Raw genomic sequence first — 72,089 nt, 5'->3', positions numbered from 1 at the left:
CCGTGGTTTGTAGTCGGTACGACTGGGGGCCTGTTACTTGGGTTATTTGTGCCGGCACCCAGAGTGGGTCTCCGGTGAAGTTTTTTGCATAGACAGTGTCTCCGGTGTTAAATGTCCGGTGTCTACTGGATGAGCCTGGGGGTTTCTCCGGGTTGTATGTAGGGTGCAACAGGTCTAGTGGGGACCTTAGCTTTCTGCCCATGAGTAGCTCTGCTGGGCTTTTGTTTGTAGTTGTGTTGGAGGTGATGTGTTGTATGAGTAGCATTCTATTTATTTTTTCCTGTATGTCGCTGGTTTCTATTTTTTGGATGTTTTTTTTTTGTGTATTGAACCATCCGTTCCGCCCGTCCGTTCGCCGCCGGGTGAGCTGGTGAGGTTAACGCATGCCTGATTCCCCGTTCGGCCAGGTATTTTTCAAAAGCTAGTGCCGTGAACTGTGGGCCATCGTCCAACACTATTACATCTGGCAGCCCGTGCGTTGCGAAAAGTCTGTTCAGTTATGACGGCTTCTGTCGTCGTTGTCCTCATGGTGCTTACTTCTAGACAGTTGGAGTAAGCATCCACGGTGATGAGAAATGTATGTCCCTTGGTTGGCCCGGCGAAGTTTATATGTATTCGCGACCATGGGCCTCTGGGGGTTTCCCATTCCAGGACTGGAGCAGCGGGGGGGGGTGGGCCTCGTCTCTTGGCACCTTTTGCACCCGGCTACCCATGTCTCAATTTGTTTGTCCATCCCTGGCCACCAAGCGTAACCTCTGGCCAGGGCTTTTATCTTGACCATGCCCGGGTGCCTTTCGTGCAGCATTGCTAGTACTTTTTTTTGTAATGTCTCTGGTATAACAACCCGGTCCCCCCAAAGTATGCACCCCTTCTGTGTGAACAGTTCGGTTTGCCGGTTCCAGAAGGCTTTGAACTGTTCGCTGCCATCGCTTTCCGGCCACCCCCTCTCTACCCAGCTCAATACCTGCGCCAGCCGTTTGTCTTTATTTGTTTCTCAGGCAATGTTAGGAGCGGGCTGGGTAGGGTCTCTATTTGCAGGGTTGTTGTTGTGGGCGCTGGGTCATTGTCCAGGTCTGGTAGAGGGGATCGGCTTAGTGCGTCTGCGTGCGAAATGTCCTTGCCAGGCCGGTGTGTCAGTTCGTAGGTGTAGGTGGCAAGGAACTCAGACCACCTCGTCATTCTGGGTGACAGGATGTTCGGGGTGGCCTTGTTCCCTGCCAGTATCCCAAGTAGAGGTTTGTGGTCCGTGATGATTGAAAAGGTCCTACTGTAAAGGTACTCGTGGAACCTTTTCACTCCAGAGATGATTGCCAGGGCTTCTTTGTCCAGCTGGCTGTAATTCCTCTCCGGCTTGGACAGCGTTCTCGAGAAGAAGGCGATGGGTGCTTCCTTCCTGTCTGGTAGGGTGTGACTGAGGACTGCCCTGACGCTGAAGGGTGACGCGTCGCATGTAACCGTCAGCGGCAGGGTCTTGCTGTACTGGATCAGGCGGCGTCTGGCGTTAGCAGGTTTTTGGTCTGTTGGAATGCGTTTTCCTCCCGCTTCCCCCAAGTCCAGGTGGCTGTTTTATCCAGCAGCCTATGCAAGGGTTCCTTGCGGTCGCCTTTTGGGGTAGGAAAACATTGTAAAAGTTAATAAGTCCCAAAGACGCCTGCAGTTCCGCCTTGTTGGTGGGTGTGGGGGCTTCCTTGATGGCCCTAAGTTTCTTTCCGGTGGGGTGGATTCCGTGTCAGTCTAGGAGGTACCCCAAGAATTCGACCCTTTCGGTGCAGAGTTGGCATTTCCCTTTTTTAACTTTAAGGCCGGCGTCTTTGAACTTTTGCAGCACTGCTCTTAAACGGGTTTCCAATTGCTTTTTGTTGGTGGCTGCCACCAGCACGTCATCAAAATAGGGCACCACTCCTTTTATCCCTTGGAGAAGTCTTTCCATGAGGCTTTGGAAGACTTCTGGCGCGATAACCGACTCCGAATTGGAGTTGGTTGCACCAGAATGCCCCCCGGTGTGTAACAATCGTCTGATTGTGTGCCAGGAGACCATTGAGCGGTACGACCCGGAGTCCACCTCCATTTCGCAGGGTTGGTCTTTGATGCCTACCTCCACGTGTACCTTCTGGGCGTCGATGGTTGAGGAATGGCTGATGACGACCATCTGGTGGGTTTCCTCTCGGTGCTGCGCCTCGCTGAGTCATCTGTTCCAGCCATCTCGGCTCCATTGGCTCTCGGCTTGGCGGTCTCGGTTCCTGGGGGGTGCCGTCTCGTCGTCGGGGGCTGCTGCCTCGTCACTGGGGGCTGCTGCCTCGCCGCTGGGGGCTGTAGTTCTGCTTGTTCCGGCACACCTTGGTGATGTGCCCCACTTCTCGCAATGCCGGCAGATGCCATCGAGAAAACGGCATTCGGAGCGGGGGTGATCGCCGCCACAGCCGGCACAATGGAACCCCGACTTACGTCCCCTCTGGACCTGCCGATCTCGCTCTGCCTGAAGGTGGTGGATCTCCTCCTCCTCGGTATCGGTGTTGGAGTGGGAGTTGATGTCACCATGGTGGGTGGTCATTTCTCGGTGGCTGGTCTCTGCGGGCCTTGCCGGTGCTGAGGTCGTCTCGATGGCCGTCGGGCGTTACGTCGCGTTCGCTTGCCTCATTCCGGGCCGCCCGATTTGCGAGTGGCTTCGGTTGCGGTCGCCTCGGCGAGGGTATCGGCGAGGGAGATGTCGCCCTTGGCCATCAGGCGGCTCTGCAGTATGGGATCTCGGAGCCCAAGAACGACTCGGTCGCGTAAGGCTTCATCCAAGTCGGTAAACCCACACAGGCCTCCGAGGTCCCTCAGTTGGGCCACAAAGTCGCTGATGGCTTCGCCCTCGCGCTGGTCTCGCTGGTAGAAGTCGTGCCTTCAGATAAGAGTAGGCACGGCAGGGGCGTAATGGCGGCGGACGATGGGCTCGAGGTCAGCCCAGTCCATCTCTTTTACATCGGCGGGCTTTGCCAACGCTTTGCCATCTTGAACACTGCGGGCCCGCGGTGTGTCAAGAATACAGCTCGTTTTCGCTGTCCATTGGCATCCTTAAGGTTGCTGCATTCCAGAAACATCTGGAATCGGTCGGTGTAGGACTCCCAGTCCTCAGTGGCTGGGTTGAAAGGAGCGGGTGGTGGGGTGCTGCTGGCCATCTTGCTGGTCATTTCGCGCCGGTTGCCACATGCTTGATGGTCTCTCATCTCAATATCCCACCCTCGTCGCCAGTGTTAAGTCTGGGAGATCGGTCCCGGGTAGATTGGTCCCAGGTAGATCGGGTCGCATTGAGACACGAGACTCAAAGTGCACATTCAGCTCTTTATTGAATATACAGTTAGGTGCAGGACCTGCGCTCAGCGCGGCTTTTCTTATAGAGCCGGCCGGCGGCTCGGTCCATTACAGGGCTTTGAATCTCCCGCGATCGGCTCAGCCAATCGCGGGAGGTTCTTAGCGCACCAATCACGGCCGCTCAGTTGACCAATCAAATTGCGGCCCGTGTGGACCAATCGGATTTCGAGGTTTGGAGAATGCTAATATAGAACAAAGTGCTCCAAAATCTCCTGGTAGACGGGTGCGTTGACCCTAGACGTAATGAAGCACAGTGGACCAACACCAGCAGATGACATGGCTTCCCAAATCAACACAGACTGTGGAAACTTCACACTGGACTTCAAGCATCTTGCAGTGTGTGCCTCTCCATTCTTCCTCCAGACTCTGGGTCCTTGGTTTCCAAATGAGATGCAAAAGTTGCTCTCATCAGAAAAGAGGACTTTGGACCACTGAGCAACAGACCAGTTCTGTTTTTCTTTAGCCCAGGCAAGACATTTCTGACGTTGTTTGTTGTTCAGGTGTGGCTTGATAAGAGGAATACGACATTTGAAGCCCATGTCCAGGATCCGTCTGTGTGTGGTAGCTCTTGATGCACTGACTCCAGCCTCAGTCCACTGCTTGTGAAAGTCCCCAACACTTTTGAATAGCCTTTTCCTGACAATCCTCTCCAGGCTGCTGTCATCCCTGCTGCTTGTGCACCTTTTTCTTCCACACTTTTCCCTTCAACACAACTTTCTATTAATGTGCTTTGATACAGCACTTTGGGAACATCCAACTTCTTTAGCAATTACCTTTTGAGGCTTTCCCTCCTTATGGAGGGTGTCAATGATGGTTTTCTGCACAACTGCCAGGTCAGCAGTCTTTCCCATGATTGTGATTCCTACTGAACCACACTGAGAGACCATTTAAAGGCTCAGGAACCCTTTGGAGGTGTTATGGCTTAATTAGCTGATTAGAGTGGGGCACTTTGAGCCTAGAATATTGAACCTTTTCACAATATTCTAATTTTCTGAGATTGTGGATTTGGGGTTTTCATGAGCTATAAGCCATAATCATCTCAATTATGACAAATCATGGCTTGAGCTATCTTGCTTTGCATGTAATGAGTCTATCTCATATATTAGTTTCACCTTTTAAGTTGCATTACTGAAATAAATGAACTTTTACACAATATTCTAATTTTTTTAGTTTTACTTGTATATGAAAATAAGGAGACGTGGACCACAGATTCTCATCTGAGGAAGTCTCCCTTGTGTATTGTAGGTTTTCTAGGAAAATCTTTAGTTTAAAAGTTGGCATATAAGTCAACAAGAGCAAACATCTAAACCATTGATTGCACTAACATTGTTGATAGTATTCCTGATTTGAGGTTCTAGATGTTGTTGAATAACAATTGTGACATGACTGGTTATTGATATTATGACTATGGAGGCTGAGGTCAGAGTTCAACAATATCTGTAAACCAAAATGGAGAAGACTGTAACAGACTCTGTAATGTAAAAGTATACTATCTTAGTAAAGCTCTTGAGAACTAAAGTACTTAAAGAAAATCCACATTTAGCATTCAAAGGCTACAACATTTGCAACTGTTTGCAAAGGATGCATTTTTAAATTCACATGTTTACTACAATGTCAAAAACAAATAAAAGGTATTGAAAACTTGGTATTTTCCATTAATACATAATTTTAAAGAATTTGTTTCGAGATTACAGTTGCAACTCACGAAGGCTCCAACCTGATTGGAAATAACTCCAAATATCATAAATCAAAGCCAAGATTTCCCTGTTAAGGTTCCTATTCATTCCCTTATCCTTGCAAGCAGGAGCACCAACATATATTGTGACATTAATGTAAGAATAACCACAACACTTCAAAAGATCAGAAGCTCCAGTCTTTAGCATTGGATGCAAGCCCAGAGGATGCAAGCAGACCTAAACCCGCCCCCCCTTTTTTTTGTCCGGAGCATTGAACACTCAGGCTACCAAAATCCTCAGCAAAGTGCTGATAAATGGAGGTATAATTTCCTACCCAGTTCAGCAATAAATGGTTGTGATAAAACTGTAAGATGTATACAGCTTTATTGAAAAAGAGAAACTTTATCTGATTTTGTAATCATTCCATCATCAGGTGTCTATTTTAAAGATAGGCAATCTCTAAAACTTCTTTATTTATTTTTTAAGCAGTATGTCTCCTAGCAGCCAAAATAATAGTCACCTCTGTAAGGTAAGTGTTCTTGCAATTTTTTTAAACTGTAGTCTTATATTCTCAAATGTTTTGCCAAGAACACAGCTGCCTCCTGTAAAAATTGACGTTTGCTCTTTGTTTTTCCCCAGGTTTTTTTCCCAAATAAGCTCTTTGACCCAGAGCAGGCAACTACTGCCCAGTCATTTATCTGCCAGGCAGTTGGTGGGCAGAATCCAGCATGTGCTCCTGTTTGCTCACTGGATTGCAAGCCCCAAATGGCAGGGAAACACCCCCCCCCACCCATTCCAGGCTCCATCCAATGCCAAATCCTGGGGTCAATGTGTGGCCCTTATAGTCTCCAATCTATTCTTCCCTTCCTGAAGATAAGTCTGTCAATGTCCCTGCAGTCCATGCCTCCCTGGCCCATAGATCATCCTCAAGAATGCCATATATGAAATCTCAAAGCCCAGGAAGAAAATGGAAAAATATCTATGAATACATTTGGACCCAAATTCAAATAAAAGGGAAAAGCAAAGCAAAGGAAATAGTCTCCTATTCTGCGCTTAGAAAATGTCTGCAAGAAAACTACTAAAGTTAAGTGTTTGGCCTCCAACTCTTTCTCCAAAGTGTTACTCATGATGCAATCAGCCATCCTTGCCTTGATTCATTCAAGAATTAAAGGATAATCAGAAGACTCTGGCTGATTTTTAATAAAACTTAGCAAAACCTATTTGTTTCCAAACACTAGATTCTTTATAATCTGAATGGGCCATCTTTTGCAGACTGTATGTCATACTTGTGCACAAAGGGAGGCTCAGCCAATCTCATTGTACACATATTGTACTCTGACAATAAAGGTAATAATAATAATAATAATAATAATAATAATAATAATAATAATAATAATAATAATAATAATAATAATAATAATAATAATACTTGCTCTAAGGACTTGCAATTCCCAGAATGGATGGGGCTGACAAAACATTTGATTTGTTGTATTTAAAAATACCAACAGTATTATCCAACAGTAGGATGAGTTTTTCCCCAAATAATGACCATGACATAACATATTTGTCTTTAAGAATAAAACCACATCTTCCTTTTATAATACCTCTTTCACTAACTAGTTTTCTTGTCCCAATTTCTCTTTCTTTCCACTCCAGTATGGTTACCTTTTAGTCCAATTCTTTTCTGCTTCCCTCATAATTATTCTGCTGAAAAAAGGAATAAAATATATCTATTTACATACTTCTATGTTTCTGTCTGCCTATAAATGATGAAATAGTTGGTAAGTGTAGACTGGGATCGATTAATTTATTAAATAACCTAAATCTATAGGCAATTAATTTTAATTAAACATTATTTACTCAGTTAACATGAGGGGGTATGTGCCCTTTTTGTAGTGTAAAATAAACCCACAATGTATACATGTGAAAATGTATCACAAACATCCATTTAATAGAGGAATGAGTGAGCCTCCAAATTCCAGATTCTTACAATGATAAGATGAGGAAGCTGGATATTGTGTTGCTATGCCCTCTTCTGTCCATTCTTTCTTTTGGGAAACCACCCTAAATTGAGAGTCACCTTTACTTGGGTTAAATGCAGCAGATTGGTAGATGTGTTATTTGTTTGTTTGTTTGTTTGTTTGTTTGTTTGTTCATTGCTTTCCTCCTTTCTTTAAACATAATTCAGAAGAAGCTTTAAGAAGGACTTGGAGAGATGTAATAATGCTCAATATGCCTACCGGAAAGGAATGTAGTATAGACAAGTCACCCTTTTTAAAATTCCTTCAACTTGTAAAGACATTCTTTAGAAAAAAGAGAAAGCATATAAATATGGCATATAAATCTATATAAAGTTTTTTCTACCACGTATTTATACAGGTCTGGCTACACCAGTTCATAAGAAAATGAGAATAGGCTGGGTATTTGCAAATAGCAGGAGGGTTTGACTTTTCTAAACCATAGTATTCTCTTCATCTTCCTTTGGTTGTTGAAATATCAAGTGCTTGTTAAAATCACTTCCATAAAATTCCCCAAACTCCCAGTAGTCACCTACTTTTAAAATTTGAGAATAGCTTGCTCAACTATTCCTTAATCTCTCTGGGCAGCGCTATCCCCTAGAGCAGAGTTTTTCAAACTTGGCAATTTTAAAATGTATTGACTTCAACTTGAATAATAAGACTCGAGTGCAGTGGTGGGATTCAATTTTTTTACTACTGGTTCTGTGGGCATGGCTTGGTGGGCGTGGCAGGGGAAAGATACTGTAAAATATCCAGTCAGAGGTGGTATTTGCCGGTTCTCCGAAACTACTCAAAATTTCTGCTATCGGCTCTCCAGAACTGGTCAGAACCTGCTGAATACCACCTCTGCTCTAGTGTCTCTATACTTGTGAACTTGCCATCTGTTCAACAGATAATTGGAGTGATCAATGGTAGGGATAGGATGATGCAATTTAAAATATATATCTTCTTATTGGTTATTTTGCAACTCGAAATTGTCATGTTACTTACGGAGATCTTAACTGGTAGCAGGGATGGTTAGAGCAATTTGCTCTACCCTGGATACATTAAGATCTTACTGTTCACATTATACTGTTGGAAACCACTGTTCACTAACAATATGGATGTAATCCACACATTTTAAAATCTCTCAGGATGAAGCAGTCTCCCCTTAGGTGTTAGCGCCATCTGCTGTTGCAGAAAAGGTTTGGAGAAGCAATGCTTTCCCTGAAAATAATAGGCACATGGTTTACTTAACCCGCTAGTACAGTCTTCCTGGCTTTATTTTCCTCTAGATTTATTGGGGATTCTGAGAAACCCCTAGATAGATATCACTGGTTCAGAGTTCTGAGAATGTTAGTCTCAATATATCTCAGTATAATCACAAGTTTCCAGTTAGAGAAAACTTATAATCACATTGACAATGTAAGTCATTTTTGCTGTTATACTTTTGTTTTGGAGACAGATTGGGTGGTTGCCAAAGACATATTCTCCTTCTCACTGTGCACATTCTGCAGAAATCTTTGAATGAGGTGGCCAGTGGAACACAGAAACTTCTCATTATATTTTTTTCATACCATCGCTGGGATTTCATTGTCACAGTTCCTACGGCTCATTTTCTTTCACCCAATTCTGTATCCCTCTCAGTGGTGTATTAACCATTAAGCAGACTAAGCACATGCTTATGGCACCAGGCCCAAAGGGGGCACCACAAAAACTTTTATGTAGCCTACACTTGGCTTCGTTTGTACAGTATGTACAAAGGAAGGGACACTGAAATTCTACCAGTTTTGGAACTCTGAGAAGCCATTGTAACTAATTGTTCTCCTGATTGTTCTCCAACACAGCCAAAAGCTGTCTAAGCCCTAAATATATCATAGGAAGCACATGACTATGACTGGGGAGGCAGAACATTCATAGAAAAATCACCACTTTTGAAGCCCCTTATAGCTTGAATGGGCCAGGGCAACATGTGAAAAGAAATAACTTTATTAAGAATTAACCTCTTTTTACTTATAGGAATGAAAATATTCAGTGTACCTGCTTTATATCTACCTCCCCTACTCCTTTTTCAGGGAACGTTGGCAAGGAAGACCTCTGGGCTGGTCAGCTATGGTGAAAAATGTTCAACATGGGGAAAATTTTCATGGCTGAATTTCCTGTTCTTCTCACTAACCTCATATATTCCCCATGCAAGAAATAACAAGAACAACTATTTTTATTATTATTATTATTATTATTATTATTATTATTATTATTATTATTATTATTATTATTATTATTATTATTATTATTATTATTATTATTATTATTATTATTATTATTATTTCACGTGTGAAGGAGATAAAGCCCAGGAGCAATGTGTCACAGTAACAGTCACAATTCCATGGAGTATGGAATTTCCTACAGAAGCCAGCTTAACACCAACTCTTACTTTGGAAACTGGTTAAAATGGAATTGTCTCAGAGAAGTTTTGAGGAACGGGAACTTTTTGATTGTGAATGTTTCATTTTTTGTTGCAGATGAATTTTTATGCTTCTTGCTATGTTTATCACAATTTTAGATCTTAATGACATTAATCACTGAGAGTCTACTATGTGATCATGGCAGCATACGAAGTGGACATATTAGTAAATAACATCTCTTTTTGCCTGTGAAGAGTGCTCAGTTCCTTCCAAAGGTGATAAGTTGGCACTTGGAATGGCAAAAGATGACCATTCTCAAATCCGCTCCTGCCCACTTCTATCACTAAAAAAAAATATATGATGAATTTTTGAAACCCATGTTATAACAAGTAACTTCCAGAAAAATAAAGTACAGCATGTTGGAATTATAAATTGGATAAAAGATATCTGATTGGAAAAACAAAGCCGATGTTCAGAAATTATATATAACCACAAGAGGGGGATCAAGTACTGCTCAGCTTGTGGAAATTCAGTTTACAGCTACTCGTGTTTAAATACTGTAGATCAAAATGTCCAACAAGCCCACAGACCACATGTGGCCCTGGACAGCTAGTAATGAGCCTGCACAAGATCGTAAACTGTTAACATTATTATGTGGTTTTCAGATCTTTTAAGTATATTATATATTTTATATGCATCCCCAGAATAATTCCTCTTCACTCAGTGTGATCCAGGCAAGCCAAAATATTAGACACGTCTATGGTAGACTGTTTGGGAGTGGATAGAAAAAGTTCCAGTGGCTATAGCTAAAGGGAAAAATTAATTTTAAATGTTTTTGATCAAAATCTATAATTTGGCTGTCAAGACATTTGGAACAACTTTAATTTTAAATTTCTATGAATGCTTTTCCTGCACAACCAAAAACTTATTCCCTTTAATATTTAATAATAATTAAGCCACAGACTATCTAAAAAGATGACTGTGCTATAGCCACACCAGACCTTATATTTGGAGACATGTGCAGTTTCTGCATGGCTACTTTGCTATGACACCCCAGCTATCTCCCTTACAATGCAAATACTTGACTGTAAACAATTCCCAATGTCAACTCTGAAACGAACCTAACTGAAGCCATCTTGTGCTGCCTCGTGTTGCCCCAAAGCCTGAGAGGAGGAAGGGAGGGGGAAAGTGAGAACAATCAACCAATGGAACAGCTTGCCCTCGGAAGTTGTGGGAGCGCCATCACCTGAGACTTTCAAGAAGAGATTGGACTGTCATTTGTCAGAAATGGTGTAGGGTCTCCTGCTTGGGTGGGGGGTTGGACCAGATGACCTACAAGATCCCTTCCAACTCTGATTATCTGGTGTGTTTTTTTAGATAGCCCAGCTAACAGTCCAAATAAAAAAATTTCCTGTGGGAACCAAGGTCATCGTGATAGATGGTTTGTGAAGGATGAGAGGAAACCGCCAGCTACATTCACTGGACAATGTGACTGGTGACACATGGGAGGGGAGGGGTTTTAATTAAACCGTGGGGGAACTTTTAGAGTTGATTTTCACCGGCTGTGCTGATATGATGTATACAATAAGCATGTTCTTAGAGGAATCTACCTTCCTCAGAGTTCTGCTTTCAATGGGTGCATTACTTGGAACACTGACACCCAAATATTCTCTTTTTCCAAGATAACTTCACATAAAAGCATTCACAGAGTAAATGTATTCATTGCACTAAGTCATAATTTGTTTAATTAGAGTTTATCAATAAACCACTATTGTCTGAACCCACATAATATGCTAAATCAGAAAAAAATGGTTTACAAATTACACCATGGATCACCACTATGAGTGAACCCAGTAATAACAGGAGTCCTTGGATTAGATCCATATATAGATCTACATGTAATCATAGTTATAAAAATAACAGTTTTAAAATTTTGGCATTTTGGTTGATTCTATTCAAAAGGGACTATAGCTATGAGTAACTCTAGATTCATATTTTGGTTCAGCACTCTTCATGTATTGTCAAACTCACATTACTGGCACTGCCCAGGATGGCATGCTTAGAAGACAACATAAGCTACTCAACAATTACAGGTGTCATAGATGAATACCAACATGTCTCAGTTTAGCAGAAGATGTCTCTTGAGCACATCCCATCACTTGAAAAACTAATTATTTCCATTTACTCTGAATAAGTTTTGAGATTATGTAGTTAAATTAAGAAAAAAATAAAGAAACAGCATTATTCTGAGCCAAAACCACCTAAGAGAAACTATGTACTATTAGAACATCTTAATGGGAATGTGAAGTAATGTTGAACATGATCCAGTTCATTAATAAATAATTGAAATATCCCTGGGAGGTACAGCATATGCAAATAAAAGCTTGTTGCCTTAATCGTTCCAAGATGTGAGAATTACTTCTAGTTGTGTTGATGACCAAGATATCTAGACATCTGATTTCATCTATATAGCAGCCAATATGGTTGTCATTGTAATACATAGACTTCATCTCCCAGAGTTTTTCAACTGGCATAAATACTGCTAAGAATTGTGGAAACTGAAGTTCATATATTTACAAGATGCCAAAGTTGGGAACACACTGCTCTAAAGCATTTTAGGTGATTGAGAAACTAGAATATACCAGCAGGAATAACTGCATATGAACAGTGTTTGGAATGTGGAATTGAACAAGTCACAGTAGGAAGTAGAGTCAGCACATACTAGGGAAACAGAATCAAAGTCAAAGCCAGCAATTTATGTATTCCCCATACATAATCTAGATTAATATGTGATACTGGCAGCAGCAATATCCAGACCCGATTATCATTGGTGTACCAAGTGGAGGCTGATTATAGAAGTATCCTTTCTTTCTTCTTAGTATGAAAAATTATTTTCTGAGCTGCTAATTATCCAGATATATACACAACTACAAGTGTTGTTTTCTACTTTTAAAAAGATAACATGAACTTTTTTTTACAGCTAATTCATTTTTGTTTCCAAATTAGCTATTGAAATAATGCCTCACTGAAATAATTTTAGCTTATGGGAGATGGATTAATCTAAAACCACCTTCCATCGGCTAAAATTATTTAATTGTATAGCTGAACCCAGGAATATTGCACAAAAGTAGAAGCCATATCTTTTTGAACTTATAGCACTTAACTATAGAAAGGGAATGCACCAATTATCACATTAAACAAGAGGAAAACCTTCTAAGCACCAATTCCACCCGTGCTTTTTACAATTTTGTAAACAACAAACTAAAAGACTCAAAGTCCATCCCTCCCTTGATAGGACCTGATGGTAAAGACTGCAACGACGACACCATTAAAGCCAACATCTTTAACACATTCTTCGGCTCAGTATTTGTAAACAGCAATGGATCATGCCCAGTATTTCCTAGCCGTACCACAGATAACAACAATGATCTAATACATATCGATTTCACAGAAGACAATGTCGAAAAATCACTACGCAATCTAAAACCATCTCTATCTATTGGACCGGATGGAATATGTGCCTACTTCTTAAGAAAGCTATCCACTGCCATAGCCAAACCTCTAAGTATAATCTTTGAAAAATCTTTCAGGACCAGCTCCTTGCCTAACCTATGGTCACAAGCCACAGTCATCCCCATCTTCAAAAAGGGAGACCCAAGCCTAGTTGAAAATTACAGGCCAATCTCCTTATGCTGCGTCACCTGTAAAGTCATGGAATCAATTATTAACCAATCCATCATCCTCCACTTAGAGACAAACAACCTACTCTCCAATAAACAATTTGGTTTCAGAAAAAAACTATCCTGTAATCTGCAACTCTTACACTGCAAAAACATATGGACGACACAACTCGACCAGGGCAAAGCAATAGACGCAATCTACATAGACTTCTGTAAAGCCTTTGATTCAGTGGTACACGACAAACTACTCCTAAAAATAAAATCCTATGGTATCTCTGGACAACTGAATAACTGGATAGAAGCATTCCTGTCAAACAGACAACAAATGGTCAAAATCGGGAGCGTCCTATCAAATCCAGTACCTGTCAATAGTGGTGTCCCCCAGGGCAGTGTTCTAGGACCAACTCTCTTCATACTCTACATAAACGACCTCTGTGATCATATTAAGAGCAATTGCGTTCTCTTCGCTGATGATGTAAAGCTGTTCAATACCACAGACAATACTGCTACCCTACAAAAAGATCTTGACTATGTATCTGAATGGTCAAACAAATGGCAACTTCAAATCTCAACAAATAAATGCTCTGTCTTACATATTGGCAAAAAAAATCAGAAAATAAAATACAAGCTGAATAGTCAAGATCTTGTTGATGACCCAAGCTCTGTAAAGGACCTTAGAATACTCACCTCTAATGATCTAAGTGCTAGAGCCCACTGCAACTACATAGCCAAAAAGGCATTAAGAGTTGTTAACCTAATCCTACGTAGTTTTTTCTCTGGTAATATCACACTACTAACCAGAGCATACAAAACATTTGCTAGACCAATACTCAAATACAGTTCATCAGTCTGGAACCCACACTACGTATCTGATATTAGCACAATTGAGAAAGTCCAGAAATATTTCACAAGAAGAGTTCTCCACTCTTCTACTCGTTGTAGAATACCTTATGCCACCAGACTTGAAATTCTAAAACTAGAAAACCTTGAATTACGCCGTCTTCGGTCTGACTTAAGCATGGTATATAAAATCATACATTGCAATGTCCTACCTGTCAATGAATACTTCAGCTTCAACCATAACAACACAAGAGCACACAATAGATACAAACTCAAAGTAAACCGCACCAAACTTGATTGCAGGAAATACGACTTCAGCAATAGAGTGGTCAATGTCTGGAATACTCTACCCGACTCTGTAGTCTCTTCCCCAAACCCCAAAAAACTTTAACCTTAGACTGTCTACTATTGACCTCACCCCTTTCCTAAGAGGTCTGTAGGGGGCGTGCATAAGTGCACCATCGTGCCTACCGTCCCTGTCCTATTGTTTCTCTTATTCTTTTATTTTTCTTATATGTACCCATTTCATGTATTCACAACTATGTATACACTTATACTTATTATCTTGTAAACAATTGGCAAATCAAATAAATAAATAAATAAATAAATAAACTTTTTGGGGAGGCAAAGGCTATATTTGGATTTTGCATGGTGTGTGAGCCACAAATTTACATTTAATTAAAATAATATGATGACACTAACAATGCTTCCTATCCATGCATCAATTGTTTAGCCTTACCTAAGCATTTTGAGGCAACATGCAACCTGAGAGCCTCCTCTTGTACAATTCTGCTTTAGAACAACTTCTGTAAGCAGGAGAATTTTACTAAAGACTACTAACATCAGATGAATGCATATGTGATATGTGATAGGAATGCAAGTCTAATTTTTAACTCAGAATCCCAGCCAGAAGGGATTTTAAAAAGAGGTTAAATGTCTTGGATCGAACATTTTATTTCAGAGGCTGGGAGAACCTCTTGGCAATTTCCCTTTCTATGCCCCAAACTTACTTTCTTTTTTTGTATGTCCACGTGCTATCCCATCATTCTTTCATTTGTTCTCATTACTGGCAGCCTTCTTCTCTTAAATGTTTCTCTCCACTTCCTTGATCAATTCTTTTTTTTTTTTTTAAACAAGTTTTATTAATTTTCAAAACACACAAGTCATCATTATCCATTACATATTTAAACCTTTTTCCATTATAAATTTAACAAGTCAGATGAACTATAATTCTGTTTTAAACCATTTCCATATAAACATACAAAAACCTCTTATCCATTTTCTCTTTATTTCTCTTTACTCTTATTCCATTTTATTATTATTATTTCATCTATTTCTTTCTGACTTAGTTACCATTATTCTCATTCTATATTTCTGCAAGGTTTCATTAATTCTCCCCCCAAAAAAAAAAACATATATACACAACACACAAAACATAAAAAAATCTTTTGGAAAGTAACTTGGACCCAGGTATCTCTTTCTTCATGGACTTCAACTGTATTCATGCTCATATTACATATCATTACTTATTTTATTTACCATTCTAAGTCTTCTATATTAATTTCTCCCCATATTTCACTCTTTTTAATTCTATCTTAATTAATCATCTTAATTTGAGTCATTATATTTGTATCTTTTGTCCATTCTTTATTGTACCTTTGTCTCATTCCTTATAAAAAAAAAAGAAATTTCTCCTGAAATCACTAATCCGAGTATGATGCCTTTCTATCTCCCCACTAAATTAATCAAGTTAATCTTTAAAATAACACCCAATACCCAATCCGATTTTGCTTGGTACATTCTAACTGAATAATACATCCAGAATAATTAAATACATAGTTAAACAATAAATCTAAATATTAAAGACAAATACTATAATAAAAATTTTATAATAACATCAATACCATAATCTTATTAAACTCTTTAATTAAAGCTCAATATTCTAAATCTCCCCTCATATTATTAAATTTTAAAACCAATCATTATTAACATTTCAACATTTTAATCTCTTATCAACTCTTAAGCCATTTAAGACTTCCGGTTTGTCGGCTTCGACGGCAGGGATTTGTGAAGCTGCGCGATCCTCCCGCCGCTAGCCGTTTTTGGGGCTCCGATCTGGACGGTAGGAGCTGAGGCTGCCTGCAGGGGCAGCTGAAGGTAGGGGGATCCGGAGAGGGGTTTGGGGTGTTGCAGACCCCTCCCGGCCGGCAGAACCCCCTTTTCCCAGGACGGTGCAGCGGCGGTCCGTAATGGCCGCCACAAAGAAGCTGGCAGCCGGGTAAGAATGCGCAGGAGGAAGTGGAGAAAGTGCTTGAAAGGAGAAAGTTTTTCTTGGTTCCTAGGACTCTAAGACATATTTAACAAAATTCCTGAAAAGTATGACTTTCTGAATGATACCTTCGAGAAGAGGAAAAAAGCGGCAGTTTGATGGTGCTGAAAGGATAGCTTACCCTCTTTTTCTACGGAATAAAAGTGAATATTAAGAAACCTATTTTTTTTTAGGTGAAAACTGGCTCTAAGCGATGAGTGGGAAAAGAGAGGACTAAAAAAAAAAAAAATATTTGTATGCTAAGACTTTGTTGGAGGAGATGCCTTAAGTTGAAAGACTAAAATATATTGCAATAAGATTTTAAGAAATAGATTTGGACTTTCTTTTTCTGATTGATACTACCCTAGGAGGAGAGAGTGGGAACTCTGTCTTGGTTTGGACTGATTGATAACTTTGGGATTGTTTTATTTTTCCTTTGGAATATTTTGGTTGTTGTAAGAGAAAAGAAAAGAAAAGATTTATAATGGCTCCTTCTATTGAGGAACTGAGAAGGGACTATGAGCAAGCAAAAAAAATGGTAAAGCTGGTTTGAAAGAAGCCTGCCTTTTTTTTGGAAATGGCGCTCATTAACTATCAACAAACATTGCAACAGATGAAGACAGCAGAAGAAGAAGAAGGAGAGGAAGCCATCTTTAATAAATCTCAGAACTTCGACCAAGAAGGAAGGAAGAGGGAAAGGAAGAGAAATAAAGGACTTAAGATTTAAAAAAACATTTAAGAAAGGGAAAAATAAGGTGCAAAATCAATATAATGATGGTAAACAAAAGGGAAGAGGAATACGACAGAAAAGGGAAGCCAGTAAGGCAGAGGCTAGAAGAAGGGGGGGTAGAAAGGTTTGTTGGGAGAAGAAAGGGAAAAGGTGGAGAAAAGCTACAAAGTTTTGAAATTAAATGGGAAAAAAGGAATCTTTTTTAGGGATAAAGGATAAGTATAATTTCTGCAAAGAGATTTTGCAAGATACATAAGATGATATTGTAGTATTGTATTAGAAATAGAAAACTTCCTTGATCAATTCTTTTTATTTCCATCCTCTCCAGTCCAGTTCACCTCTATCTTTGCCAAAATATTGTGCTACGTTTACTCTTTGCTGCCTACCCACCACATCCTTGCTACTCTCCCTATTGCCAGGATTCTGCCTTTTCCCTTCTTTCCTACACCATTCCAATATTTTTGCCTTCCATTCCAGGGTCCATTTCTTTATCTTCTTCCATTCTCTGCCATCCAGGATCCAAACCTTTGCCTGATTCCTTGTCCCTGGTATGGGACCCAAACTCCCTTATGCTATTGTTCTTGTCCCTTATTTAACTGGGATAAATAAGGAGGAGCATAATATCAAGTGAGAAAATATATATGTTTCTGAATGATGGTGTATCTGAAGATTACATTGTGTACAATTATGTGCAATATATTATCTCTATACATAGTAATGTATTAGGTCCTGGAGAGTGATTGGGAAGATGTGAGATTCGGAATTTCTCTCTGACAAAGAACTGCGTGATTTCAGGCCAATCTTTTTTTTTTAGTCCAATCTATCTCAGAGGACAGAAACAAACATTTTCCCCCACATTTTTTTTTAGAAAATTCAGCCATGATAACCCTAGCTAGGAACTTCTACTAAACCATTTCACAGTAGAAAACCCACCTGTTCCCTTGCCAGAATGAATTGCAAAGAGCACAGAAAATGCTTTGTGATAGTATAAATTAGTCAGCCTGGATAGGTCTACTCCAGAGGTGGTATTCAGTGTGTTCTGACCAGTTCTGGAGAACCAGTAGCAGAAATTTTGAGTGGTTTGGAGAACCAGCAAAGGCCACCTCTGACTGGCCCCGCCCCCATCTATTTTCTGCCTCCCAAGTCCCAGCTGATTGGCTGGGTCTTCTTTGGTTGCCCTGCACAGGAGAACGGAGCTGGAAGTGGGGTGGGGAGGGAATGGGATTTTGCAGTATCTTTCCCCCTTCCAAGGCACTCCCACAGAACCGGTTGTAAAAAAATTTGAATCCCACCTACTCAAGTTCAAAAAGCATGCCTGGCTTTTTAGAAAATTAAATGTATATTTATTATGCAATGAGCCACTGGTAGAGGAATACTCATTCATTATCAACAAGTTTTGTGAAATAATATTTTTCGATATCTGCTCAAAAAGTAAAGATGGTATTGGCATTATACCAGAGGGATGGGTATCTTTGAGACATGTGGACTTCAATTCCCAGAATTCCTCAGCCATGTTCTGTTTGATCACCATCACTAATGACCAAAAATCAAGCTACTTTTTCAACAGAGAAAGCAACTGTCTGTTTTTCCAGCAGAATAGCCTTGCAGAGATGGCAGAGAGGAGCCAATATCTACCTCAAAGCTTCAGCATTTATATGATACTGAAGCTACCTTTCCAGTTTGGTCCATTTGATTAGTTTCAACTTTTGCTAAAGATAAAAAAAAAACCATAAAGATAATAGTTTGTAGTTTGCTGTATGGCTTTCATGCAGTGGCAGAGGGGTAGTTATAAGGACCTCCCCCAATGATTCTACTCACATGTATGATTCTACTGTTGTAAGTTGAGATAGTCCTCAATTTTCAACAGTCCATTTAGTGATCAAAGTTACAATGGCACTGAAAAAAGTGGTTTATGACTGTTTTTCACACTTACGACCATTGTAGCACCCCCATTCAGTTGCTTGGTAACTGGTTCATATTTATGATGGTTACAGTGTCTTTGGGTCATAGGACCACCTTTTGTAACCTTCTGACAAGCAACAATATTGGGGAATTCAGATTCACTTAACAACCATGTTACTAGCTTAACAAACGCAATGATTCACTTAATAAGTGTGGCAAGAAAAGTAGTAAAATGGACCCAAACTCACTTAACAAATGTTTCACTTAACAATATAAATTTTGGGCCCAGTTATGGTCATAACTTAAGGATTACTTATATGTTCCTGAATCATACAACATGCTGTTTAGCCTTGTATATATTTCAGCTGGATCTGAAAGTATTAGGAGCCAGCCAGTCTTTTGTGAACAGAGAATAGAGGTTGCTCAATACTAAAGCCACCTGCCTCTCCCATACACACACACACACACCGTAAAATCTGCTCCACAGGCACATCTCAGCAAAACCATGCAATGAATGAGTAGCCTTTGTGTACTCAATGATTGGGTTGTTTTTGTCTTCTACAGCAGAGGTCTCCAACCTTGGCAACTTTAAGACCTGTGGACTTCAACTCCCAGAATTCCTCAGCCAGCAAAGCTGGCTGAGGAATTCTGGGAGTTGAAGTCCACAGGTCTTAAAGTTGCAAGGTTGGAGACCTCTGTTCTACAGCATGTACCGTATTTGCCGGCGTATAAGACGACCCAGGCGATAAGACGACCCCCACCACCACTGGAAACGCCCTCCAGAAATCCCGGGGCTGCAGCGGCAGGGCAGAGTGCCAGGGGCCGTGGGAAGAGCAGTAAGGCTGCAGCCTCGGGCGGAGCGAGGCGAGCGGGATGAAGCGGAAGCGACGCAGGGGATCCAGGAAGCCAGAGGCGCCTTCGCTGCGTCCAACAAGCCTCCGAAAGCCGGCAGTGGATATACCGGCGTATAAGACAACCCCCCACTTGGAGGCATGTTTTTCGGGCAAAAAGTCGTCTTATACGCCCGGCAAATACGGTATGTTTTCATTAGATGCACAATTTGTGGTTAGAGCACTTGACACCAGAGGCCAGTAATAATTATAATGGTTTTAAAATGAATGTTACAGAGATACTCTGGAAGGAAATAAAAAAAACTTTTTTAAAATAGGAGAGGACAGTACCTTTCTTAACTAAACATATAATGTAGTAGGCTTTATTGTAATGAATACTTATTCTATAACATGGAGGTTTTACCCAAATATGACACCATATTTGGCAGAATACTGTTGTGTAAAGAAGCCTTGCCTTGCATGACAAGCATTTCTAACTCCTTTGAATTTCAGATCCAAAATCTCAAATGTGATTTATTCATATTCATCAAGCACAAGCACTTTGTAATGCAACTTGGAAGCCACATTCATGTTCTGCAAAAGAAACTGCCTTTCTTTCTAAAGAAACATAATAGCGTATGACTTATGCTTATGGTAGATCTCATGTTTGCTTGGCAGACTGATGCTTTTGATATTTTGTTAATTGTTCACCTGTACGGATTTTAATTTATCATGCTCTTATCATAAAGCAATATAAAACTTATACTTCAAATAAATTTTGAGTTATGTATAATATTTCTAAATACATTAACAAATTACAAATATGTGAAAGTCACTTTTCCATGGCCAGGCTAATTGAGAATTCTGGGACATGAAATCAAATACAAGTGGAGAGATATTTAAGTTGGAATAATTTGAGGCATAGAAGATCACTATTTTTGGAGGGACATTATCTTCAATTAGGAGGGCATGCTTTTTATGGTATGGAAGGAGTACTGCTCATAGATATTTTCAAAGACATTATGTGAGGAATGCTTTACTTTTAGTATGGGAAAAAATTAAATCACAAAACTATAGGAAAATACCAATCTGGCTTTCTACAATGGAAGCATTGATACATCTAAATCTAATTAACTTGGAAAAAATGTATTTTATAAAGACATTCTAAATGAGAATGGTAAACTTAAAACTAAACAGGAATTACAAAATCAAGAGGTGGACTTAGCTTGTTGGCTACACTTGCAAATACAATCGAGATATAAGAAAAATGCGAAAACATGAGTTTTTTATAAAGAACCAACAACACTTGATAAGATGTTGTTAGGGGCAGATGAAAAACTCATAAGAAAAATATATAATTATATATATACAATACTGATTGAATACTGGAAGGAAATTGAGGAGGAAGGGAGAGAAAGTAATGTTGTGAAATAAACACTATGGAAGGATTTTTTCTGCATGTAGGCCTCAAAAGCGCCCTAATTTATAGATCTGCATTAATGCAAAGCAAATCCTCAGTATTCAACCTATGCATTATTTAAAAACAAAACAAAACCTAGAATTTATTCATATTCATTGCCACTGGCAATCATATTTTTCTTCTTGACACTGAGATTTTATGCTTCATTTACCTGTTAAGAAACTCTGACATCATTATTATTTTAGGGTAATTATTGACTTATCTCCAATCATACACTGTGTTGGTTGTTTAGACTTGCTGGGAAGTATTTCAAACCTCCTTTGAGTTTATCTGTGTTTATCTTGTAGGGAGACAACACCTTTGGATTGAACACAAGCATAAATGCCCTTCCCTTTTGAGAGGCATCAAGCTGTTCTCTTCAGGGATATTGCTCAAACTTGATTAAATCTTGAAAGTTCCAGCTAACAAAACTTTTCAATAAGCACATGCACACTAGCGTTTAACATCTACTTAGAAGCAGACAGGTTTCTTGGCATTGACATCAATCTATGAACTACTACAATTCATTCCACTCACATTATACATGCCTCTTATGTACAACTTAGTAAGAATGTGTAACATTTCAAAGACCATAATTAACAATGCAATCAAACTGGAGCTAAAATTACATTTTGAGCAAATTCCAAATGTGGTAATATTTCCCCCCTCCACAAAATTATCTATTCAAGAATGCATTTTTTTTACTGATGTAATATTAATGAATTGCTGACTACTCATTTTTAATTTTCCTGCTGCATGATAGTTCTGAAGGGGAGGACACTTGTGATGACCCAGGGTGGGATACAAAACAAACACAGTCACAAAAACCTGGTGAAGCCCCTTTTATTCCTTCACTTTGCTTCTAAGCTCCAAATATTCTTGACGGAAGACAAAAAACTCCCACACAAACAGTTACAAGAAGGAGGAAAAAAGCAACACAAACCAGGCAAGATAAGGGCTGGAGATAACAGAACACACACTGGGAAGGATGCCAAACTCAGAGAGGAACCATACACTAGAGATATTTTCACGCTTTGTTTCCAGCGTTGTCCGTCCTCTTATTCAGTTGTCACAGCTGCAGCCCATGAAGAGGATCAAGGCCCTCTCCTCCCAAGTAGATCACATCTCTCCCTTATCCTCTCCTCCCTGAGTGCCCAAGGATGGAGAGGGGATGGGCCTGGGTCCTCCTCTGACTCCTCAGCCGGTCTCTGCCCTGCCCCAGCCTCCTCCACAACCTCCGGAGCCACACTTCCACTCCCTGTGGGCGGTTCCTTCTCTCCCTCAGAGTCAGCCTCCACCAGGGGCATGACACATTAGGAAATAACTCAAGAAGGAGAGATCTCAGGTTTATGTAGGTCCGCAAATGTTGCTGTATAGTTTTAGCAAACCCAGTTTTCATGAGAAAATGAAAGATGCTGGAAGTTAAAAGATCCGAAGAATCAAAAATTTTCTCATCTCTTTAGGGGGTGATTATGAACACTATACTGGACCATTTATGCAGGATCAAATAAGAAAAAATACATTATCAAAACTGGGGACAAAAGAGGATACCTACAGACATACAATAGGAATATATGTGTGAAATAATTACTTTTAACTCTAAGTAAATACACCTCAATATTGCAAAGAAAGCCAATAATTTGTGAGTCTATTTCATTTGTTAATGGAAAATTTCAAGAAAAGACAGAATTAGATTAAAATATAAAGGGACTGTAATTTATGAAATTTATGCTCTATATTCTATTCTATTCTATTCAAGATTTTGTGCCACTTTTACAAATCTTTCAAATTAAATTAAATTAAATTAAATATAAAGGGATAATATCTAACATGAGATGACAAGATTCAAATAAATGATCCACACCCTTTGGACTTCTTTCTCTCATTCATTCATTTGTTCATTCATTCATTCATTCATTCTCCCCCCCCAGATGTGAACCGTGTCCCAATTATACAAGTTATACAAAAAACTTGAAACAAATTTACTGAACTACAAATTCAACTGTATACAGTACTAGTTCTGAGCCTTGAAAAACATTTTGCTCTGTAGGGCTTCATCAACTTTCAATGGAAACCTTATTTCCCTTGTCTCACCCCCCCCCCCTTTTTTGTCTTTTTCTTTGGATTTACCCATTGTTCTCATTTCTTTTATAACCTATGATTTTTATGAGATCTAGCCTGAATCTCATTAAATATCTTCAATGGAATTGATTTTGATCATTTGCAACAGAAGATTGCAAAATTGGAAAGAAGTAGCAATGTTATGGCACAAAATTTATTTATTTTATTTGATTTATTTGATTTGTCAATCGATTACAAGATAATAGATATAAGTATAAACATGAGTAAGAATACAGGAAATATGTATGAATAAATGGGGACAATAGGACAGGTATGGTAGGCACGATGGTGCACTTATGCACACCCCTTACAGACCTCTTAGGAATGGGGTGAGGTCAATAGTGTTAGTTTGAGGTTAAAACTAGGTTAGAGGATGTAACAACAGAGTCAGGTAGTGCATTCCAGGAATTGACCACTCTGTTGCTGAAGTCGTACTTTCTGCAATCCAGTTTGAAGCGGTTTATATTGAGTTTGTATCTGTTGTGTGCTCTTGTATTGTGGTTGAAGCTGAAGTAGTCATTGACTGGTAGGACATTGTAGCAGATAATTATGTGCTATGCTTAAGTCTAACCATAGGCAGGGTAGTTCAAGGTTGTCCAAGCCCAAAATCTCAAGCCTGGTGATACAGGATATTCTGTTGCAAGCAGAGGAGTGTAGTACTCTTCTCGTGAAATACTTCTGGACTCGCTTGATTGTATTAATGTCTGATATGCAGTGCGGATTCCAGACTGATGAGCTGTATTCGAGTATTGTTCTGGCAAAAGTTTTGTATACTCTAGTTAGCAATTTGATATTTCCAGAGGAGAAGCTTCGTAAGATTAGATTTACAACTCTTAATGCCTTTTTGGCAATGCTGTTACAGTGAGCTCTGGTGCTTAGATCATTTGATATGAGAACTCCAAGGTCCTTGACAGAGTGAGGATTATCAACGAGGTCATATCCGCCTAGTTTGTATTTGGTGTAGTGATATTTTTTTTTACCAATGTGTAGGACAGAGCATTTGTTGGTCGAGATTTGGAGTTGCCAGATGTTTGACCATTCAGACACATAATCAAGGTCACTTTGAAGGATAGTAGCATTGTCAGTAGTGTTGAATAGTTTTACGTCATCCGCAAAGAGGACACAGTTGCTTATAAGGTGATCCCAAAGGTCATTTATGTAGAGTATAAAGAGTGTGGGTCCTAGAACGCTGCCTTGGGGGGCACCGCTGTTAACTGGAGCAGGGTTTGATATAGCACTCCCTATTTTGACTATTTGCTGCCTGTTTGACAGGAATGCAGTAATCCACTTATGGAGGGATCTGGAAATGCTGTAAGAGTTTAGTTTTCACAGTAGTTTGTTGTGTACCACTGAATCAAAGGCTTGGCAGAAGTCTATGTAAATTGCATCTATAGCTTTACCCTGGTCAAGTAGAGTAGTGCATATGTTTTTGCAGTGTAGGAGTTGTAGATTACAGGACAATTTTTTCTGAAACCAAATTGTTTTTTGGAGGGTAGGTTGTTTGACTCTAAGTGGAGAGTGATGAATTGATTAATGATTGATTCCATGACTTTGCATGTGATACAACACAGTGAGATTGGTCTGTAGTTTTCAACCATGCTGGGGTTAACTTTTTTGAAGATAGGGATGACCATAGCTAAGGACCATAGGTTTGGTAAGGAGCTGAATGATATCTCATATCCTTAGGGGTTTCGTTATGGAAGAGGAGAGCTTTTTTAAGAAGTATGCACATAATCCATCGGGGCCAATAGATAGGGATGGTTTTAGGTTTCGTAGTGCCTTGTCTCCGTTATCTTCTGTAAAGTCAATATGTAATAGGTCATTTCAGTTAGTTAGTTAGTAAAATTAAGATATAAAGTACTTTCTACCTTAAAAACTTTGACTACGATCAGACCAAGTAACAATTTCCTCCAAAATTTAAAAACATATAATAATCTATGCAATTCTGTATCATTAGCATTATTTAAAGAGTTTCTATAGAAGGATGTTGCATTCCAATGTCATCCCCTAGGCAATCTAGGAAGTGCACTGGTTAAAAAGAGGCTAAAGAAGAGTGTGAACAAAGAAGATGACACCCACCCCCATAAGATGTAGATGTAGTTCAGAGATATATTACACAGGGTTTTATTATACTAAATATGAGAAGTTCAAACTTTCTGAATTCAGTTGCAACCGATTTGCATTTCTCTTTTGTTAATCAAATCTTGATTAATATTTACAGACCCCTCACATCCCGGACATAAACTGTTTCAACTCCTTCCCTCAAAACGACGCTATAGAGCACTGCACACCAGAACAACTAGACACAAGAACAGTTTTTCCCCGAAAGCCATCACTCTGCTAAACAAATAATTCCCTCAACACTGTTCAACTATTTACAAAGTGTACACTACTATTACTGTTAATCTTCTCATCACTCCTGATCACCCATCCCCTCCCACTTGTGATTGTAGGACTGTAACTTTGTTGCTTGTATCCTTACAATTTATATTGACTGTTTCCTAGTATGATTTGATTGTTGATTGTACCCTATGATTATCATTAAGTGTTGTACGTTATGATTCTTGATTCTTAATGAATGTACCTTTTCTTTATGTACACTGAGAGTATTTACACCAAGACAAATTCCTTGTGTGTCCAATCACACTTGGCCAATAAAGTATTCTATTCTATTCTATTCTATTCTATTCTATTCTATTCTATTCTATTCTATTCTATTCTGTTCTGTTCTATTCTATTCTATATAATATTTTCACTTTCTAAATATTCAAATATAGTCTCATTTGAAGTGTGTTTGGTATGTCTAATGTAAATATCATTTTGGAAATACTTATTTTGGGAATGTTTGTGTATTTGTGTGTATATGCATATAATTGGCATTTAGATACCAATATATATGAATCTATTTGGCAGGAATAACTAGTTAAAGCAGGAATAAAAGTGAAGTTTGGATGAATATATTCAAAAGTGACACAGATTCAAATACATGATTTTGTTCTTATGTGGTGAAAAGAATTAGATTTGAAGAGGAATGTTATTCTGTAATTTCTTTGAAAAGATATTAGACAGTTGTATGTTGCTACGTCATAAATACTGAAGTTAATTAACATCTTCTTTGACTCATAATTAATAACTGAAAAGCCCTTCTTCAATTAGAAAAATATTCTATCTTATTACGTGATAATTGCAATTAACCTAACTCTGAAAATATTATCTATTCTAGCCTGTTATTTTATTGTCAACGTACAATCTGTATAAATTTAATTAATAGATCTGCTTTGATATTCTCTGTTCCCAGCTGGCCCAGTTCTGACTTAGAAAATAACCTGGCAATTTGAAATTATATTTTCATTGTATTCTTCTTGCTCTAACAATGCTTTATTTTTCTATCATCTATTGCAGGGGTCCCCAACCACCGGGCCGCGGACCGGTAACGGTCCGTGGAACATTTCCTACCGGGCCGCCAGTTTTCTGGGCGCCGCCATCTTGTTTGACGAGAAAGTGCTTCCGGTTGAGCTTTTCCGGTTGGAAAGCGGTGTTTGGGTGCTGAAGGAATCCTCGCGCCTTATTTTCATCAAAGGGGGGGGGCTTCGAACGAAACTAAGGCTCTTTCAGCACCCAAGGCAAGACGAGCCGAGCGACCATCCCGAAGCCGTCCCGAAGCGAAGCCCATCAACAAAGGTACAAAGGAGGAGTTGAAGGTGGCGGGGAGAAGCGAGGGACGGCTGGCTGGCCGGTCGCTCAGCTCGCCTTGCCTTGTCATGCGTGCTGATGCCGGTACCGGGCCGCGGATCATTTTGTGATGCCAGTACCGGGCCGTGGCACAAAAGAGGTTGGGGGCCACTGATCTATTGAACTAAATTAGGACAAACCGTTGTAAGTGACCCATGATCAACTAAAATTTGGTGAATTAAAACCCATCTCAGCACAAGAACATTAGGTTGGGGAAAGCCACTCACTGCATTTTATTAAAGCAACTGGAAATGTATCCTATTAGCATTCTTTCCTTAGATTTTGTTTTTTCTTTTTAACCTCCCATGGAAATTATTGCCACAAATGCCTGAGGGATAGTAAGATTGTAAACAGGAAGGGAGGCTTCTACAAGGCAATTTTCTTATTAAATGCAGACTTAGTAATTATTACAGGAAAGTCCAGGAAAGCCTCTAAAGAAGCATTTCTGGTCACTTAACCATCATCTCAGAGCTTTCAGCAACCTACCTCCATTGACAAGAGCCGACTGTCCATAACAAGAGATACACTATCCAGCTACTAATTAAAATATGTGGCACCCCTTTTTTACAGGAACAAAAATGTCTAATATATATGAGTGGATGAAATTATTCTCTCACAGTCTCCGTGGAATTTTCATTTAAGAGCCAAAGACCTTTTCCTTAGCAGTAGTTTTTATTAGTAATTGGCTGGGAATTCAGTTAAAGTGTAAGCAAAAACTGATTTAAAATGAGAAGAGTCTACAATTTCCATCCCAATCTCTCCAGAACCTTTGTGAATGAACTGTTCCTTTAAAAAAAAATGTTAAGTTTACCTATTCACTAGTGGTTATAAAATGTTAGGATTAATTCGAATTTACAATTCAGTTCATTTTTAATTTGCAATTTCATTCCAAGAAATAAGTTGATTCAAAAGTTTGACTTAATAAAAATGTGTTTGTGTGCACTGACGATGAAACTTTGATTCATGTTCAGTTAAAAAGCAGTTCAATCAAATTACTCCTTCAAATTAGAATCCAACTGGATTCTAAAGGCACCCAGTTGGGTTCTAATTTGAAGGAGTAATTTGATTGAACTGCTTTTTAATTGAACATGAATCAAAGTTTCACACAATCCTATTGATTATTCCCAACTCATGGATTACTGTGGAAATTTGATGTTTGCCAAAAAAAGAAGAAGAAGAAAAGACATCACTAAACTTCTAATAAAATAAAATAAAATAAAGTGATTTTTTTTTTCTTAAAAAGCACCCATCTTGCCTACAGTTCTTGGAAGGAAAGATAGAGGTAGTGCTTGACTTATGACCGTAATTGAGGCTAAAGTTTCCATGGCTAAGCAAGGCAGTTGTTAAGTGAGTTTTGATACATTTTATCACCTTTTTTGCCACAGTTAAGTGAATCACTGAAGTTGGTTAAGTAAATCATGCAGTCATTAAGCGCATGCACCCCCATTGACTTTGCTTTTTGGAAGCCACCTGGGAAGATTGTAAATGATGTTTATAATGCAACTTCTATTAATATATGCCAGTTGCCAAATTTTGACATGTGAAGCTGCAACATAAGGGTGAAAAACAGTCATGTTTTTCAGTGCTGTTGTAACTTCGAACAGTCACTAGATAAATGATTGTAAGTTGAGGACTACACTTCTATACAAAAAATCTTCAAATGTTAGCTTTTTCCAAATCAAATTAATAATTTGAGAACAGTTTCCATTTGTGCGTTTGCTTGATTACTTTTTTTAACCACATAAACCTCCATGGATAGGTCATTTTAGTTGACCAATCACAGCCAGCAATGACAGGAACAATCTGGGCTAATGGACACAGATATCCAATTCTTGTGATTTATCAAGGGTAAGGCTATATCATTCTAAACCTGATTTTTGCTTTAATTAGCAAGTGGCCACTTTTACCAATCCAAGGCTCTCACTATGGAGTGGCGCAGTGACATGAACATACAGTCATGAAAATCAACTTTTCTTGAAGTGATCACAAAGTTTGAGCACAGTCAGCATGGACATGATATATCATCACCAGCCTAGCTCCATAAAAAATATGAATCAGTGCACTTAACAAATTAAAGTTCTTTTTATAGCCTAAGTTATTTTAATAAAAACCAAGAATCTTTTGTCAAAAGAAGTGTTGGATCAGGATCATGTGGCTTCATCAATTTCTAAGATCTACTGGTCTAAATAGCATGAGTTATTGTAAGGCTTTTATCACAGATGATACTTCAGGCAAGTTTTCATTCAAGAAACAGTCCCAGAAACTCTTTCTCTTGTCCACCAAGAGAAACACTTTCTCTTGTCCACCAAGCAGTTTTAAAGCATGTCAGTGCGAATAGATGAATAGGTACCACTTCAGTGAGTGGGTAACAGTGTTCCACGCACCTTTGGTATATAGCCATGCTGGCCACGTGACCACGGAAATTGTCTTTGGACAATTTGGACAAGAAGTGGAGATGAGCACTGTGCTTTAGAGTCAGATATGACTGACAGGGAAACCTTTACCTTTATCTTGCATTTCCCAGGATGCAACTTTTATTAGACTCAGTGGTTGAAATCACAAAATATGCTCAAAACTAATTTAAGTCAACAACAGTAACAATTATTTTCTTTTGCATCCTATTTGTAATTCTTTCCTTTTTTTTTCTTTTTTTTTCTCCTTCCTAAAAGATTGCTTGGCTGAGAAGGAACAGAGAATTCTTATCAGAGATCTAAAGTGATGACTTTGAATAGAAGATTTGAATTAGGGTGACAGCTACACAGAGGCTGAATTAGACTGAGAACTGCATAGAGCCCACAGGAGATTTCTCACCTCTTGTTTGATGCACTAGGAGATACATCATTTAATACTGAAGTGGTACCTATTCATCTATTCGCATTGACATGCTTTCAAACTGCTTGGTGGACAAGAGAAATGTACACCTTGGGAATGTTTCTTGAATGAAAAATTGCCTGGAGTATCATCTGTGATAAAGGCTATACCTGTGGAAGAATAAAGGTGTGCTTATTAACAGGTTTTACTCCTACTGGTGCAAATTAGACCAAATTAGGTTGAAATCACACGTTGCAATAAACACTATGGCACAACAAAATGCCAAAGCCGTGGAACGTGTTCTCATTCTTTTCTATAATAATATTTATCTGTGCTCCAATGTCAAACACAGGTTTGTTTTTCTCTTTGCCAGTCAGTCATCTGGAATGTTATAATGTTATGATTCAAGAAAATGTAATAATGATGGGGGCAAATTTGACCTGCTGGTACTTTTTGGCAGTTGCCCCATATTTATCATAATAGGCCAGTCTGCCCCCATGCTTTTATCTCTATTGGCATGGCTGCTCTGTAATCTCTCACTCTAAATCAGTATGTTGTTGCCAAAATGTCACCATCCAGGCACAACAGAGAAATGACATCAAGTCTGGAGATTTAAAAAAAGAAGAAAAAGAAGAAGTAGGGGAACAAAGTCTGATGGGAGATAAAGAGACCCCAGTGAGGGCCATATATACCATATAGCACAGGGGTCTGCAAGGGGCAAAATGAAGAGAATTAGAAAGAAAAAAAGATCAAGCCAAGGTTTCCTTCAACAATTTTAAAACAAAATTAAACAGCATTAAAATTTGATCCACAATTATGCTTGAAAGTTTGTGTTCTTGAAACCGGTAATAGAGCATTATGTCAAATATTCAATTAATTAGATTAGATTTAAAAATAAAATCCTTTCCACCTCTGTTCTCTTCATCAGTTAGAGAGATGTCTACTGCTCCTGCTTGCAGGAATGGTCTTCCTTTATGTTTTGAGCCACAGATTATAGAGACAATCCTTGGTATGCAGAGGTTCTCTGTTTAAAAACCTTCTCATCCACATGCAATCTAAATAATTTAAATATTAGGTTTACACAATGTGGAGAGAAAGCAGGTGCAATCCACAATGAAAACCTGAACTAGAACAGATATATAATTTATGTACAGGTAATCCTTGATTTACAACCACAATTGGGACCAGAATTTCTGTTGCTAATCAAGTCAGTTGTTAAGTGAGATACCCCATTTTATGACCTTTTTGCCACAGTTGTCAAGTGAATCCCTACAGTTGTTAAATGAATCATATGGTCATTAAGTAAGCTCAGCTTCCTCCATGAACTTTTCTTGTCCATTCGCAAATGATCACATGACTCTGGAATGCTGCAACTTTTGTAACTTCAACTGGCCCAAATTTTGATCATATGATTGTGGGGATGCTATGATGGTCATAAGTAGGATGACTGGTCATAAGTTGGTTTTTTTCAGTGCTTCTGTAACTGCCACCAGTAACTAAACAATTGGTTGTAAATCAAGGAGTAACTATATCCACAAACTTTCCAGGATTACTGAGATGCATTGTATTTTAAAATAAGCCAAAGTCATTGTTTCTAAATTTGAATCTATGCAACTTTGTCTCTCTTTTTTTATAATAAAGCACTTTGGGGAGATGGACAAGTGGCTGCACTTCTTATCAAGCTATTAATTATAAGCATGAATAAAAAGCAAGCCTGGAAGACTCCAAGTCATAGTTATGTTTCTACAGCTTTGAGACATCAAAGCAATGCTCATAGTTTGGACCCACCTGCTTTTTCATCCATAACACTGAGCAATTTCCTTGCAGTTGGGGACCACCATGCTTATAATTTAACTGGTTTCAAAGACCTAAAACTGTGTTTTTAAAAGCATAAAGCTCTATGCTACACAAAGTGATGAAAAAAAATGGGAGGGGAGGATTTGGAAGATATCTCTCTTCATGTTTCAGTTCTGAAAAAGTCACGAAGTTTTTGTTTTTTGTTTTTTTGCTTTACTTTGGAGTAGCAACAGCCAGCAAGACATAAAGTTGATGTTCGTTCTTTATGACAGAAAGTCCCTCCCTGAGACTTTGAAACAATTAAGCACATTTTTTTAAAAATTATCCTCAAAAACAATGCTCCTAAGACCCGAGGGGATGGTAGAAGACAGGAAGGCCTGGAGGAACATTATCCATGGGGTCACAATGAGTCAGACATGACTTTGCAACTAATAACAACAACAACAAAGACTCAATAGGAATTTTAAAAATGCATAAAACTTCACCTCCAGCTGTGGAAGAGTCAAACAATCTATTCAGAAGCAAAGGGAAGGGAAAAAATAACACTGATGGGTGAAAATAAGATTGGTGTTTCTTTTAAATGTCTACATTTGAGTTTTAAAGCTGGACTCAATCCAGCTTTGGTGTCCCTTTATCTGTAGACAGTCATTTTTATTGAGAAAATTGAAAATGGCATTTGCCTTTTAAGATGGCATCTTTGCTTAAGTTATCTTTAGCTGACAAGTGCTATTTATTTCTTCATAGAACTGGCATATTTGTGACTGATTTGTTTGCACTATATTTCCAGAAAAGAAAATTAGAGTTTCCCTCTTCCTGCTAACTATAGCTTACTTTTAAAATGAGAAGATCATCTTAAATTCCCTGAGAATAACCAAATTTTTGAACACTATCTTACTTTTATATAAATGTAGGAGGTTTTAATTAGTATGTATCTTTCTACTCCTTTTTGAGTACGGATAGTAGAAACCGGGACAGAAATGAAATACATAGTGAATCCTGAGACCTTATTTTCTGCCTGTATCACAAAAAACCACAGCTGCCATTTAAAGACTGCCTCTTATACATGCCTGGTAAAACAAGTCCACCAAGTGAGAAATGTTTATGCTTGGATTCCCTACCTGAGTCTTGTCTGGTTTTTTATTCTGAGTTGATACAAAATGCTTTAGGCTTGGGAAACAGCACAGTAAACAACCTCAGTTTTAAGGATCCACACTTATTTATTACTTACTTGATTTTTATCCTGCCTTTATTTCAGGATACATTTTATTACACCTTTACACCTCCTATTTTCTCCATAACAACAACCTTCAGAGATGGGTTGGGCTGAGAAAGAGGGATTATTCCAAAATTACCCAACAGGCTATTGTGCCTGAGGGAGAAAGAGAACTCAGGGCCTCCCACTTTCCAGCAGTCTAACCACCACACTAAAGAGTGTCACTATGTGAGATGGGCAGAAATCAGTAACATAAAAATAAAATAATACAGCTAGCAATAAGTAAGTATTACATGCTTCCATTCATCAAAATTATCTTCAGATACAGATACAGATAATCAGAGTTTGAAGGGACCTTGTAGGTCATCTAGTCCAAGCCCCTGCCCAAGCGGGAGACCCTACACCATTTCTGACAAATGGCAGTCCAATCTCTTCTTGAAAGTCTCAACTGATGGCGCTCCCACAACTTCTGAGGGCAAGCTGTTCCATTGGTTGATTGTTCTCACTGTCAGAAAGTTTCTCCTTGTTTCCAGGTTAAATCTCTCATTCAGTTTCCATCCATTATTCCTTGTCTGGCCTACAGGAGCTTGACCCCTTCCTCCCTGTGGCAGCCCCTCAAATATTGGAAGACCACTATCATGTCTCCCCTGGTCCTTCTCTTTACTAGACGAGCCAAGCCCAGTTCCTGCAACCGTTCATTGTATGTTTTAATCTCCAGTCTCCTAATCATCCTGGTTGCTCTTCTCTGTACTTTTTCTAGAATCTCAACATCTTTTTTATAATGTGGTGACCAAAACTGGATGCAGTACTCTAGGTGTGGTCTTACTAAGGCTTTATAGAGTGGTATTAGTACTTCCCTTGATCTTGACTGTATCCCTCTGTATCCTAATACAACTTAGGATTGCATTAGCTTTTTTGGCGGTGGCTGCACACTGCTGGCTCATATTTAGCTGGTTCTCCACTAAGACTCCAAGATCCCTCTCACAGTTACTGCTATTGAGCCTGGTTTCACCCAGTCTGTACTTTTGGTTTTTCTTGCCTAAGTGTAGGAGATTACTTTTCTCTATATTGAATTTCATTTTATTAGATATGGCCCAGTGTTCTAATCTGTCAAGATCCATCCGGATCTTGAGCCTATCTTCTTGGGTGTTAGCTATTCCTGCCAGATTAGTATCATCTGCAAATTTGATAAGTTCCCCTTCTATTCCCTCATCTAAGTTGTTAATGAAGATATTGAAGAGTACTGGGCCTAAGACGGAACCTTGTGGCACCCCACTGCTTACTTCCGTCCATGTAGACTTAGACCCATTAAGGACTACTCGTTGAGTACGGTTTGCCAGCCAGTTGCGAATCCATCTAGTGGTGGTGCTATCTATTCCACTTTTTTCTAGTTTACTAAGAAGTAGGTTGTGGTCTACTTTATCGAATGCCTTGCTGAAATCTAAATATATTATGTCCACAGTATTTTGCTGGTCTACTAATTTAGTCACTGTGTTGAAGAATGAAATAAGATTGGTTTGGCATGATCTGTTTTTAACAAACCCATGCTGACTGCTAGTTATTACTTTACTTGTTTCTAGATGTTGGCAGATCTGTTTTTTTATTATCTTTTCCAGTATCTTCCCGGGTATTGATGTTAGGCTGATTGGTCTATAGTTTCCTGGGTCTGTTTTTCCCCCCTTTTTTGAAGATGGGAACCACATCAGCTCTTTTCCAGTCCTCTAGTAGTTCCCCGGTGCTCCAGGATTTTTGAAAGATATGGTGCAGTGGTTCTGAGATGACTTCTGCCAGCTCCTTTAAAACTCTGGGATGTAATCCATCAGGCCCCGGGGATTTGTTTTCATCAAGATAAGAGAGGTGTTCTCTTACTATTTTTTTGCTTATTTTAACTTTTATTTCTGGTCTGTCTTTTACAGTTATGTTTTTGGTGGGTTGAGCTACAGTTTCTTTTTGCGTGAAGACGGATGCAAAGAATGAGTTAAGCAGTTCTGCTTTCTCTCTGTTGCCTGTTACTTCCTTGCCATCTACCACCTGCTCTTAAAACATCATATGAGCATCATATTATCAATGCCAAAATGAAATACTAGATGCTGGACTATCATAGCAGAATCTCATTGCATCCAGCCACTAATTCAGAACCACAGAGGCAGAAAGGGTTGTCAGATACTGTATTTATTGTGATATGCTAACTGCTTCTCTACATGGAACTTGTCTTTTTTTTTTAAATATCAAACGGAATCCACATGTTCTGAAAAAAACATGTAGTAAAACAGACAGGAAGACTTAGGGGAAAATTGTTTCCTCAAGAACAGCTTTCTCTCTATATGCCAATTCTTAGAAATGCAGGTTAGGCATGGTTGTTAAGTATGGGGTCCCTGCTGCTCTCTGAGCTTGGTTGTTGTATAGACTTGTGGCTAGTTTATAATCAATATATATAAAAAAGAGCAAACCCCATTCCCTTCTAGGACTGACAATGTTACCTGGTTGGGTAATGAAATGTCTGTAAACTATAAATATTCTCATCTATCAGCATGGTTGTTAAGTGCTGTGACATAGCAGTGAGATTGACATAAATTCTGTCAGGTATTTGCAAAAAAAAATATTAGAATAATTCCACTTTTCTTTTAAGAAATGTTATGCTGATCTATTACAATGAAGGAGGAGGAACTCACTCATTATTAATATTTCTTTTTGCTGGGAACTATGGGAGTTTACGGCCAAAGCACCTGGAAAAGTATCAGATTGGGAAATGCTAATCTAAGATTGGAATCTTGCAAGCCAAAATCAAGATTTGAAGTATTTTACACTGTGATCAAATGATAGCCTCAGATATCCCAATTCTCAATTCACACTATTTTTGTAATACGATGCTTGGTGCTCATGCAAACACAAGGGTGACAGCAATAAACAGTTACAGGGATGGTTCTTGGCAAACTACCATCTCAGTACCGCTACCTTATACGGTCATGCTTACTAAGTTTAGCTGCCTATTCAAAAACATACCTTATACAGATGACTAAGTTTCATGCTTTGGGATTAGTAGCAGCATAGATCATATTAACCAAGCTCTGACCAATTCATTCGTAGTACTTCCTTGACAACTGTTTACTGAGGAATGAGTTTTCATTCATTCATGCAAGCTGGCTCTAAATTCAGCTTTTAGGTGGGATCCCTCACTTACCTTGCAAATAAAGAGAGGTGAAGCATCAGTGCTCCTGAATCTGGATTTAAGCATTCCCTTCCATATATTCCACACACTTCCCTTCCATAAATTCCTTCTCTCACCCTTGTCTGAAAAGGAAGGAGAGAAGTTCTTTGAAAGCTTGCAAGCTATCCTGAGGGGGATATCTCATCAGGGAATGTGTATGTTGCCCATCCTTACAAAAGATGTGGGGAATAATTTACTTAACCATTTCAATAAAAAATATAAAAAACAAAGCATGGCACTTTCCCTTAAAAAGTCCTGAGAACAAAAAGGAGATTGCTTGATATGCTTGAGGAGCATGGCTCAATCCTGACAATCTCCTAATACACATCCATCAAAGGTTCTTTAGACAATGCTCCAAAGTGTGCATTAGGGCATTTCCACCCGAGGCTTTGGCACTGCTCCTATAGCAGTGCCACCCTTCTTTGTTCTTGGATTGGTGTCATCCTTGAGCAGCTGAATTGATTTTCTCCCAGTTAGATCACTAACATCTCAATGACAAAATTCTGCTTTGTGATTGGAGAAATTTCAGTGCTGCATGGCTCAAGGGCAAGGAACTCCCATGAACGGCTTGCCTCCTGACTTCTGGGCTCACTTCTTTTCTAACAACACCAAGTCTCCATAGCACCATACCACTGTTTACCAGAGGTTTCTAAATACAATTTTCCATTCACCTGCACAGAGACTAATCAAGCCTTTTAAAAACCACTCCCACAGCAACCATGGATTGAGGCAAATATACAGGCAAGCAATAAGGTGACACGGGTGGCATCTTTGGGCAGAGAAAGGAGGCCTATCTTGTCATAGGTGCATGAGGATGATGGTGGCTCATTCTGTGACCACATCTGAGGAGCATGAGACACAAAAATACCAGCAATATGGAATGCTCCAACCTCAGGCCCAGTTAGGACTCCTATAACAGCCTCTTCCAATAAGAAGAGCTTTTTATTGACCACAAGAGGCATTTAAGTGATTTCTTCAAGGAATATCATAGAAAACATGAAGATAACTTCTGATTATGGAGCTACCTACTCTGAAAAGAGAATAATGAGCATAAACATGCACATGACCCATAAAGAGCAAACGGGGATTTTGAAATCAGTCTAGGTTGGCAAAAGTGATATTTGAAGTCCACAGACTTTATTGATCAATGTAATAATCATGACAACAGGCTAAGAGATCCTAGAAACTTTTATTGAACCCCTGGTGGGCAAGTGGTCTGGAACTGTTGATTCCCTTGAATGTGCCTGGAGTCGTTAGCAAGGGAAACAGATTGTATGGGCTGGATGCAAGTGGCAGAGCAGGTGAACAAGTGGGGCCAAGGGTTCTAGTGAGATAGAAGAGACTTGTAGAGACTCTGTGGGAGCTTTTCTTCTTTATTACAAAGCAAGACTAGGAGAAAGAAAAGAGGGTAAAGAGGACAAACTGAAAACACAAAAGGTCTACCATCTTAAAAGGATAAGCTCTATGCTACACAGATGCTAGGGAGGAAGGGGGAGAGAGAGTAAATGTTAAAAAGTAACAGTTCAGCATTCCCAGGCTCATTTAACTGAAAAAGTGAGTATACTCCACTTTGGCAGAAAGAAGGGATTATTTCAAGGTAATGAGAGACTCTCTGAACCCCTTTTTCCCTTCCCCCTTTTTTTCTTCCTGATCTTGTTGCTGACTCAGAATTCTGTCTGGGGTTTTCTTCTTTTTGCTGTCCAAGCAAAAGTTGACTACGGAAGAAACAACTATGGCAATAGACATCAGAAGAATCAGTAAGCCACCAACACAATAATTTCCTTTATGAGAATGCAGGTCTCTCAATATCAGGGAAATATGTTGTGCCCAAAGAGCCCTAATTCTAGCATACCTGACTTCCTAAGAGAGTCAGACAGTGAGTAGTGAATTCTGTAAGATACTTTTCACACAGTCCTCTCAACAACTAACTACATTTAATTTGCCAGACAGGTGTGAAAGGCGAGTTGCCCAATTGTGCTCAAGCCAAAAAAGGATTTGGGCTACATTTCCTCTATAGAAATCACTAATTGGCAATTAGATCCTACTACTATACTAAACAGATTTGTCAAGGCCATAATTTGATGGGACTGACTAGCTAAAAATGGCATGAGAATCAACAATTTTGGCAATCTTTCTCAATAACACAGACCAGTTGTAAGCATGAGACAAGACAAGTTAGAATTTGTTTAGACAAGGTGCTACACAGCCTGCCATTCTCATGTTCTATAATTAGAAACCACAGGGGATTTTTCTTCAAGTTGTTGTTGTGACTCTATCACACTTCCAAAAAGAAAAAAAAACTCGCAAGTAAAATTACAGGGATCTTATACTTGAAAGCACAGGAAGAAAACATCATAGAGAAGATTCTGGAATTAAAGCTTCAATGTTTTGCCATCACAGAAAAGTATCTGCAGGTGCTACAGTTGTCCTGTGTTTTTACTTACTGGCCCAATATCAGTGTACTTGCTGTCATTCCCCCGCTACATATGCTTCCTTATGCATGCTTGCATATCCTGGGTGCAACTACATTAAGATGAATTTATAATCAGCTGAGTATTTATAAACTTCCTCAGAAAATATTTTGAGAAGAGGACCACAACGTTTATTTTAGTGTTCTTTCCAAGCTGACAAGCTAAATTGGGAGAAATTACCAACTGATATTTTAAATAAAAAAAAATCCAGGAGAAATAATAATGGGAATTGTAGTCCAACACTTTTAAATGTTATTGAGTTGGAATTCATACTTAGGTATAAAGAAATTCTAGCTGTACCAGTTTTCTGTAAATTGTAGCAAGGAAATATTCAGAGTAGGGAGGTAAAATTCTCCTTACATGATTTATAATGGGTTGTGGGTAATCTTTATCAGTGGTAGGAACACTCCCACATTAGTGTCCCTAATCAAAACTGTCTGCTATGAGCTCCAAGAGCTTCAACCTTACAGCTCATTTGACCCTGAGAATGAAATTAACTACAGATAGTCCTCGACTTACAATAATTGAGCCCAAAATATATGTTGCTAAGCAAGACATTTGTTGTGAATTTTACCCTATGTTATAACCTTTCTTGTCACAGCTGTTAAGTGAATCATTGCAGTTGTTACGTTAGTGACACAGTTGTTAAGTAAATCTGGCTTCCCCATTGACTTTGCTTGTCGGAAGGTTGCAAAATATGATCCCATAATTCCAGGACACTGCAATCAGTCATAAATATGTGTCAGTTGCCACACATTTGAATTTTGAACATGTCACCAGAGATGCTGCAAACGTGAAAAATGGTCATAAAAGTGTCACTTTTTTCAGTGCCACTGTAACTTTGAACAGTCACTAAAAGTTGAGGACTACCTGTACATAGATTTTTTTTTGGCTGTGTAGTTAGTTCCATTCCTAGATTCTGAGTTTTGATTATATTAGAACACGTTCCCCTTAGCCTGGATCTCTCCAGATAGCTATGCATATTAAGGATGATGGGAGTTGCAGTCCAATATATTTGGAGGGTGCCATATCATAGAAAGCTATGCTTAAGAGGAAAGAAACTTGCAGATGATGTTAGATTCTGATCTATCTATCTATCTATCTATCTATCTATCTATCTATCTTGTTAATAATTTTATATGCAGCATATTGTACATAGTGATTGATCATTGCCATGCCTAGTTGGTTAGTTAATTTGTTCGTCTCAGCCAACATATAGTAAGAAAGCTGTCATTTACAGCTACTTCACTTTAAAAATATTTTTAAAACTATTCTTATCTCCAAATGACTTTCAAACTAACAAAATATTTCTGATGTGGCAATCCTCGCACTTAAGACTGAAGTCTAAAAAAATTAGCCTACAAAGAAAAGCAACGGATGAAAATGGAAGAAAGTGTAACTTATCTTTTCATGGATTCATTCAACATGGGCAACTGGCTACATTGGACCTTGTAGTGCATCCTAATGTGAGATGCCAGCCATTATTTCTGTATATTGAATTTCTGTATATTGAATGAACCATCCTGTCAAGCCATAATATTGTTACCTGGTTTTAAAAAAAATATGCAATGTGGATGCAGCAATTGCATCTTGGTAGCGTGTTGTGTAAACCTGGCTATAACATTACTCTGGAAGAAATTAAAATGTCTCCTTTTGCTGTCAGTAAGTACTGGCAGGAAATGCCAACTGAGGGGAAAACTCTGTCAATGTATTCACTGATTTATCTGACTTGGAATTGGCCCTATGGTATGCAGACAAGTAAATCAAGAGGATAATTTTGTAGACTTCTGTAGAGAATGTGCATGTGTCAATTAAAGATTTATTATATAGTTGCCTATTCTTGTAAGTGTTTACATAATAATTTGATTAATACAGATGGTGCTTTGAGGGGCTGTGAGAAATGTTTTTAAAATGCAGCTGTTTAAAAACTTTGTCCCTTAAAGCATGGCACCAGGAAAACTAATGCTTTTCAGGATCATGTAATTTTTGTTTTTCTTGTGATTTAAAGAAACCTGAAGCAGAGGCTGGATTGTTTAGGTTCTACACCATACCCCTCCCTTCACTGGCCACACCTTGCTGATAAAATGCCAAAGAAAGAAGTAGAAGAAGAAAAAAAGAGGCAAGAGAGAGAGAGAGAAAGAAAAAACGAAAGCTTTTACTAGGTCCCTTTTTCAAAGAATGACAACAATTGTATTTGCTGGCTAATCAGGCTTTTCAGAATTGACCAAGAGGAAACAACATAGCTGGTGATGACACAATCCTTGTTGGCATAGCCACTTAATGAGGAAACTCCCACAGGGAAAGGCTTTATAAGTGCTTCAGGAAGGTTGAGACATTTCTCAGGCAGTGCCGGTGAGTCAAAAAGAGAGAGGGAAAAAGACAGAAGTGCTGGTAGTACAACCAGGTCTCAACTTGACATCAGGATGAATTCTGGCCATGGCTTCTACCACCTTTCCTCTGGCTACCTTGGAGGACCCTCAGGATGCCTCCTGCAGCCTATAGGGGATTGCTACAGAACTTCCAATTTCCATGGAGTAAGCAGCAGTCTTCCCATGCCTCTGTCCTTTGGAAGCCCTATCTGGCTGGCTTCTCCTGCTGAGACAAGCTGGGGAGCCTTCAGTGGGAGTCAGGGAAACCTCTTCATGGGTGGGAACGAAAAGCGGACCATGCAGGAGCTGAATGACCGCTTGGCTTCCTACTTAGAAAAAGTACGATCTTTGGAGGAAGCCAACACACAGCTGGAGGGCTGCATCCGGGAATGGCACCAGAAGAGATCTCATGGCACCCAGCGAGACTTCAAGGATTACGAGCACAACATCTCAGACATGCACGAGAGGGTAAGTCAGCAGAAATGCCAACTGTTCTATTTTCTTCTCCAAAGGATTGATTCAACCCAGCTGGCTGAATTAGAAACCGCTGGAATATTACAACCAAGGGTTATTTTGCTGAAGTGATGTCAATAAAATAAAATATTGCACACACCAAAAATGTGGATTCAGAGAAGAGCAAAAGCTGAAGAAGTCTTAATATAATTTTTTTTTAAGTGTAAGCACAGACTGAAATCTATACATCTAATTACTTTTCCTGAGAGCAGAGATGTTTACCTTTTCATATAATGTTCTACATGTAGATGTTAGACTCTGGGACAGCAATCTGAAAAGCACATTCATATTTATCTTTTTTCTAGTATTTAATTGCAGCATTTAGTTTTATATACCTTTTCTAAAAATAGCAATGGGAGCAAAGAAAGAAAAAACACTTGCATTCTTAGTGCACTCAAAATATTTGCTGAATTTTAAATAGAAGGTAATATTACTATTTTTTTCCTTTAAGTTATTGATACAGAATGTACCTATTTTAAAACATAATCCTGAGGTGACCTATTCGTATCATGGTTTACAGAATAGACTTCCTTTACAAATATTGAGATTAGATTTATGAATGAATTCTAAATCCTTGTTAAAATGAGTTAATGGAACAGCCACTGTCCTTTAGATATGTTATACTAGATAGAAGGATTCTGAAAACACATAAAAGGAATGAAGCCATGCAGATTGCCTGTGCTCCCTTATCCCCAATATACACTGAATGGAGGAAACCTCAGGTGGGTTTATTTTCATTGTTATTCCTTATTCATTTAAATATGATCCAGCTGCCAAAAAAGTCAATGCAGTCTGGGCTGCATTAACAGAGGGATAGAATCAAGATCGTGCTAAGTGTATAATCAGGAACACTGATAGAGTGGAGTTGCATTATGTAGACAGTTTTGCTTGTGTTTAGATCAGGGCTGACTAGGCACATGGTTTGGCCCCTGATACTGATCAGTTAATAGGTCAGAGAGTGTAAATGTAGACATGCAGGTATGCAGTCAATCAAATTTTATGATCATAGAACAATGTAAGTAAGGTGAGATACAAACAATAAAGAAGTAAAGAGCCAAAAAATATTAAAACAGAAGTTATACAGAGTTTAAAAAGCTTTTTTTTTTATGAAAATAAATATGCACACACACACATACATGCAAATGCATATACACACACATACACAGATGTTTTAATGAATGATGTACATATTTGTCCAGTTCATAAACTTGAAACTCCAGGCAACATACCACCATAAACCAAGTCAAAATATCCAACAATGAGAAAAAAAGTCAATTAATAAAAGTAAATCACTGAATAAGGGCATGAAATTTTGTTTCCTTTGTTATCTATTTGCATTTTTATACCAGTTTTATATTTGTGATACAGTTGATTGACTAAATCAATAAAGTGTTTTCTTCTTCTGCACTAGAAGCATAAGCACCTACACTCAAGGATGAGCCAATCTAATTTCCCAATAGAGGAGACATTTGGGTCTTCAAAGTCTTTTTGAAGGTTGACAAGGTCAGGGACAATGAAATCTCAGTATGTACTCATCCATTGATTTTTTTTTTTAAAATCCCATTCCCTTCTAGTAGTTTTAAATAAGACTAGTGTGAGAAAAAGAAAGATGGACCATTTCCCAAATTAGTGATCTGAAGCAGATTCTCTGAGATTATGGGAAAGACCCATAACCCTCTCTTTGACTATTGCTTGTTTCCCATTGCAAGAATCCAATGATTTTGAACAACATAAACCATAAGTAATGATTTGTTTTCTACTGGTCAGCTAATTATGCTGATTTATTGATTAGAGGCAAAGGCAGATGAGGCTGTAGGGCTTTTATGGCTGAGGACATAGGACACATTTCACTTCCTGTCTTTTGCTTATTCATAATACAAGTAGAAGCCCACCGCAGATCTCTTCACTCACTCTTCACTGTGTTTGTGAAAACTGTGATGGAATACATACATTCAGCGACATCCATATTAGCCATATTCAAATACGCATAATGCCTGAATAGAGTCTTGAGCAAACAACCTGTATGATAAACTGTAGTGAAACATTCCAGGAAAATTAAAAAGCATTCCTGTGGATGAAATGTATTGCACTGGAAATTATCTTGCTCAATTCATTATATTAGCAAGCTGTGTTGAGAAAACACAGAAAAAAATTGATTCTTTAAATCATCACTGGAAAGTTGAGCATTGTTTTACAGGTCTCACCACCACAAGGCAGGCATAATTATTAGCTGCATCAGGTGTCAGATGCCAGAGTGAACAGGAAATGCAGATGATGGTTGGAGGGCAGAGAAGTAGTGGTGATGCTTTGCACCCCTGAACTAATTAGTAGTTTTTTGGTGAAGAGGGAAATCTTAGTCCATCACTATAGTTGACATAAGATATAGCTGCAGTTCTGAGCAGCTTTAATACGGAGAAGGTCCATCTTGTCTTTGGCCCAAAGATGTTGCAATGCCGGTAAAAAAAAGAACAGATAGTTTTTTCATGGCTGCAACATTTTTAACTCTCTCTTTGTAATACTCTCTCCCTGCCTTTGCCTCAGTTTGTTTATTTCTTTGCACTATTGTTACCTCTTGTTCTGAATGTAGCACAAACATACATCTGAAACAAATTGCTGCATACTTCAAAACTAAATGTTCCTCTATTTAAAAAAAAAATCCTTCTTCACTGGAAACTAAATGCCACAGTGAAATTGTCAGAGCTGCTAACTATTGTTAGCTGTTGTATCTTCATTTATCTCCAAGCTCAAGTCCAATAGTTATCTATATTAGGGATGTTACAGATGGGAAGACATTTCATCAAATGAGCGCCAACCTAATTTGAATGGTATTCTATTAATAAAAATGAATCCCTTCTTCTGTGATTCAATAATAAGTCAAAGGATTACCATTATTGTTCATCCATGTTATTATTGCTTCTCCCTATTCACTGATTCTGGGATATCCTTTTTCTTTTTTTAGTAGTCATTCATCTGCCATTTGTCACTGCTCTCTGTCTTTGATTTAGGGCTGTTCTGTCTCTGTTTTTATATGCATATATATGATGTGTCTGTTCTCCTGAACACACTGCTTCTTTGTAATGTGAAACAGTTTTAAAAAACATGGCTAAAATGAAGTGTTTAAGGTGCGAGGACTTTCATATACCATTTAATTCACTCAGCATTAGTCAAGAAGAAAAAATGAGGTTGAATTACTGTAATACCCACCAACATCATTCATGCTTCCTGGATCTAAAATAATTGGAAGAATGCAGTACAAAAATGCAATGCTTTCAACATTAAAAAAAAAAAAGGATGTGAAATTTGTATCTTGGGAGCACATGAAAACACATACAAATGATCTTGCACATTTTGGTAAAACCAACCATAACGTATGTGGACATGAACTTTATGCCAAAGAAACGAGAACCTTAGCAAAACCGACACTGACAGATCTGTTTATTCTTACATCACAGAAGTTTTGAAAAATCTTATCAGACTTTGCAGAATTTGTGAATAGACAAGCATATAGTTTGGAAGGGGACAATTTTTTTAATGTGCTGTATACTTTGTTCTTAATATTTTTGTTACACGGAACTAAGCAAATTATAACAACTGATAACAAGAAAATTATTTTTGAAAATGTTTTCAAATGCCTTTCTTAACAAAGGTAAATGACATTCCCAAAATGAATATTTGAGAGGCAAATGGAGTCTAAGTATAGCAATCACATACAGGAACTTTTCCTGCAACTGTCTGACATCCTTATAATTAAAAAGGAGTCCTTGTTCTCACAAAAAATGATAGGAAACATATATAACTCTTTATATCCTCTCATATATCCAAGCTCAGGTCTAATAAGATTTGTAGCAAAACTTTCTTCAGCTAGGTAATAATCTCTATAATTAATTAGAATAATGACTTTTAACTTCACTTTATTGTGTCTGATGAGTTGGTCTTTGCATAAAGTTGCAGTTTAGTAATGAGGAGTAGAAAGGTAAAACAGAAGTCATTTGAAAACATTTTGAAACATGAATTTCAGCAACATTGCACCCAGGACTAAATAATTCCAACTACATAATGATATTCCCTTATCTTTTTTTTTAATGTGATGGGATTAGAACTGGATAGGAAAAATAGTGCCCATACATACCAAGACAATGTAGATACAGTGGAACCTTGGGTCATGACCATAATCCATTCCTGGATTCCGGTTGCAACCTGATTTGGTCATGTCCGGAAGCATGATTGACTGTGCATGTGCACAGTAAAAAAAAATGATGCTGAAAGTGAAACTTTCCCTGCTGATTTTGTTCACCACCTGATTTTTGAATTGTGACCCGATTCAAAAATTGGGTGGATTTTTAGTTCGCCACCTGATTTGGTCGCAAACAGGAGCATTTGTGACTCAATGTTCCACTGTATCTTTTGTGGCAACATTACCAAGCCATAATTAGATCAGCATAATTTTAAAAAATCCCTTGGGTTGCCAATTGGTTCCATAGACATCCATAAAATTAAAGCAACCCATTATTTTATCTAGAAAAGTACAAAAAAATGTCAAGACTATGGGGGCGGGAAGCTAGTGAGGATAGTGGAAAACAATTCTTTACTGTCTGATAAATGAAAGTTTTTGAATAGCTATACCCATCTTGGCACTCATTTAATGAGAATGCCTACAATCTCATCTAAATTTTTCACTGTGTCCATTGATTCAAAAAGGTTGCCTAATATTGAAGAGGGCTGGACATTGCTTCAGCTTCAAGTTGGGGAAACCCTAGAATAATTTTCAGGACATAGAAAATGCATCCAGTGTCAAGGACCAGAACCAAGGAAAAAAAACATTTCCAGTTGTAAATCTCCCTTTCTTGACATTCCTTGCTTAGTCATGATGACTATAAATGATGACAATTTTTCTGTAGTGGAAGGGAAAGGGATGACCAGCAACAAGGTGCACAGAATATGCTTCAGTGGCAATAGTATAATAGGCCTGTCATAAGAATCTATATGATTGCTAAGAGTGAAAAATGACTGGATGGTCCATAAATAATTAATAATGCAGTTATCAATCAATTCATTCATTCATTATGTAGATGTGCTTTGTGGCTTCTATACACCCCTGCAAACCAAACTGAATGCACATGATGCAGAAGTTCTCAAAAATTAATTTGCCTTTATTCCATTCCTACCACTCTTTCGGTCATGAGCCAGTAAATATATGCTCTGGACATCCTAGCTGTAAAAACTCATTTTTGTTTCATCATAAACTTAATCATATTACTTAAATAGGATAGTTTCTGTCTTTCCTTGACTGAATGTCAATATAGACCAGGGGTGGGATTCAATTTTTTTTAACAACTGGTTCTGTGGGCATGGTTTAGTTGGTGAGCGTGGCTTGGTGGTCATGTGACTAGCTGGGCATGGCCAACTCAACATCACTCACATCGAGGCATGCATCTCCTCGCCTGGCCTCTCGTGACTGTGGTGATGCTGCAATAGTCATAAGTGTGAAAAATGGTCATAAGTCACTTTTTTCAGTGCCATTGTAACTTTGAATGGTCACTCCACACAAGCAGAGTACCACCAAAGGAAGGGGAAAAAACTCCAGAGAAGTTCTTGAGACAGGAAGTCTAGTCCTGCCAAGAATGAAATAAAGGTTAACGGAGAGGCAGTTTCAGTAAGCAACACCAGAATGTTTCCTTCCTGCTTTCCTTACAGGATTAGGCCAGTAATTTTTCTAACAACTGGTTCTCCTAACTGCTTAGAATGTTAACAACCGCTTCTAGCAAATAGGTGCAAACCTGTAGAATCCCACCCCTGATATAGACCCTTCCTGTTTGCTACACAGTGAATTTCCTGGAGGAAATACTAAGAAACAATTCCAGAAAAATTGATACACCCAAGACTTGGCCTATTTCTGGGCCTATAGCCTACACTTAGTCTTACATCTGCTGATATGACAGGTGCAAGAAACAATTGCACATCCACCTTTTCAAATATTAGCATATTTGTGTTTGGTAGTGTTGTGGATAGAATCTGTGATATGACAATGTACAGTACCTTCTTCTACTGTGATTCTGGGAAGGGAATCTGAATTAATGGATAAACAGTCCATCACAAACACACTAATGGAAGTAAGGAATTTAATTCATCCGGGACAGAGTTCTGTGAATCAAGATTTCCATGTTAATGAGTCATTTTGGCTTAAGAAGATATTCACCTTTCAATATACTCTTGAAAGGATTTTCAGCTTCCTCTGGCACATCACAGAGGATTTACATAATAGGTGTTTGGCAAGATATTGTCTCAACATCACTCTAAACCACCCATAATCATAACACCACCCAATTTCCTTTTGACATGATTCATGATGAGTTTTGTTTCCATCTGGGTATCTGAAAGAAGTTTCTCCAGGTCAAAATGGTTAATGACCCTGTCAGTCAAGGGAAGGATAAGAGCAAGAGGAAAGACCTCTAAAATCCTTGGCTTTGTTTAATTCCATTGGAAATATTTCCTAAGCAGTTTTTGTTGTTGTTGTGGCAATATGTATGGTATTAGGATGAGAAAAAGATAAACAGCTGAAGTGAGCCTTTAACACCATTCATATGTATGTCAGTGCAGCAAACATAAGAACTTGATATTTAGGTTAAGGAATTTCATCTAGTATGATTTGCTATATGTCATGCTATCAGAAGCCTAAGTTAAAAAAAAAAGATGTTTCTTCAACCTGGGATCCAAAAAATATAGATTTTAAGGTTACAGTTGCCACCTCTTTTTATTCATAGTATATCAGGCTTTGAATTAAATATTACTAACCTCATTTCTGAACCAATATTAATCATTATATATACCTATATGGAGGAGTATCTTGCCTATCTAAAGTATCTTTCCTGTTTGGTGAATGTATTTCCAGTAGATTCTTTTAAATCTATTGTCTTTTGAGAATGCTTTCAGTAAAGGGTAACTTCTATTCTTACCCATAATTTATATAACTAGAAATTCAAGCTTTTCCTTTTGTAGACATAATATATACCGTGTTTCTCATATAATAAGTCCGGGTCTTATTTTTTTTTGAGCCCCCCCAAAATGGCTAGGCTGTCTTTTTGGGGGTGACTTAATCCCCCCCCTTGCATCTTTGGGCGGGCGGGCAGCGATGGCTTGGATGTTGACCTCGGCATTGGTGGGGCACTTCGTATCGGGGTCAACGCAAGCAGCACCATATCCGGGTGTACAACAAAAGTACTTTCTAATGGCAAGCCCCCCCACCATTCCCCCCATTTCGCATGTTTTAATATAGGCCTTAATTTGGGGGGAGGGGCTTAATTTCATTTCATGCCTATAAAACATGCTGGGACTTCCTATTGGGGGAGGCCGTATTGTTGGAGAAACAGGGTAGTTATTGAAAGCCTTTGAGAATCATTATAATGCAGGGGTTTCTAATACAGCCCCTGTAAGTGTGTCACATTTGCTATTCTGCCAGGAAACATCCACAGGATTTTAAAAATAAATTTTAACACATTTTTTTTTTAAAAAAGAGATTCATAGGACTACAATCTCAGCAGACAATTAAATGTTATGAAACGTTTATGCCCGCAGCTGAAATCTTGCAATATATTGAACTTTAAAACTAATAAATTTTCTGATTATCTCCTTTAGGTCATTTAAAAATATTTTTTTTCATTTTCATTATTATTTTAGCACTCACAGACTACCGATAGTCAGGAGTTTTGCTATATGTAAATTTGGGACAAGATATTATGGTTTTTTTTAATCCAAATATCATAACCCTTTCATAGTTACTTGCAGCATCACAATGATGTAGTAAGAGGATTGCAGCTTATATTGTGACAGCAATGCTTTTGCCCCATTTTGGTACTCTAACCCAACCCTGCAGATGCCTCTAACATTGCTGCCACTGCTATCCCAGTGCTCAGTGTTTCACCTGCTTTCCAATATTCCTCTTGGTTACTGCTATTGCTTTCAGGATTATGGCTTGACTAAAATTAGAAGGGTAATTTTTTCCTTATATCTCTTCTCATCAACAGGCCTAGAGTTCTCCATCTTTTGATCCTTCACAAATCCTTCTCAAATCTTGTATCAATTTCCATTTTAATATGAATTATCCAGCATGTGTTTCACAAATCAGTACACAAGTTTGAACATATTTGAAATTACAATCAATTATTGGAATATGTATAGCTATGCTTTCTTATTTGTGCTTTACTGAATTTTGTGACAAAGCTCTTCAGTGGAAAAATAGGTTATTGAAAAGCATATATGCATCACATGCTAGAAAAGTTGAAATGAATAAAATATCTATTAGGGAGAAGTATTCATAAAACATGAACATTCTTAATTTCTTAATGTTCATCACATTCCAATCACAACCGAACATTAGCAGTTGCTTGCCAGCTTTCTTTCATCTGTTCTTATGGTGGAATATAATATTATGCAATTGTAATTAATATGTTTACCTTGAAATTATAATGAATATTTGACAGCTGGAAGAAGAACATTCACATCTGAAGCCAACCAAAAGCAAAACAAGAGGTGCTGAAAAGCTAATACATCCCAGCTTTGCATTTTGAGTTTCAAACTCTAAGCAAGTAATATTTTCTTGTAAAAATTTCTCATTTTTTTTCATTTTAATAGAAAATTGAGAAAATATTGATTGTAGTTTAATATTGATATGGTTATGTGCAGCAGTGCACAATAAATTCAATTAAAAACCTAATGACTATATTGGCACAATGTGCAATTTAATTAATTTTAACATGTTTATTTTATGGCTAGCCATGTTTGGCACATCCAGCTGATTTGGTTATACTTTGGTTCAGTGTATTTTGCAAAATCAAGGACTGGGCTAATTCAGTGACTAAATAAACCCACAAATGCATTCCAGAGGTGAAAAAGTAACTATAGTTTTCTTAGCCTACCAAAACAACAAATCATGAAACTTTTAGTCTACCTCTACAGTAAGATTAATATTTTGTCATTTACAGATTGAGACTGGACGGGTTACCAATGCAGGCCTTGTTCTACAGATTGACAATGCCAAAATGGCAACAGAGGATTTCAGGCTCAAGTAAGTCTTTTCTTGAGCTTCTCGTCTATTTTGGAAGCAGACAAAAATTCTTAACAATCCAAATATAACTAAAAAGATTAATTTATGCTTCAAGAGATTGAATTTGATTAAAATCACAATGGACATTATAAGTTATACCATCTGTTGTTTGATATTACATTACATTCCAAGAGATAAAAGGTTAGTGGCCAGCAAATATGCTGCTCTGGAACAAAATATTGGTTTGAGAAGTACCTTAATTGATTCTCTCTTTGCCTCTTACTCACTAGCAAGTGATATATAGATGATGAAGACGGATGTTTTGAACTATTGTGCTGTCTTTTCTGGACTCCAGGGGAGATGTCAGGAATTATATAGGCAACACAAATTGCCTGCTTTTCTCATTTCCTCTTTTCTTAAAACAAGTTAATGACTGCTTGTTTAAGGTGGAACATCATTATAAACATGTTGACACCATGAAGATGATATACTTGAGAATCATACAACCATAGGTTAGATTTACACAATATGCTTAGACAAGTCAATTAAAAACATGCTTACAATTGCACAACATGCCATTCCTTTTCTTTTTGTTTCTGTTTTGTCCTCTTTTTTTCTGGCTTGTCCTGATACACAAGTACAGCCCTTTTGGTTAATGTATAATGACATTTACTATGTGAGGCCAGTCTTCAAATAAATAGGTTATTGAACTGAATTGTTTATTGTACATATATACCCAGTATATATACAATGAAATTCACATATATGTGAACATAAATTTGGAAGAAAGTTTGGAGTTATCTAGTCCATCACCTGTCTATGAAGGTTCTGAAATTTAGGATTATTGTTATATCTTTGAGAAATGACCCTCCAACCTTGCTCTCTATATAGAAGAGCCCACCGATCTCCTAAGAATTTGTTGTGTCACTAAACAATTGGATAGAATTTGCCTGGATGTTCAGCCAACGTTTGCTTTTAATACAAAATGTATCATGAATTACATGCATTCTTCTAGACCCATACCTTGAATAAAATTCTGTGCCTAGACATCATCAATTTCTATAGGCAAATTGACTTCAAGCAGCTTCTTTAATGGATCTATCAAAAAATTGTCTTACATTTTCCTCAAGCTAATATTAGTGTGCAAATAGTTAACATTAATACAATTTAGTTAATTTCAATGCGATGAAAGTTGTACAAGGTAACACTGTGCTGACCTGTCCAGATCAAATGACAAGAGCACAAAATTATGTCCTATGCTCACTCAAACATTGACTCCTCTAGTTCAGCACTGTGTGAACCTTTCTCTACTTTATGTAGTCCTGTTGTTTTGGACTCTATTGCCATAATTTCCACAATTCCCAATTTATTTGCATGACAAATATTAAACATTTAGAGCAGGGGTGGGCAAACTTTTTGGCTCGGGGCCGCATTGACTTTTAAAATTTGACAGACGGGCGGGTCAGCACAAGATTTTTGGGAATCGCCCCCCACCCTTCCCCCTCTTCTCCCCTTTCCCTCCCCTCGGAGGCCCCCTGAGTCAGGAGTTGCTACACGCGGCGCGCGCTCCGCGCAGCTCCAGTCCCACGTTGCCTCGGGAAGGGAAAGGCAAAAAGGAAGAGCAGCGGGCGGTGCTTTGCAACGGGAGCAGCGGCACTGGAGGCTCAGGCTCAGCGGCTCCTGGTTTTGCCTTTTCCTTCCCAAGGCAACGCGGGACTGGAGCCGCACGGAGCTGCGCCGGCGGTAGCAACTCCTGACAGCCCCAGCCGGACACCTGAGCGGAGCCCAGGCGAAACTGCCTGTTGCTGCTGCCGGAGCACCGCCGGTCGCCTCCTCCAAGCAGCCCGCCTGCCCGCCGGGCTTCCTCTGATGCACGGCTCGGGGCCAGGCGCGAGCGCCCGCGAGTTAAAAGGAAGCCGAAAGTTGCTGGGAAGTTGCTCGGGTGCTGGGAGCAGGCTTTAAAGTGCCGCCCGAGCAAAGTTTAAGCCTGGAAGCCCCGGAAATCCGAGCAACTTCCCAGCAACTTTCAGCTTCGCTTTTAACTCGCGGGCGCTCGCCCGCCCGAGCCGCACAGCAGCCCGATCCAAGCAGCCCGCCTCGCCTGGCTGGGCGGAACCTTCCCGCCTCGGTGGGAAGACGCCTCCAGCCTGCAAACTTTGCCTTTGCAAAGCCCTGGAAGCCCCGAAAACCGAGCAACTTCCTAGCAACTTTCGAAGCTTGCGTTTTTAACCCACGGGCGCCGCCTCGCCCTGAGCCGCACGGCGGAGGGAAGCCCGAGCGCCGGCGCGTGTCGCTCCAAGCAGCCCGCCTACCCGCCCGCCCGCCGGGCTTCCACTCCGCCCGCGCCGCTCGGGGCCAGGTGCGAGCGCCCACGAGTTAAAACGAAGCGGAAAGTTGCTGGGAAGTTGCTTGGGTGCTGGGAGCAGGCTTAAAGTGCCGCCTAAGCAGGACCGCCGGCCGGAAACGGGCACCAAGGCAGGGCAAGGCTCCACCAGCAGCGGCCTAGCTTTAGGTGGCTCAAGCAGCCCGCCCGCCCGCCGGGTGGAAGACGCTCTCGCGGGAAGACGCTCCAGCCTGCAAGCTTTGCCTTTGCAAAGTTTAAGCCTGGAAGCCCCGGAAAAAAAGGGGGATCAAGGGGACTCACCTTCGGAGAGGTCGCACTCGAAGGTGATTTCAACTCCCAGCCGAGGCCTTTGCAAATTTCTTTTCTTTCCTACCCTAGATCGCTCCGCACTGTTTTGCAGCTTTGGGGCCATGTGGCACAGGGCAATACGCCACGCCCAGCGATTTTTTTTCAGGGCGGGCCGGATTGGACAGACCAATGGCAGCGATTTTTTTCAGGGGGCGGGCCGCATTGGACAGACCAACGGGCTGATGTGGCCCGCGGGCTGTAGTTTGCCCACCCCTGATTTAGAGAATCATCAAAGACTAATCTATTTTGACTGGCAGTGTTTTTCAGTATATTCATCTGCTGCAGTGTATCATATTAATTTGTCATGAGAAGTGTACTTCACGTTCTATATGAATGGAATTTTATAATAGCATAACACACAATACTTGTCAGGCTCTTTGGCAGCTACCTACAATGAAAAGTGATTTTTTTCTAAGTATAGTTCTGAATTTCTCAACAATCTGTTGAGATATAAAGAGGTGTAACTGAACTATTTTCAATTTAGAACCAGTATATCATCATGTATGTGAAGATGGAATTATTCTGATTTTTTTTTCTATCAGCCTTCCTAACATCTGGGAAGGAGGCTAGTATCTGTACTGATAAGAGAGAAAGTATTTATAGCAGTCTCCTGAATCCTTATCAGTCTGGAAAGCAACTCTTACAATACTTTTGAAATCATTATTCTTCTAATGTGCAAAATAAAATAATACAGCCAACCTTCTCACCTCCATTTATTCACCAATTTGTCTATTAAATTTGCATTTCAAATTAGTTAGAGAGCAATCCTCTGGGACCAACTTTTGCTTTCTGAAAAACAGCACAGCAGAGTATTCAAATGTGATTAGCAAACTTCTCCATAACTGTACTTTTCAATAAATGAAAATTATTCATTGAAATTCAGTGAAATATGAATGTCAATATATTTGTAAATGGAGGAAGATACATGCTTTGGAGACAGAAATAGTAAGCATTAGCAAGCATAGTTCTAAAAGTTGTAGGTTCCATCCCAAGATGGAATTGTTGTCTCTTTCATTCAATTATATTACTTTTCTCTTTGGTTAAGATATGAAGCTGAAAAAGCTCTCCGGCAAAATGTGCAAAATGATGTTGAAAACATCCGTAAGGAGCTAGACAATATGACCATCATAATAACTGACCTGGAAATGGAAATTGAAGCTTTGCGTGAAAATCACATACTCAAAAAAAAAGAACATGAGATGGTAAGACAAGCTTCTTCTCTTTCTCCCAGCCATGTACACACCTTACCAAAATCCTAACCATCTCATATTCTATATAGAAACCAATTTTGATTGTTTGTGCTTATTTTACTTATAAAGTTAGAATAATAAATGTTGAATAAATCTAGTGAAGTGCAGTCAGAGGATACTAATGTAAACTGTTTTGAGGACTGAAGGTTATGATTCAATATAATTTCTGTTTTGTGAATTTTGTCTCTCAAGTCCAAAAAGCATCACTGCAGTTTTGGGACTTCTTAAGTTGATCTAAAAATATATAGGTTGCCAACAAAATAAAGTGTTTACTTAAAATGGCAAGGATTAGAACCACTTAGTTTTGTAACTCTAACCACATCTGAGCAGACAAATGCTTAATATATTTAAATCCTGCCAATCTCAACACTCTGAATTTTCATTGTGCTTGTATAAGCCAGCACAGCATTCCTGTAGTTTGTATAGGCTAAAAGCCTTGATGAATCACACCAAAGGCCCATCTCATTCAAACTTTCTTTCCCACACTAGCCAAAGAGACGTGAATCTAAAGCGTTTTTCTTTTTCTTTTCTTTTTTTGTAAATTTTATTTGAGTTTTCACAAAAAGAAAAGAAATACAATTAAAACATCTTTTTTGAAAGCAACATAATCCTGGGTTACATTTCTTCCGTACAGACGCAAATTCAGGTTCATGCTCATTTTTATATTCTATTCCATATCTTATTACTATTTTACATTTTCTACATGGCTTCTCCCCTCTTTTAATTTCCTCAATTTTATTTTATTTATTTCATCTCAATTCAAATCATTATATTTATATTTTTGTCTGTCCTGTTTCAATTGTCTATTATCTTTTCTCATTAAACAAAATTTCCCCTGTAGTTACTGACTGGAGTATGACGCCTTTATATCTTTCCCCTAAAGTTATAACACTCAATATAATACATAACTTCCATTCGGATTCTGCTTGGTACATTCTTAAACTACACACAGTATTCTTGAACACACACACAAAAAAGAAAAAATTATAAATGTAAAATATAAAATTATAAACATTCCATTCCAATTCAATTTTATCATTAATATTAATATTCATTAAAGTCTTAACATTTTTCACGTTACTTTTCAATTAAATATCATACTTTTATGGGAACAATTATAAACTTTCCATAGTCAATTCCCCCCCCTTCACTTATATTTTATAAAACATTGACTAATTAAAATGTTCCCATTCCTTCCTAATTCAATTTTCTCATTTATTTTATTTCATTTACTTTATTCACAAACATTTCACTAACCATTCTATCCCTCATTCTAATCATATGTTGTTTCCACTTTTCTAAAGTTATTTCTATTACAAATATAACAACACAATCTCATGTACCTTTACAGAATCCCCCTTTCAATTAGATTTTCACCCATTATCTCTAAATAGGTCCTGTTTCTTTATATCTTGCTCCGGACCTTTGTAACTTCTTTTCCTTTCCTTCTTCCCTCTCTTCTTCTCTCTCCCTTTTTACCCCTTTGTCTCTACCTCTATTTCCCTCTTCTGTATTCCCCTTTTCTGTTGCTTTCCAGTATTATACTTATTTTTTTGAATTATTTTTCTTTTCTTTGGTTGTTTTTTTAAGTCTTAAATTCTCCATCCTCTTTCCCCCCTTTCCTTTTTCTTCCCCACATAGAGTTACTTGTTCATTAAAGATGGCTTCTTCTTTGTCCCAGTCTTCTTGTTTTGCAGTCTTTTCTTGTTGTTTCTCATAGTTCCAAATCTCCATTTCTAAGAATTGAAAAACGAAGCCAAAAGAACTCTTCCCTTCTTGTGCATCTTCTTTGTACTTTTAAGTTCCATTTTCAATTCATCCAAAAGTGATGCCATTGTAGAAATTTTTAAACAACCACCCGATTGATTTTAATCATTCAAATATAATAACCAAAAATCCAAAAGTCACCAAGTAATCCAAATACACACAAGCTGTTTCTTTTTGCTCTTTCTTTTTTCTTTCCACATTCTCTTCCTGGGGTTACTATTTAGTTGCAAAGTTTCAGTTAAAATGTATCTTTTAGAAGTCTTATTGAAATTTTACTTTAGATTCTTTTAAAGTCCAGGCAGTCTCCTCCCTCTTCCAGATCCTGCCCTTATTCTTTTTCTCTCCCTTCCTGCTTATAGAAGAAAAAGTTTTTAATGTCCAGAAATCTTTATTGTCCCTTTGGCATTTAGTTATATTTTCAGCTTAATTGCCTATTGATGCCAAAGTGGATTTTTCCAATTTCTTATTCTTAATTGTCAATATAAGGAAGGAGAGAGAAGAGAAAAAAAAGCCAAACCTTTCCCTTTCACTTTCTTTCGCTGCTTCCGACTCTTCTTTGGGAGCGATGTTATTTCTTGTAAAATTTAAATTCCAGGGTACCTTAGTTGTTGCTTTTTCAACTTAGCCTGGTCAGCCAAAACTTTCACTTCTTATCTTCCTCCTGCACGCTCTTTCTGGTTGAGTTCTTCTTTGAGGTGGCCATTTCTGACCACCGCCTCCTACTGCCTTCGGGAAAGGGAGTAATGGCCAGCTGAGGAGAGATGCGGCTCCCCCGACCCTGCTGGCAGTCTCCCCTTCACCACCTCTACGGGTGGCTTAGCCTCAAACCAGCCGGCTCGGGCACTCCAGCAGCGAGCCCAGGCAGAAACCGCGCACGATCGTGGATTCCTGTCTGTCGCCGAAGCCCTTCAAACCGGAAGTCCTAATCTAAAGCGTTTTTCTGTTTAGGTTCTTCAGCAAATGTCCCCAAGATCAGAAATAATCTGAACTCATTAAGGTTTTGTCTAACCTAATTTTAAAGTTAAACTTGTTATCAGCCCCATGGGATATTGGTGCAGAGAATTCCATAGCACAATCAGCTATTATGAGAATGACTTCTTTTTGTTGGTCAATAATCTTCCATTGATCAGATTCATGGGATATTTGTTGACAGCAAAACATTTAAAATATGAAGGAGCAAAGACAAACTTATTCCTATCCATTTCCCCGAAACCACAGAATTTGGGAGTAAGGAGGGTGCTGTTTATCACATACTTGTTGCTGTTTATCATATTACTGCATTTAATTTCCTTTTAACTTGCAAATGATAACCCACTTAAGCTGAGATCACACATGTACACAGTGCTCTTGGCACTTTTATTTTCAAGAGATCATTGCTGCATATTTCAAAAATGTACTATAGCTAACTCATACTATTTTGTAGTCCTCATCTAAATGCCGGACTTTTAAAATTAATGTCAATGCCCCTTTACTGGATGAGGAGGAACCATTTCTTCCAAATGGAACAGTTTCCGATATAAACCACCACAGATGAAATACTCCAGTTGTCCCGTTGATACACTAATGCTAAATCCCACAACTAACTTCCAAAGAGAACACCATGAAAATCAGAAAATAAGTAAGATATAGTGTTTCAAGAGCTGGTGCTATTTAGTGCTTCAGAAATATTTCTAAAATATTGTTGTTGGTTCCTCTCATTATGACAACGCCTCTGGATTTGGGGGCATTCTGAAAACACAATGATTATAGCTTCATTTCCTGAGGTAGCAGTTGGGGAGATACTGCAATGCTGAGAACTTCACCAAACCAGTTTAGCATGCCTCATAATTAGATTGTTTACATAGTAATTAGGTGTTTTCATCCAGCTGCTCCTTTGGTAATTATATAGAACCTTTACATTTTTTTTCTGGATAGAAACATAGATTTTTGTAAAATGGACAACCTAAATAAAAGGAACATTTTCAGATTGAGAAGAGGAAATCTTCCTTCTCCAAAAAAAGAATATTCAAATTCTATTTCAATAAGTATTCAGCACTTCTAAAAGATGATTTAACTGTGCATCAAGTAATTAATACAACATACTTCTAGGCAAACCCTAGTAATTCTTTCACAAACAGAAATACATCCAGCAGAAAGAAGTACATTCTTGCATCCTACGCTCTCTCTGTTTCAGATCTTCTCATCCAATTGCCTTGCTTGTACAAGGCCTGGCACAATGACTCTGCATGTGGTTGGTATGTGCATCATTCTCACCATCACAGGCATCTCTAGTTAATGTCTCTTTGTGTGCCAAATCACATACCTTCATGTCATCCCTTCTCTTCAATTTTTTGTCTGACATTTTTGAAACCTCACCCTTGAAAACAAACAGCCTGACTCAGATCCAAATTTAGCTGTGTAGAATAGATCCATAAAATTAACAGGACAGCTAAATTATCCCTAATTTAGACCTGATTAGTTTTAATAGTCTCCTCCAAGGATGACTAACTGAGGAATTTTAGGATTTGAAGAGCATGCATTTTAAAATTGCTGAGATTGAGAAACATTGCTGTAGAGATATATTAATCAAGCTTCAAACCCATACCTGAACTAGAAAGCTTGCTTACGAAGAGTCACGGTCTTTTCATTATAGATGCTAGAAAAGTCTTTAATTACAAAGGTAAACAGTTACTACAGGGTCTAGGACTCAAAACTACCATGTATAAAGCAGTCCTCAAATGTAGAATTTATGTGTCTTCAGGATGTCTTTACATCCTAATCAACTAAGTGGTGCATGTTTCTCAGATTGAGATGTGATAATCACTACTCTAACAGGCCTTAATTGACAAAATGATTTTAGAAAACTGCAAAAAGAAGAAGGAAAAAAAGACCAGATTGAATGTAGCTTGAATTTATTACAAGAAGCCATCTGAGTCGCTGTTACAAGTACATAATCAGGTGCCTAGAAATAACAAATTAGTAGAAAACACCAAAAGGTTTGTGCAAAGATCAATGCCACAATAGAAGACAGAGTTGCTGGTTAATAATGAACACATTGGGAGAGGTTAATATCAAGAGAAGAATCTTTCAGAGAGACTCAAGGCTCATTTAGAGTTGCCTACAATTGCCCTTAGCCATTGCCACATACCTATACTGCAAAGGGGTTGAACAGAATTTGCAGATGCCTTCAGATGGGCCAATGTTCACACCTTTCAAATTGCATTGTGCAAAGGTGTGTGCTGAGTGCTGATTGTTGATCTGACTTCCTGTTCTGTGTTTTGCTGTTTGAGGACCCTCTACCCAGAACATTAAAATTCACTGACATATTAAAAAAAAAACACCTATGCAATAATCTCAGAATGGCAGATATTTGCATTCCCTCATGTGCACTGCTAAAGAAGTCTGCTCAAGCCTTCATTCTCATTAATACTATTGTCATTGCACAGATTACTCTGTCAACAATATTGAATAAATCAGGCAATGACTATCAAAAACATCTTATAGGCTATTCCATCTACTTTATATGAACAATCTGAAGCTCTATGGAAAAACACCATCTAAAATAGAATCACTGCTCAACATTGTCCATATATACTGCTAAGATATTGCGATGGAATTTGGACTGGAATGTATCACCTTCACCATTAATGAATAAATAGTGAAATAAAAGAAATCAAGATGCCTTGTGGAAATGATATCAAGAGTCTCAATGATCACAATCACTATAAATGCCTGGGCATCCTTCAAGCTGGGAACATTAAGCACACTGAAGTCAAGAGGAATGTTAGAAGTGAATACATCATAATAATGAAGATCTTAAAGTTCAATATCAGTAGAGGAACACAATCAAGGCAATTAATATCTGGGCAACTCCAGTTATTAATACACAGCTGGAATAGTGAACTGGACTAAAGAAGAACTAAAATCCTAAATAGAAAAACCAGTAAAATAATGAAATGTCTTTCACCCATGCAGCAACATTGATATAGTCTATTTACCAAGGAGCATAGATCAGCATGGAATGTTGCAAGTAGATCAGACAGTTGAAGAAGGAAAAAGGGCATTGAAGACTAACTGAAAAAGATACACTGAAGCTAGTATATCATAAAGGCTTATTGAACACTGTAGAGCCAAAATGGCCTACAAGAAAGACCAAATGAACAAAAAGAGACATGATGAGGCAAAGTATTACTGTACATGGCTAATACATTAAAAAAAATAGCAGGGTAGGGAAATAATAAGACTAAGAGAGGGGCAAATTCTGGCTGCAGATGATTAAGATTAAGAACAAATTCACACAAAGCCAGAACTGAGAAGACGGTAATAGAAAGCAAATGCCATCTCTGCAAAAATGTTGGACCACCTAGTTAACTGCTGCAAGTTTGATTACAAACAGGGGTGAGATTCAAATATTTTAACAACCAGTTCTGTGGGTGTGGCTTAGTTGGTGGGCATGGCTTGGTGGTCATGTTATTGGCTGGGCGTGGCCAACTCATGTTATTGGCTGGGCGTGGCCAACTCAATATCACTCACATTAAGGCACGCATCTCCTCGCCTGGCCTCTCATGGCTGCAACAGTCATAACTGTGAAAAACGGTCATAAGTCATTTTTTTCAGTGCCATTGTAACTTTGAATGGTCACTCCACACAAGCAAAGTACCAGCAAAGGAAGGAAAAAAAAAACTCCAGAGAAGTTCCAGAGACAGGAAGTCTAGTCCTGCCAAGAATGAATTAAGGGTTAATGGAGAGGCAGTTTCTGTAAGCATCACCAGAATGTTTCCTTCCTGCCTTCCTTACAGGATTAGGCCAGTAATTTCTTCTAACAACTGGGTCTCCTAACTGCTTAGAATGTTAACAACCGCTTCTAGCAAATAGGTGCGAACTGGTAGAATCCCACCCCTGATTACAAATAATAGTATGACAAAGTAGCAACAATGATGCATTGGAAGATTTGCAAGAAATACCATTTCCCTGCAAGCAAGAAAGAGTCGGGTCACAAAATAGACAAAGTAATAGAAAATAAAGAAGCTAAAGTACTCTGGTACCAATGTGCTTTGATGCAATCCCAAAATATCTGGAACACTATTTGAATACCAAATGTACTGATAAAATCACCAACAATTGCAAAAGGTAGTTTTGCTTGGAACAACTTACATCCTGAGACAACACCTTTAATGCTATCAAACAACATCACCTTGGGAAGGACTTGATAGGTGAATATATGTGCCAAATTCAGTCTAAATATTTGGCTGACTGTCTAAATACACTATCTGGTCTGAACTAAAAATAAGCAGCAAATATTCTACTCACACACAAGAAGTCTGAAACTATAAAAGGTTAAGCAAATTTGCATTTAAATATCTTTTGCAAAATAATTAATCAAAATAGAGGAAGTTTAAAACTGATTTCCTTATCTCAGTGAGGGGTTATTAGGGAATAGAAAGGAAACATTTCCATCCTTAGTTAAGCCCGAGTCAATTTCTTTCTTCTTGAGATAAATTTAGTCAACTGGTCAAGAGGCAAGTATGTCTTCCTCAGTCTCAGGTCATCTAACAGAGTTCCGGGAGTTTGAGATTTCTGTATAGTATCTTAGTTGTTCATAACATTGCACTTTTCTGGACAGAGTTCTGCTGTTGTTCTTGGGATCTGTTGGAGCCACTCGCCCAGTTTAAGAATCACAGCCCCAAGTGCGCCAACCACCACTGAATCTTTACTTTACATCCTCTCTATTCCTCCTTCAGTCTTTGGTATTTTTCCAGCTTCTTGTACTCCTTCTTCCTAGTGTTGCTGTCACTTGGCATTGCTATCTCTATTTTGTCTACTACCAAAATGTCTAATTGATTGGCCAGTACCAGCCTGTCCATCTGGACTTGAAAATCCCACAGGATCTTAGCCCTGTTATTCTCTACAACCTTCTGTAGAACCTCCCATCTGGACTTGGGAGGGTCTAACTCATACACTGTCAGATGCTCCTGTATACAATGACAGTCATTTAGTTGTGTTATTCAGAGTATGCTATTCTTGTCTACCTCTTATACCACTATATATTGTGCTGCCTACACTTTGGGCCTTGTCTAGTATGGTAGACTCCTGCTTCAATGAGATTTAGTGCTATATATATATATATATATATATATATATATATATATATATATATATATATATATATATATATATATATATATATATATATGTATATATATATATATATATATATATATATATATATATATATATATATATATATATATATATATATATATATATATATATATATATATATATATATATATATATATATATATATATATATATATATATATATATATATATATATATATATATATATATATATATATATATATATATATATATATATATATATATATATATATATATATATATATATATAATGGAAGTCTTATGTCACTTTTTAAAATGAAGATCAGAATCCTGTTTAACCAGCCAGAGATCTGGAATAGTTTGTTCTGATCTTTCTCCAGGCTAATACCCTGGATTTACTTAATTACTTTTTAATAGGCAGGAGTATAACCCAGAGACATAGTTGTGAGTTTATGCTGAACCACCCTGGCTCAAAAATCATCTGTCTTTTCCACTGTCATCCCCACTGTTTATTTGCCAGCCTATCAAATAAAGTTTTCCATGCTTAATTTTATTAATTGTACCTTATTAGCTCCTTGGGAAAGCCTTTGTGCTTTACTGAGATGGGACAGTATATTCCAGGAAGCATGCGGTAATGGCTACTATAGACAGTAGATCACTGAGTCATATCATCTCAACATTCTGATTTTGGAAGAAAATTCCCCATTGGTCTTTCTCTTAATTCATATTATGGATTGCAGATAGCATTTTCATCTTAAAACTCTGCAAAAATCACAGAAAGAGAAATAAAGTTGGAGAAACACTTCCTATTAATTGGTGTTTGAAGTACTGCAGCCTTCTCCAAGTTGGTGCCTTCTCAGAATACCAGAATTACAATGCCAAAAATCCTGACAATAGAAACTTAGAAGAATTTCTAGAGTTTACACAGGTTTTTCTTGTATTATTGGATAGGGTGCTCCAGTATTCATAAAGAAACAGGTCAATATAATATTTTCCTTTCATACTTAATTAGGGTCCTCTAAGAAATCTGAGGAACAAGTTTCAGTTTAACAACAGTAGTTACATTTCAGACCCTGAAGTTGATTAATCTCTGGCAGAGTATAAATCAGTAAAACAAAGTGGAAGAGGCAAGCATGTCATATCCTTGAGACCTTCCAAGTTTCCACCAATAAACTGTGTATCATGCCAATATAACCTGGAACATGCCTGCAACTATATATTTTTCCTTAAAGGAGAAATCTTATTTGACTTTAAAAAGAACTGTGTGTCAAGATTTGTGTAAAGCATATTTCTATCTTTTTAATTAAGGCAGTTTCCAGGGTTAAGTTTTGAGTTCTTAAACTTTTTGCCATCACAACCCCTTTAGTATAATCTCAATGTATACACCTCCCCTAAAATCCAAAATTAAAATGAACAGATAAACAACTTTGGAAAAGGTGGATTTATTATAGCAATGAACAACTAAAATACAGGTGCCCTAGACCAGTGGTTCTCAACCTTCCTAATGCCGCGACCTTTCAATACAGTTCCTCATGTTGTAGTGACCCCCAACCATGAAATTATGGCTCGGTTCCTAAGACCATCAAAAATATGTGTTTTCCGATGGTCTTAGGCGACCCCTGTGAAAGGGTCGTTCGACCCCCAAAGGGGTCATGACTCACAGGTTGAGAACCACTGCCCTAAACTTTTGATCATAACTTAGCCCAGAGTTACAGCTGTAAGTCAAATGGGGCCTCATGAGACTGTCCCTGATTTTATGACCTTTCTTCTGATTGTAAAGTGAATGCATGGTCATAAAGTAAATGCAGATATTGTAAAGCAAATGTGCCAGTTGTAAAGCAAATTCATTGTCTGCGATGGGTTTTATTTTATTTTTTTTGCCAGAAACCAGAAGGTAAGCACTGGTTTCTGGCAAAAGATATTGTAAACCACAGTCATGTGACCAGAGGACACTACAAATGCCCATAAATGTGGGCCAGTTGCAAGCACCTAAAATGTAACCATGTGACTGTAGGGGAGGCAGTTATTGCAACTTTGAACTTGAGTCATAAGTAGTGGGAAGGTCTGTTGAAACTTCAGATGGTTACTAAGTGACTGATCATAAATTGGGGACTATCTATATTCTTTGTATATCCTCTGTATTCTGACTGCACCTCCAGAAGAAAGGTACAGTTCACAGTGTGGGAAACCTTACTTTAGAGTACATGAATACAAATAATTAGGGCAACAATTACAAAAGAAGAAATCCTGGTGAGGTTAAATACTCCAATCAGAAAAGAAGAATGGGGTAGGATAGATCACAAATGCAAATCCAGGATATAGCAGATGTAAGAAAAAGAAGCAATTTCCATTAGGATTGGGGGAAAAAAAACTTCTGATATCACAAAATATTTTTATAAATATGCAATGTTTGAAGGCTTGCCCCAGTGGTCCTTGGAACACAGTGTAGCAAGATGAATTATTTGCTGTTTGCCTCAGATAGCAGAATACTTTTATTATACATATTTTGAAGAGGGTTTGCTGAGGTTTTTCTTCATTTTTTTTCATATACAGAATATGGAGACACATGGCACACCCAAAGACTTTAAAGTGAATGTGAAGGTGAACAAAACTCCACAAGAAGATTTATCAAAGATCCTGGCAGGGATAAGAGCGGATTATGAAGCTATAATAGAAAAAAACCGCCGAAGTCTTGATTCTTGGTTCCAACAACAGGTATCCTTTCAGAAAACAAGATAAAGAAATCATGTATGGTTATAACTTTGATACTATAGCTCCCTATAAAAGGAATGGTCTCAAGGTGCAAAGGTTTCACACCCATTGAAATATACAAACAAGATGTCTGATAAGATATCCAGAAACTCCATTTCTTGATCTACATGAAAGCCCTCCCACATGACATCTGATCTTCCTAACATTTAAAATTTCCTCTATATCTTCATTTAATGCTAGCAAGTATCAATATGCCGGTGTCCAATTTTCATATATTCCATGTGTATATTGCATAAAAACTATTATGTTACTGAGAAATTGTTCTGTCTTTTAACTACTCAGTTCTCCTTGAAGTTGTTGAAAGGCAGTTTGCTTTCAAGATTTACCAAAAAAGATTTGAGGCAAATTTCTTATGGGTGGAATATGGTGACCCTACACATATGTAACTGAAATTATTCCCGGAAGTGTACAAACGATTTCCGTGGCAGTGGGCAACCTCTCTGAATTCTCACACTTTCATTTAAAAGGACACATCTTGTAAAAACTCCTGTGATGGAGTTTCTCAATAGGAGTGCTTCCATCACTCATAGCATAGAAATTATGCATTCAGTGTCTTGATATAAAACTGTGTACGGAATTTCATTTTTGGCTAGGTTTAAATAATTCCTTCATTTCCTTTTTTTTTTATGTTCACACAGATTGGAAATGAATCTTCAGAGGGGCAACACAACCACGAAGAACTACAAAACAGCCAGAAAGAAATCTGTGAGCTGAATCGCACACTGCAAACCCTGGAAATTGATTTCCAGACAGAACTAAATAAGGTAATACCCTTAGATAGGATTATTCTTTTGTAATCTTCTAATTCAAACATGATGTCTACCAGATATGTTGAGTACAACTCTCATAATATTTGTCCATAGTGGCCATTATGGAAGTTGTAATCCAATATGTTTGAAAACACCACTTTGGTAAACATTGTTGTAAACTTAATCTGTCCATCCATATTGTATTTTGATTTTCCATAAAGCATTTATGGTTGATTTTTCTGGGAACCTGTAGACAGGGGGGAAGAGAGCTGATATTTTTCAATCAAATGCATTACAATTGCCTGGGTGGATCCATATGAATACCTTCAGTTGGATCATTTATATCCAGGTGATATGCCTTTTTTCTTTTAATTACAAGGCAACTAAAAATGATTTGCATAATAGATTAAAGACCATCAAACAGTTTACAGCCAGCAGATGCCTTTAGAAGTTCGGAAATAAGACACGCAAATGAAAGCCTTCCTATATTTGTCTCAGCATTTGATATAAACAGGTGCACTGTCTATGAACATGGATAGCCAATATGGCATGGTGACTAGGTGCATCCTCAGCTGCCATGGAAGTTCACTCAATGACTTTAGGTGGTCATTTTCTCTCAATCCAACCTACTATTTTGTTACTGCTATACCTATCATAGATTGTTACTATAGGGGGGGAAAGGGGATATATACTATATATATATATATATACCCTACTGAATGTAAGAAAGAATATCAGTATAGTAAATAAATAAATAAATACACAAATAAATAAACATTGTCTCTTGAGGGTTCTGGTGAGATGGAAAGTCAAATAAATGTCATAAATAAATCAGTTAATTAATCAATAGCACTTTTAGAGCTAATCTATCATCTTAATGGATAATACAATTAACTGAATAATGCAGTGCTATGGTACCAAGGCAGGGTCTCTGTACCACTTTAGGATAGATAATTCACAGCTCCCAAGATTCTGAACTGTAGAATTATTTTTATCTTTATAAAAATATAAGTTCTAAAATAGGTGTGCAAATTGCCTTCTGGGAAACTTATTTTGGGTGACCCCTTCCCTATCCACCAATGCTAAAGCATAGAGGATGTCTATTTCAGCAAATGGGAGTGAATGGGTGGAGGCTGGCAATACAGCTTACTCATTCTTGTTGAAGTAGACCTTTGAATAGCATAGTACATTTTTAAGGAGTCTGGTAGATCTAGAAGCAAGAAAGTCTGAGATGTGCTTTTTACTTTCTCTACCATTTCATTGTTGCATGACAGGCAGAAGTCTCATTTGAAATGCTTCTACTATTATAGGATTCAGATTTCTGCTATAAAGATTTTACAGCTGAATGGATATAAAGTTTTAAAGAGCCCCAAGTCCTTTTAAAATCATAGGATTTTAAAGAAAGATCTATTCTGAGGTTTCAGTCTCCCTGAAAGAGATATTGTAGAAAAATAGGAATTTGCCTTTCTGGGTTAAATGCACAAAATACGGTGGTGTGATTAAGTAGCAGGAAAGTAAAAGGGGTTCTGTACACGGTACTATAGATTGTTACTTTCAGTTTTCTTACTATACATTAATCCCTCCTGAGAAACTAAACTGTCATGAAGGGACTGATAAAATATTCCAGATATTGGTCTGGGGCAACTGTGGGGGTGGGGGGGGAAGAAATAAAAATATTATCATTCTCCATAAGCAGAAAAATTGTGCAATCAGACAATGATTAAATCATACCAACACTAATTAACATGGCAGTTTAAAAAGACTAGTTATTGCTTCAAGCGTTTTACTTTTTAGATTTAAATAGAGAGGAAAGGAAGCCAGGATAGGAATGGAAAAGTAAATATTTCTCCACTCCGCATAAATAATAGTAAACTTATAGACAAAATATAAATATATTATTTCAACTCTGCTTACAGACAAAAGCTTTCATTTCATTTCATATCCAGCAAATAAGGGTATTTCTTGGTTTCTGCGATGCAGAACACATAACCCTGAAAACATAACATTTGGTGGCATGTTTTGTAATTTCAGAAATTTGCCCTAGAAAATAATATGGCAGAAACCAAGGCTCGCTATACTTTCCAGCTTCAAAGTATCCAAAACCTCATCAAAAAATGTGAAGAAGAGCTCAGCAAGTTTCGACATGATATCAAATGTCAAAATAATCAGTACAAGGTCCTCTTTGGAATAAAAACACGTCTGGAGAGGGAAATTTCTACTTATCGTCAGCTTCTGGATGGTGATGTTGATGGGTAAGACACAGTCAACCTTAGGTAGAAAAGGGAAAGAAGAAACATATAATCTAAAATTTTAAACTTGTGAAGAAACAATTCTGAATGCAATTTGCATCAAAATACATAGGTGGGCAAATGCTGTCCTTTCCAAGTAAAATGCACTCTGAAGGACCACAACATTTTTTCATAGACCCTTGTTTAATGACCAAGCTCCCAAAGAATTGCCCAAATCCTGTTCTATCACAGGATTTTGGCATGATGAGACAGTTCTCATATGATTTTAAAGCTTTCTTCCTGTCACATTTGATCTATTTCTTTTAAAGGGATTTCTTTTCTTGTTTTCTATTAAGAATCATTTTAGAATTAGCATTCATTTTAGAAATAGCATAGAAGCAATTTCCAGCATGGAGAGGATTTTAATGCAATTATTAAGGGTAAGAAATTAAGTCTTTACAGTACTTTGGGTTTGAAGCAAAAAGGTTCTTTGAACAATCTTAAAAGAGACATGGAACAGATTTGCACAGACCACTTTTACTGATATTGCTTTTATTACTTCACAGGAAAACCGGCACAAGCTTTAGAGGTAAATATAATCTAGATTCTATTTTTGTAGGAAAAACCTCATAGAGCTTTAGAGGAGGATTAGTACATGAACATAAGATTAAAGCTATCATCAGGTGCCAATCATGATGAATATAGCTATTTCATGATCAAAAGTAGCAAGCTGTTGCTGGAAACCAAATGTGATGGTATGTGGGAATGAGTGTGGGAGACAGGAGGACGAACTGCTGACTAGACAACCATCATGTAAAAGAGACATTCCCTAAATATCTATGGAGGTTCTCAATCATCCAGGTCATGGTTGTCCCAAAGGTGCTTTTTCAAGAGGCAACTGGACTTTGCCTCTTGTCCAAGTGGCTCTTGAAAAAGCACCTTTGAGAGACCTTTCCTAATTTTCTGGAGAGTAAAAGAAAAGAAGGGGGAAATAGTTTCAGACTTGCAAGACTGACATTAACCTTTAAAGTAGTCCAATTAGAAGCATAAGAATGAATATTAACTCTATCTTTATTGTAAGGTTACATTATAGAAACTTGCAAGCTTAAAATAATTTCTAAAAGTAATCTCACAGTAACTGTTAAGCCACTGTGGAAACAGGATGTTGATGAATATGTTTTTTCATCAATCCATCATGGTTCTTTTTATAGCATTATATTATCTTATATTCTTATAGCATATTATCATTAGCAATCTATGTTCACAATTGGGTAAACTGGTTCTCACAATTACATGCATCCTACAGTATTATGATCATAAGATGCAAACGTGTTACATTTTCAATCTATTCGAGACATTCAGATTTGTGTCTGCATTTTGTGTTAAATTTCTGTAACTGGGGAAGTACCCAACTCTATATTAATCCCATCACACCATAGCTTAGTCTCAAGCATATTTACAAAATTAATTGTATAATGCTACTTCTCTGCTAATACATAATCAAATTTCTTCCAGAATACAGATCAAGCAATCCAAACCTGAAAAAAATTGTGCAAGAGACTGTGGACGGAGAGGTAGTCTCTACACATACTACTGAGATCAAACGGCAGGCATGATTTCCAATGTGAAGGAAAATTTACTTATCTGCAAATCATATACAGATTTGACTATTTAATGAAAACAGTTCTATATACAGTCTTGGGGATTCTGAATTCTTTTTCTCAATTTTCATCTGCATGTAATTTAATATGAGTGCAAATAATTCTCCATCTTCTGTTGTATCATGCTTCTTTAAAACCTCAAAATAAATAATAGTATCATGAATTTATTCTGGTTCCCAGTAATTGGAGTATCTAAGTTTGACTATCAAAGAACTTTCCTCATTCCATGAGCAAATGCTGCATAGTTGTATTATTAAAAGAATATCTGGCAAGTTATTTATGACTAGAATATCTATAGAAAAGTAAGAGGTGTATTACTTGTCCAAAACTTTCCTAGTCATGGTTAAATTTTCAAGTATATTCAAAAGAGAAAAGTTGGTAAAATATTGAGAAGTTCTGGAGGTAGGGCTATTTTATAATGAAATAAATGCTGAAATGTGGTAAAGACCATTGAACTATGGATGAAACTAATTCTGCATACACGAAACTAAGAACTATCCACTAGAGGTACCTTAATAATGGCTGGGCCTCTATATACCCAAAGAACAATAAACAGTTTCTCTGTAGTAACCTTTTTGATTGTCATCTTTCTTGCCTTTTGCTGCTTCCAAGTGGCATTGGAAGGAGAAAAGTTTATTATTCTTTCCCAGGAGATTGGTGAGGAACTACTGCCCAAACACAGGCTTCATAGGGATTTGTTGCACAAATCAAATGCCTTGCTTAGAAGATGGAGCATCTCCTTATACTAGTGATTCTTTACACTTAAAATATCCTACACATGGAACCAGGGAATGTTATAGTTAGGTGGATAACCTGAAGGTCATTTAGTTGTATTGAAGCAGGATCTACAATGTAGGAGGAAAATGCAACATTTCTGAAAACAGCCATCTAACTTCCAACAAAGAAGGGCTTTCTAAGCTCTCTTTCAAATAATTATTAACATAAATGACCTTAGAGAGAATGCAACATCTCCCTTTTATTTTCCTAGGAATTATTACAAAGGCTTGTTTCAGAAAGGAAACCATCCTGACCTTACCCTTTCTAGCATACTGTGAAATAAGATCATTTTTGTGCCCCTCCCAGGGTTTGGGAGGGAGAAACCTAGGGTTCCATGGGAGCTGGGTTTATGATTTTTAAAGTTGCCCATAAAAGGACATCAAAATGTACCTCCATAAACCAGTTCTTTCAGGGAGCATGTCAAGACCAGTTCATGACTGCAACTTCTAGTTGCATAAGGAAGATTCTGAAGAATCTTGAATGGATTGCCTAATGTTTTCTGGGTAGAACTGGTAATACCAGATAAATAGCACTGGGTGAATTGATCTGTTCTTTCAGATTAATACCCAGAACCTACCCATTCGAGCAAATTAAAATGGGGTTGGTTTCCTAATGCTGTAACATTATTCATATACATATACACATGCTATTAAAGGAAAAATAATGGCAAAGAAAGAGCATGAGATTACAAGGCAAATGATCAGAAAGTTAGATTGCCTATCAGCAGTTCTCAACTTTAGCACCTCTAGATGCATGTAATCTAACTCCCAGAATTCAAAGCTAGCATGGTCATTGCCAATAACAACTAACAAACAACAGATAAACAACATGTTTATTCCAACTTATGTGAAAATTGGGTAGAATGGATTTAAAAATAAATAAAAAGACCCCCTTTTTATCAGTTCCCCATATAATAATAACAGAGTTGGAAGGGACCTTGGTGGTCTACTCCTATCTGTTAAGATGCATCCATGTTAGCAGATAACTTTTATATATTTCTTAAAAAGTTAAGCAACATGCTCCCTGATTTATGAATTTTATAATTAGGTGTGCACTAAAGTGACAAAGCTGAGTACAAAACAGAGTCAGTTGCATATGTAAGTAATCTAGAGTTTGCTCTCATTCAAGCATTACCTTTTGTTTTGGAAGCATACTGAATTCTGAAAAGTAATATTCCCTAATCTATCTAGCCCTAAAAGAAATACAATTTCCAGAGATGGAGCAATGTCACTCATTATCTACCTTATTTTTATTTTTATTCTTTCCACAACTAAGGTCATCATTTATTAGAAAATGTTTTGAAGGAACTGGGATAAGATATTTACACAGTAACAAAACCTTTATATGGTGTTTCACTGTGCTTTGATGGATTATCCAATTTGATGACATCTGTGAGATAAAGATTTAATATAATGTTCAGAGGTTATATATTTTTATAACAAAGCAAAGCAGAAGCTGTTGAAAACAGAGTCTGTTTCCTGTGCTGTTATGGGTGGGGAGCTGACATCTATTCTTGAACTAATCCAACATTAGTCAAATCAATTATCCACTCCAATGCAATCCACTTCAACTTTCCATAGCCTGATGCCTCAGTTTAATCTGCCTTAATTGGATAAACCAAAATATAAACATAGA

The 72,089-nt window shown here is 38.0% G+C and overlaps 1 protein-coding gene across 1 annotated transcript; it reads left to right on the top strand.

Moving 5' to 3' along the window:
* The first annotated feature begins 40,804 nt into the window (after window positions 1-40,804).
* KRT23 (keratin 23) lies at window positions 40,805-69,841 on the top strand. The gene is made up of 8 exons (XM_087948075.1): window positions 40,805-41,371; window positions 50,395-50,477; window positions 54,194-54,350; window positions 64,821-64,982; window positions 65,678-65,803; window positions 67,820-68,040; window positions 68,583-68,605; window positions 69,532-69,841. The coding sequence occupies exons 1-8, from the start codon at window positions 40,958-40,960 to the stop codon at window positions 69,630-69,632; spliced, it is 1,287 nt and encodes a 428-aa protein (XP_087804201.1). The 5' UTR covers window positions 40,805-40,957; the 3' UTR covers window positions 69,633-69,841.
* Window positions 69,842-72,089: the final 2,248 nt, after the last annotated feature.

Source organism: Notechis scutatus, chromosome Z (genome assembly GCF_049901735.1).
Source record: "Notechis scutatus isolate UNSWTSFEM ecotype Mainland chromosome Z, rNotScu1.2, whole genome shotgun sequence".
Taxonomy (NCBI): domain Eukaryota; kingdom Metazoa; phylum Chordata; class Lepidosauria; order Squamata; family Elapidae; genus Notechis; species Notechis scutatus.
The sequence above is the reverse complement of the archived record's forward strand: the minus strand, read 5'-3'. Positions and strand labels throughout refer to the sequence as shown.

What these genes read in the sequence shown, in the direction of transcription:
- KRT23 (XM_087948075.1), top strand. Translation starts at nt 40,958, where the DNA reads ATGAATTCTGGCCATGGCTTCTACCACCTTTCCTCTGGCTACCTTGGA. An exon ending in ACAGAGGATTTCAGGCTCAA is followed by an intron (nt 50,478 to 54,193) that starts GTAAGTCTTTTC and finishes TCTTTGGTTAAG; the next exon opens with ATATGAAGCTGAAAAAGCTC. An exon ending in AAAAAAAAGAACATGAGATG is followed by an intron (nt 54,351 to 64,820) that starts GTAAGACAAGCT and finishes TTTCATATACAG; the next exon opens with AATATGGAGACACATGGCAC.